The sequence below is a fragment of the Epinephelus fuscoguttatus genome, linkage group LG9, assembly GCF_011397635.1.
Source record: "Epinephelus fuscoguttatus linkage group LG9, E.fuscoguttatus.final_Chr_v1".
In the NCBI taxonomy this organism is placed as follows: Eukaryota; Metazoa; Chordata; class Actinopteri; order Perciformes; family Serranidae; genus Epinephelus; species Epinephelus fuscoguttatus.
The window spans coordinates 44,240,863-44,312,951 of NC_064760.1; the positions used below are offsets into that span (position 1 = coordinate 44,240,863).

Here is a 72,089-nt window from a genome sequence, read left to right on the forward strand (position 1 = left end):
ATGATTAAAAAAGAAAAGATCTCTGTAATCATTTCCAATATTCACAAGCTGTTTTTACCTAACAAAAGTTTCTGCTTCAGTCCATATTTGTTGGCGTGTAGTCTTTGAAAAACAACATTTTCACTGAGTTTAAAAAAATCCTCCTCTTTCGCACATTCTGTAAACAGAGTGGGGTGGTGTAACAGCAATCTAACAGCACCATAAATTACATTTATATAGCCATAATAATGGTATTATATGACATTATTACCATTACCACTGCAGATAAACTCAGCCGGTTGGTTCCCAGCCATATGACTTTAATTTTCATGCAATCCTCTTGAGTAACAATGCTGAAGCATAATATTTATGACCTATGATATGGTAATATGATAATCATTAAATATGCTCTGTGTGGGAAGCTCTCAGTAATAAGAAGCGCAGTAAACTGCTTCAGCTTCCACACTCACTGCTCCTCCTGGTGGACAGAACAGACCATTGCAACTGCTTTCTAAAAATTAAACTTAGGGGCGTTAACAGTCGGCCCCACGTTCTCTACATCATCGCGGGAGATCTCATTAGAGCTACGGGCCCGGCCAGGGGACAAGATTTAATGGAGGACCTTAACTGGTTTGAGGCTAACCAAGACTCTCAGCATATCTGCCTCGCTGTCCCACTTCCAGACACTCCGCTGAAACTTCCAACAAAGAAGCTAAAACCAGGCGGCGGAGAAAATGCGGAAATACTAGAAGCAATTTGTGTATTTTCTGAAAAGCAAGATGAGACTTTCCGTACTGCAACCATCTAGCAGGTTACTCTGGACGTTGACCAACAAAAACAAACAGTGGACGGCATGAAAAACATGATTAAAAAACTGCAAGCTGAGAACAAGACGCTGAAAACGGACATCGCCAATTGCCAGCGTTACAGCCGAAGATGGTCTTTGAAGGTGCACAGAGTTGAAGAGGAGGAGGGAGAGGACATATGGCGCAAGATTATTGACATCCTGGGCAATACGGCTCCCAAACTCCGCAACAATCTGGAAGAGGGCCTATACATTGTACATCGCACTGGGCAGTGGAGGCAGGACGGATCGAGTAAGTCGACCATCATCTTATTTCCATTGAGACGTCGTCCGGACACGATATGGAGAGAGGCTGAAGGCTCCAAGTTCCTGATCGACAAAAAACTGAGAATCACCGAAGCGCTGTCACCACAAGGCAGCAAGGGAGAAACTGTGGCCCCTGGTTAAGAAGGCATGTTTTTATAAACGCGAAGAAGATTGACTCTTTAGAGATAACGAGTAATGTAAGCTCACCAATACTCAGGTAATTTGCTTGCTCTTTTTCAAACATACTCTGTTAACGCCCAAACTGCACCTTAACATTGTTAATTGAGAAACTTTGTTATGATATTATTAATGAAACTTTTATTATCCTCATTTCTCTCCAAATGTTTTTTTTTTTTTTTTACTTTGGTTAAGCTAGAGCTTACTGATGAACAATTCACCATTTAGGCTATACAAAGCTAAATGTGACCTGCTCAATGTTTTATGGGCATTTTTTTTTATTTTATTTTATTTTATTTTATTTAAAAAAAGAAAAAGAAAGCTAGAAGAGCTTCACTTCGAGATACAAGTTGTTTACACAAATAATAGCTACATTATATGAGTCTAACCCATTGATTCATGGGCAACTTTAATTTTTAGGAGAATTCTTTATAGTTATATCCTTTGACATATTACTGGTTTATGGAAATAATTTCCACCCTTCATTTATACTGCCAGTTGTTCTGTTACATTCATCATATTTCATAATATTCTATTATTCTTCTGTGATGGGAAAACAAACAAAGATTTTGTGATGGGATTAAAGAAATGCCATTTATCAGTCAAGGAGAGGTTGGAACAAAGTAGTATTCTGCGAAGTTTGATTTAATATAGGAGGGTATCTATCTATCATGTCATCTCGACATTCATTAAAGTCACCACACAAAATCATATGTGAACCATGGTTTCCTGTGCAGTTCTTTCAATTTTGATTTTATTTCATTAAATAAGATCTTGTTGGAGGCATGAGAATTAAACCCATAGATATTGCAGACAATGAAGATAGCATTGTCTTGTTTAAATATAAAGTCAGGTATGTTGCTATCAAAAGAAGTAAAGAATTAAAGAAGGAAAAACATAAGCTAGAAACTGATTTGATGCACAAACTTAAACTTTTACTCAATGAAGAACAAATTACTTTAGAAGAAGAGCTCAAAGTAAAGAACATCCAGTTACAACTGGATCAATTTTATCTAGACTTGGCAATTGGAGCATTTATTAGATTGAGAGCCAAATGGCTAGAGGAAGGAACGCAAATTACTTTTTTGCTCTATAAAAAAAGAAATGTTAAAAGAAAGTTGTAACTGCCCTTAATATTAATGGTGTGCCTTCTAAAGATCCAAATTTGATCAATGAGTTTGTTTCTGGATTGTGCAAGTTTTCTAGAAAAAATTCAGGCTAATATTCCCTCAATTAACGAATATTTCAAATCTATATGTGACTCTGACCTGTTAGCTATTGAAATTAAAAATGCTTTATTTTCAACAAAGAAAGGAAAGTCGCCAGGTATTGACGGCCTATCTGTTGAATTATATACTCACTTTTGGGAATTTATTCAAAACCCTCTATTATGCATGTACAAAGAATGCATCATTCAGGAAGAGATGACGGCTACAATGAAGCAGGGTATTATATTTCTTATTCCTAAACCCTATAAAGACCCCCGAATAATAGAGAATTGGCATCCTATTACTCTCTTAACAATTGATAAGATATTGGTCTTAGTGTACGCTAACAGATTAAACGTAGGGCTAGACATTGTTATTGCCAAAACCCAAACAGGTTTTATGAAAAATCGACATATTAGCTGTAACATTAGACTCATTTTGGATTTATTGGATTATGTAAATGAGATTAACAGCGAGGGACTTATTTTGTTCTTAGATTTTTATAGGACCTTTGATACGATCGAGCACAGTTTTCTTTTTCAGTCCCTCAAAGTATTCGGTTTTGGAAATGATAGAGATCACTCTCTAAGAAGCTCTTAACAGAAACTAAATCGACGTCAAGCACATCGATCACCCACCACTTAATCAAATTGCAAATTGCACCAGGTTGCCCTCCGGATGTGTGGAGACACTAGTTGATGAGGCGTTGTATCTCAGCACAGGAGAGCCATTTGGACAGCCCGGTCTGACAGCACGTCGAGTGGGCTGAAGTGCTGACGCACAAATGCATTTACTGTACGTACACTGTAAAAAAGAAAACCTTGAGAAAACTCAAATTATCAAGGCAACATGATGCAATAGATTTTTGAGTTTTCTCAACTTTTGACTACTGTTGTTGACTTTACTTAGGTTTACAAGTTTAGGAAAGAGTTCTGCCATCTTGGATTTTCTTGTTCACCTAATTAAGATATAAATTAAATTCTTGCTTCAATGCCATGCATTTCCACGTTCCATAGACACAGATTTTCTTGTTCACCTAATTAAGCTATTCCTGTCAGGCTAACAATGAAATTCTTGCTTCAATGCCATGCATTTCCACGTTCCATAGACACAGATTTCCTTGTTGTATAAACATACAATTCTGAGTCTAAAACTCAGCCTTTTTAAGTAAAATTTATGTTGCTTTAATTGTATTTGAGGAATGCTACATAAATAAATGACTAAATAAAATTAAGAGCACACAGCTGAAGATTAGCTGAAACCAGGTTTACTGTTTCAAATAAACATCTCCTGGACATGAGGTAAGTCTGGGCTCAATGTGCAATATACACAAAGATTAAACATTTTGTCACATAACTATATTGTTGACCGTAAACAAAAAGTCCATGACTGAATATAGTGACAAATCCCACTGGGCCTCAAACACTAAAATCCAGAGCTTTATGTGAAATAGCTACTGACAATGCCTCAAACATACACACTGAAATCAGATGTGAAAGTGTAGCCATACAGTGATATTTTAAATGAGCACTTACCACAAAAGAATGCACCAATTAAAAGCTGTGAAAACACTCACAATGAATTTGAACAGATAAAACACTGGTTATGTGCCTCCTGTGAAGTGGCAAATGACACAAATTTCTACAATCTCAGAGCCAGAGGGGACATACATGCTTAAAATGACTGGCTGAATGGCTGTGAAACTTAACATGAGCACTAACCACAATGCACACGAACAGGTTAAACTAAGGTTAAAGTCATTTCTGGTTTCCCCATAAACATTAAAAGCTTTGTTTTCAGAGATCTCGTGCGCTGTGAGCATCGAGAGCCAAGCTCGAAAAAGAAAAAGAAAAAGTCTTGACTGCTTCAAAGGTATACCTCATCTGCTTTGGATATTCAATGTTCATGGCATACAGAAGGCCAAAGAGATATGCAAAAGCAGTACAGAGGTCTGGTAGGTCATGCAGCATGACGGCCCCCTCCAACACAACAGCCACGTCTTGAACATTTGGTGATATGGCGGCATCATCATCTTCTACGATGATGAGGAGGGCAACAGACACACCTCTGAGCATCCTTTGTTCATGGTCAGTGTCCTGAGGAAAAGTAACAGATGCATGATTTAGTGCTAAGGAAAAGTGAAAGATAAAATTCATTTCTACTGATCTGAACTTTAACTTTAGTACCATGTTACAGACCCCTGCCATTCAGCTTGTGGAAGTTTTACAAAGATTTGTTAAAATTCATGACTCAACAGCAGCATCTATTTCAAAACACAATGACACTGTTGCTATCACCCACCATCTTTATTGTGATGAGTTCTGGATTCTTTGACATGGAGTTGACTGAGGTACTGACATGCAACAGCTTTCAGTGTCAGTGTATCACCCTAACTAGATGGTGGTCAGCATGCTCCCAGTTTGGAGAAGCAGCCGGCTCTGCACTGATTTATTAATTAATGGATTATTTTATTCCCTGCACCACAAAGAGACCAAGCATGTGTTTGCGTGTTGCTTTCTACTCATCTTAAGAAGCATTTTCTGCCAAAGAACACCAGCAAACAAAAAGCCAGCTGTTTCAGGTTGGCTGTTGTCCCTCAGCAGAAAACGGGAGCTAAAGCCATAGAGAACTCCAACTTATGAACTTCACTGGGGGGAGGTGTTTTATTTTTCATTTTGGAGGAACTCATCCTTGAAATATCTCTAAGCATAAAATGAAATATTCCACAAAGTGTATTATGCAAAAAAATGATTAGGATCAGCTATGAGATCATACTCTAAATGTGTAAGTTACATTAAGCAATATTGCTTGCATTTTTTAAATCTATTTCCTGCAATTACTATTACTTACCAAACATGTCAGGAAAAACGTAGTTTCGTCATCCCGGACAAAAATGGGCAGGCCTCTCAGTGCTGCTGTCTTTCGGTAAGACACAATGTCAGATGTCTAAAGAGAATCCAGTGGAAAACACACAAGCATGTCAATTAGTATAATGCTGCAGTGAATGAATGGAAAAAACAGAAATTCTGTATAGTAATGAGGGAAAAGCAAAGGTCAAACCCTCGTCACATGCTTAAGTAAAAAAGACAAAAACAATCCTGCAGACGATTTTACTTAATATTTTTACAAATTAAAAATAATGTACACCAAGCAATGTCGGTCAACATCCATTTACTGACACATCCACCAAAGCGTCTTTTTACTGCAGTCAATATCTTTCTGTGTCTCATGAGAAAAGTATATTGATGCTCTCCTAAGAATACCAGATAAAAGAGCACTTATTTTTCCTACTTTTCAACTCGCCAAAAGGCGGTGGACTCCTTATGCTTGGGCCGCATTGTCCTACCTCTGTGCATGACAGCTACCTCACTGAACTGCTGTGACTCACACATGTGGTGTCCACACAGACAGTGTTGCTGCTGCAGCACTGCTACTGCCGCGCTGCAACTGCCACCCCTATTTTTCAATTTTGAGTTTGCATAGGATATTTATATGAGTTGTAACCAGAAGCTGCTTAACCAGAAAGCAGTGTGAACTGAAAGAAATACTGCGCTTCACCCAATTTTTTTTGACATTTTGCGACATATTCTACAGATAGACATCCAAATTGTAGTAAAAGGTGTCATGTTGCTGGTATGATATTGATATGATTGTAAACAGATCATTTTGCATTTTTTGCCAAGAACCACAAAAGTCACATGACAAAAAAGGGCTGAGACCATGAATCTCTGGATAAAAGAGTCACAGCAGCCGCACAGCTTGCTGCTCAAACCTGTTAACATGGGCACCATGGTTGCGCGACCCCCATGCTTTCTCAGGTAGACAGTGTGTCCTTGCCATTAGGCTGCTGAATGTATCAAGTGCTCATGGGGTTGAAAGTCAAAATAAAGGCAGGCCATTAATCTCCAAACTTGCTTGCTTTACAAAGCAAAAGGTATATATATATATATGCACCTGCTTTTCCAGGAGATCATCCATCTTCTGACCAAAAGCTCCCCTCCTAGCCCGGTACAGTCTCAGCAGGTGAGGCACATATTCGTCAAGAGATGCACCGAAAGTCCCCAGGAGGTCTTTGCCAGTGATCCGATCAAACTCTTCAGATACCTGAACAATACAAACAAATACAATACAACAATATAATACAAATACAAAACAATGTAATTTGATTGTAATAACTGTAACATCACCTACTCGTCAGCTGGTCACAAGCTGCAGGGTCTGCCACACTTGTCATGCGCAATGTCTCATGCTTGCATCTTTTCCTGTGCACCCTTATGCATAATTATGTTCACTTAAATTTTTACTAAGCATGGTATTTGGTAACATGAATATTGAAGGTTGACAATTCAATACAAATCAGACCATGACACATCCATTGTTTCCAGTTAGACAGTTCCTGTAAGTGACACTCTTTAGGGTATTAAAAAACAAACAAACAAGCTGGTATTAAAAATTTAGGGACTGATGGTGTAGTGGGGTGCACTGTGTTGAGGGATCTGTAGTGGTGTTTGCCAATATATCTGTTGCCCCTAACAGCAGATCCTGCATGTCTTCAATTATAGTCAAAATATAGTATAATTACTCCTGGCAAATTACACACACTGCAGTGAGTATTTAAAAAAAGTGGAAAAACCTTACCTCCTCAACAGAAAACAGCGCAGGCCATCTCTCCTGGACCTCTGATACCATAGGGTGCCCTTCCACCACCTCTCTCCGCCTCAGGGAAAATGTCAGCCCCATCTTGTGCCGGATCAGTGTCATGTTCTTTTTCTTCTTCTTCATTTCGTCGACCAGAGCAACTCTTTCCTCTTCAAGAGTAGAATCATCATGGTGTTGCGGATGATCTGGGACATGATTGACCTCTCCACATTTGGGCTTTTTGAGGGTGAAAGAACTGTCATCCACATCTCCTTTTCTTGTTTACATCTACCTCACTGCAACCCGCCTGACGCAGCTTTGACCGGTAGTTTCCCAGTTTGTACTTGATACTTGTTTTCCATCCATCGTAGCCTGTGATGCTACCTGGCTTCTTCAGGCAGGGATACTTGAGAACCAGCGAAGAGGCAACTGATTCAAGTTCCTGTTTCTCAGGGTAGCTTTTGATCTCAAAAATTGCCTGTGCAACTTTATCCAAAATTTCCATTTTAATGTCTCTTGTCACGTCAAGTCCTTTCTTTGACTTTTCGTATGTCTCATTGCCCTTGCGCAATTTTAGCTCAACATCGTATGAGAACTTAGGGATAGGAAATGGTGAGGGCCACTCAGTGACATGCCTTAAATTGCTCTGGGTAGAATCTGTATAGCTGGAGCTGAAATAATCAGAGTGAACACTGGTTGTATCAAGAGAAGAGACTGAACCAGTGGAATGGTCACTGGATTGGTTAAGTAGAGATGAATCACAGTCCCACATAATATGCAGGACTGCACGCTCAGATGGTAATTCAGACATTGCTGTCAAGTTGCAGAGTGCATTTCCAAAATCTGGATCCTCAAATTGTAGTGAAAAATCACCTTCAAGTTCAAGTCTCTCCTTAAGCACATTAATCAGTTGGCCCACAGATTCTGGTACTTCAGGAAGCTGGATTCGCCGAGCTTCTTTGGGGGAGACAACTACCCGAAGTAACAAAGTCTGAAAAGAGCAGAGAAAAAGAGGGAAAATAAACAGTTAAACTTGATTAGAAAACATTTGACACCTATTACATAGTCTGCAAATGAGGACCTTTTTTTTTAAATTTTTTTAAAGATTTATTGAAGTTTGATTTGCTAATAATTTAATCGCCAAGTGTGGAAAAATAAAGCCAAAGTCTAAAGTCATAAGAGCCAAAAGTGATTTGGGCTAAGGAAGTCATTTGAATGTCTTCCAAATCATATATTCATAACCTTACTGAAGTAAAGTAAGTATAATGAGCAAAATGTATTGTAAGTATTTAAAGTTTAAGTACGCATTCTGCAGGACAATGTTCCTTGTCAGTGTTCTTCTATTATATCTGCTGTTTCTGGATTAAAATTACTACTGTTTATAGCTTTGTGACAGTGCATTTTCTCCCTAATCCAAGAGGGTTTTAAATAGTTTAGCTTCAGGAGGAGGAGAATTTCCTCAACCCATAAAGGAACACTTCATCCTTTGGTTTATCACAAACATTTAAAATCAAAATCACCAAATTTGGAGATACATGGTTTTCACTGGACAGAAAGGATATGAAAAATTGTAATCTAAAAGTAACTAGTAACTACACCTGTCAAACAAATGTAGTGGGGTGAAAAGCACAATATTTGCTTCAGATATTGTGGGGTAGAAGTATAAAATTGTATAGAATGGAAGTACTCAAGTATCTCCAATTTGTACACATGTACAGTATTTGAGTAAATGTACTTATTTACATTCCACCACTAGATTTGAACAAACAAAAGGAAAACAATCGTAGCATGTTAGTGAAGATGGAATCAGTAAATGTATGGCATTTTTACTTGATAAATCACCAATACGATCAATTATCAAAATAATGCATCTATTTTGACTAAAATAATAAAGTTTCAGCAAATATGCGATCAAAGTTTTAGCACCACTATAATGTAAAACTTTCAATTTAATAGTAATGTTCAAATTAAATAAGATTCTTCTTCACCGAACCCTTTTTCAGTGTTAACAACATAACATTTTGAGTCTCCTTAATGGAGAAGGAATGTCCTAGTGGTCACCATCACCTTTCCACCAACTGTGTATGCTGCAAGAGGGTGGTAATCCGTCAGCACATCTGGATCCAAGAGTACAATTTCTGCAGAGTGGTGTTCAACAAGCTCAAAGGACCTGAAATGTTCAATGTACCAGGAAGAGAGTCTTTTACAAATGAAGGTCACTTCCTCTGCGTTGACAAGAATGTTCACAATCTTATGGAATTCTGGGAGGCCACTGCACTGCCCAGCAGATAAAATCATGCCTGCCGCATACTGTGTTCCATGCAGGAGGATCATTTTTGACAGAGACACACTGTCTAGATGGGGGTACTTTTTTGTACTTCACACTTCAGTGGTGGATCCAATTCTGACACACTTTCACCTTTTCAATGTAAAGTTTTGGCTTGAAAAGGTTGGGACTATTCAGATGGTACACCATTATTTGCTGGTGTTTTGAGGAAAGAGTGAGCAGTACATTTTTCCAGTTGTGCATGTCATGGACCACCTTTTTAAAGAAGCTATGTTTCTGCTTCTGTGAGAACTGAAGGTTGAGCAAGTGTTTGTTTTAAAGGTACACCTTAGAAAGGGACATTGTACAGTTTCTCTGTTTTTTAAATGATGTCCAAGATGGTTCAAAAAAGTTTTTTCACTGCAAATCTCTTTAAAATCACACAATTCACATTGAAATGTTAAATTTTCGTGGATTTTCAAAGTTGTGTGTGATCTTGAGAGGTGTGACCTTAATGCGCCAGGTGTTTTAAATACACATACACAGTCTGTGTGAATACAAGGCCAGTATGCGCCTTTACTGTGACGAAGGCAACAATGTTTTAAAAGAGTCTCTTGACAGGAGTTGGCAAACTTGCAAAACTTGCACTGCATGCAATTCACCCCTAAAACACAAAAGACACATATAGGACATATTCAGTTTTGCTTAAATCATTTTTGCTGCAGACCCTGTAATAAATGACACAATACAGCTCTATTTCATCAACATCTGACATATCCCATTGAAGCCATAACTACTCTTTCCACACAGGGAAAGATGCAATGCAAAATGACCAAACTTAAAGGGATTCAAAGTGGGGTTGTATGAAGTACTTATCTATAGTCAGTGTATTACCTACAGTAGATGGCAGTTTGTAGATGCAGCGGGAGTACTGGTTTAGTAAACTAACCAATGTACTGCTGTGGACAGGGTCAGCAGCAAAACATACTTTAAACACCACAAAAAAAAGGTAAAGTGGTGAAAATATTCTAAATATAACATACACTTACATACACTCTGTGCTGGTACTCCTCTCTACTTCTCCAAACTGGGTCCTGTTGACCACCATCTACTGTAGGTAATGCACTGACTATGGATAAGTATCTCATACACTTCAAATAATCCAGATTTTAAAACCTGAAAATGTTGATGGGTCAGACATTTTCAGCGGTGAGCAACCAATTGAAAACAATAAAATACAAACAATAAAAAAAGACCTATCAATGCACAGAAGCATATTTAGTGGCATAAACTGTAACTAATAACACACTAGCTCTCTACCTACATCTCCTTCTGTCCCCTCTTTTCTCCACACACATACACACATGCACACACCTCACCTCTCACCCCCTGACGTTTCCCTTATGGGTCAGATACACAAGATATAGTTTTAGTCTATAGCAGCAACAGTCATGTTTACAACAACAAAGTTACTACATAAACTCAATAATATCTCACTGGAAACAAATCTAACATGTCAGTAAAATAAATATTCCTCCTGACGTCACAATACTGAGTGAATAAAGTCACATTATCTCAGCATGAAGACAAACATCAGTATCAGCCATTCATCCTGCTCTCTGTCCCTCCTCTACTGTGGACACTCACTGTCTGCAGGTCGGCTGCCTCAGGTACATATTCAGATAAAGCGTTAGCCTACATACAGACAGCTTTCATTTTAGTTTGTCTTTAACACTTTGCTGTTTGCCTCGTGAGCGCTGTGCTTGTGTTGACCGCAATCATAAATCATATTAGCGGCGAATGAGAGACTGTAGACAGAGCACAGTTTGTGTGTGTGTGTGTGTGTGTGTGTGTGTGTGTGTGTGTGTGTGTGTGCTGTGAGGAGGTCTGCCCTGACATGCAGAGAGCGGGAGAGAGGCTGCTTCATGATACAAGAAAACTTAACTTTAAAATGTAACGTTAATGCCGATAACGACAGAGCTTTAACACAGCTGTAAAACCTAATATATATTTAGATTGCTTCTCCCCAATTTCTCTTCAAGAATTGACTGTAGTGATTTCTTCATCCAAATCATCAACGTGTCTCTTAGACCCCATCCCAACTAGGCTACTTAAGGAGGTCTTTCCTTTAGTTAACACTCATATATTAGATATGATCAATATATCCTTATTAACAGGCTATGTACCACAGTCTTTTAAGGTAGCTGTAATTAAACCTCTACTAAAAAAGCCTACCCTGGATCCAGAGGTGTTAGCCAACTATAGACCAATATCTAATCTTCCCTTTCTGTCAAAGATCCTTGAGAAAGTAGTCGCAGACCAGCTGTGTGATTTTCTCCATGATAATAATTTATTTGAGGAATTTCAGTCATGATTTAGAGTGCATCATAGCACTGAGACAGCACTAGTTAAAATTACAAATGACCACCTGATTGCTTCGGACAAAGGACTTGTCTCTGTACTTGTTTTATTACACTGAACAAAAATATAAATGCACCACTTTTGTTTTTGCTCCCATTTTTCATGAGCTGAACTCAAAGATAGAAAGATAGAAAACATTTTCTATCCACACTAAAGACCATTTCCTCACAAATATTGTTCACAAATCTGTCTAAATCTGTGTTAGTGAGCACTTCTCCTTTGCCGAGATAATCCATCCCACCTCACAGGTGTGGCATATCAAGATGCTGATTAGACAGCATGAATATTGCACAGGTGTGCCTTAGGCTGGCCACAATAAAAGGCCACTCTGAAATGTGCAGTTTTATCACACCGCACAATGCCACAGATGTCGCAAGTTTTGAGGGAGCATGCAATTGGCATGCTGATTGCAGGAATGTCCACCAGAGCTGTTGCCTGTGAATTGAATGTTCATTTCTCTACCATAAGCCATCTCCAAAGGCGTTTCAGACAGTTTGGCAGTACATCCAACCGGCCTCACAACCACAGACCACGTGTAACCACACCAGCCCAGGACCTCCACATCCAGCATGTTCACCTCCAAGATCGTCTGAGACCAGCCACCTGGACAGCTGCTGCAACAATCGGTTTGCATAACCAAAGAATTTCTGCACAAACTGTCAGAAACCGTTTCATGGAAGCTCATCTGCATGCTCGTCGTCCTCATCGGGGTCTCGACCTGACTGCAGTTCGTTGTCGTAACCAACTTGAGTGGGCAAATGTTCACATTCGATGGCGTCTGGCACGTTGGAGAGGTGTTCTCTTCATGGATGAATCCCAGTTTTCACTGTTCAGGGCAGATGGCAGACAGCATGTGTGGCGTTGTGTGGGGGGGGCGGTTTGCTGATGTCAACGCTGTGGATCGAGTGGCCCATGGTGGCGGTGGGGTTATGGTATGGGCAGGCGTATGTTATGGACAACGAACACAGGTGCATTTTATTGATGGCATTTTGAATGTACAGAGATATCGTGACGAGATCCTGAGGCCCATTGTTGTGCCATTCATCCACGACCATCACCTCATGTTGCAGCATGATAATGCACGGCCCCATGTTACAAGGATCTGTACACAATTCCTGGAAGCTGAAAACATCCCAGTTCTTGCATGGCCAGCATACTCACCGGACATGTCACCCATTGAGCATGTTTGGGATGCTCTGGATCGGCGTATACGACAGCATGTTCCAGTTCCTGCCAATATCCAGCAACTGCGCGCAGCCATTGAAGAGGAGTGGACCAACATTCCACAGGCCACAATCAACAACCTGATCAACTCTATGTGAAGGAGATGTGTTGCAGTGTGTGAGGCAAATGGTGGTCACACCAGATACTGACTGGTTTTCTGACCCCCCCCCCCCCCATAAAGCAAAACTGCACATTTCAGAGTGGCCTTTTATTGTAGCCAGCCTAAGGCACACCTGTGCAATATTCATGCTGTCTAATCAGCATCTTGATATGCCACACCTGTGAGGTGGGATGGATTATCTCGGCAAAGGAGAAGTGCTCACTAACACAGATTTAGACAGATTTGTGAACAATATTTGTGAGGAAATGGTCTTTAGTGTGGATAGAAAATGTTTTAGATCTTTGAGTTCAGCTCATGAAAAATGGGAGCAAAAACAAAAGTGGTGCATTTATATTTTTGTTCAGTCGATCTTAGTGCGGCGTTTGACACAATTGACCATCAAATTCTACTGCAGAGACTGGATCACTTAATTGGCTTAAAAGGTTCAGCACTAAGCTGGTTTAAATCTTATTTATCTGATCGTTTTCAGTTTGTTCACGTTCATAATGAATCGTCATTACGTACCAAAGTTTGTTTTGGAGTTCCGCAAGGTTCTGTGCTCGGACCAATCCTACTTACTCTATATATGCTTCCTTTAGGTAACATCATTAGAAATCACTCTATAAATTTCCATTGTTATGCGGATCATACTCAGTTGTATTTATCGATGAAGCCAGAAGAAAGTAATCAATTAACTAAACTCCATAATTGCCTTAAGGACATAAAAACTTGGATGAGCACCAATTTCCTGATGTTAAATTCAGACAAAACTGAAGTTATTGTTCTTGGCCCCAAACAACTCAGAGACTCTTTATCTGATGACATAGTTTCTCTTGATGGCATTGCTCTGGCCTCTAGCACTACCGTAAGAAACCTCGGAGTAATATTTGATCAAGATTTGTCTTTTAATTCTCATTTAAAACAAACCTCACGGACTGCATTTTTTCATCTGCGTAATATTGCGAAAATTAGGCCTATCCTGACCCGAAAAGATGCAGAAAAATTGGTCCACGCTTTTGTTACCTCTAGGCTGGATTACTGTAACTCTCTGTTATCAGGTAGCTCTAGTAAGTCCTTAAAAACTCTCCAGCTAATTCAGAATGCAGCAGCACGTGTACTAACAGGAACTAAGAAACGAGATCATATTTCTCCTGTTTTAGCTTCTCTGCACTGGCTCCTGTAAAATCCAGAATTGAATTTAAAATCCTACTGTTAACTTATAAAGCTCTAAATGGTCAAGCTCCATATCTTAGAGAGCTCATAGTGCCTTATTATCCCACCAGAACACTGCGCTCTGAGAACGCAGGGTTACTCGTGGTCCCTAAAGTCTCCAAAAGTAGATCAGGAGCCAGAGCCTTTAGCTATCAGGCTCCTCTCCTGTGGAATCATCTTCCTGATACGGTCCAGGAGGCAGACACCGTCTTCACATTTAAGACTAGACTTAAGACTTTCCTCTTTGATAAAGCTTATAGTTAGGGCTGGCTCAGGCTTGTCCTGTACCAGCCCCTAGTTAGGCTGACTTAGGCCTAGTCTGCCGGAGGACCCCCCTATAATACACCGGGCACCTTCTCTTCTTCTTCTTCTCTCTCTCTCTCTCTCTCTCTCGTATTCTATTACTGCATCTTGCTAACTCGGCCATTCTGGAAGTCACTAACTCGGCTTCTTCTCCGGAGCCTTTGTGCTCCACTGTCTCTCAGATTAACTCATATCGCAGCGGTGCCTGGACAGCGTGACGTGTGTGGTTGTGCTGCTGCCGTGGTCCTGCCAGATGCCTCCTGCTGCTGCTTCTGCCATCATTAGTCATTAGTCATACTTCTACTGTTATTATACATGACTATTGTCACACATGTATACTGCCAGATATTAATACATACTTTCAACATATTGTACCACAGTAGCCAGAACTATAATATTATTACTTTCAATAATGTTATTGTACGCTACTGTCATTACCTGCATCTCTCTCTCTCTCTCTCTCTCTCTGTCTCATTGTGTCATGTGGATTACTGTTAATTTGTTATGCTGATCTGTTCTGTACGACATCTATTGCACGTCTGTCCGTCCTGGAAGAGGGATCCCTCCTCAGTTGCTCTTCCTGAGGTTTCTACCGTTTTTTTTCCCCGTTAAAGGGGTTTTTTGGGGAGTTTTTCCTTATCCGCTGCGAGGGTCATAAGGACAGAGGGATGTCGTATGCTGTAAAGCCCTGTGAGGCAAATTGTGATTTGTGATATTGGGCTGTATAAATAAAATTGATTGATTGATTGATTGATTGCTTAGTATCACGGTCTTGATTAAATTTGCCTCGCGCTGTTCAATACCGGGTCTCGGTACCAATCCTGCCCGGGCCACTCAGAGGTCGCTTCTGTGCTGCATGTGGCCCGCGAGCCGCTAATAGAATAGGCCGGCTGTATTGAAAGCAGAGTCGCTGCACAACACATGCCCCCACACCCCCAAAAAATAGATTTCGGCGCACATGTGGATCATTTCTCTCCCCTAACAAATCCTTTTAACATTATTGTGTAACAGAATTATCTTTGGAGGTAACTGTGTGTTACCTTACAATGCCAACATCATACCAGCTTAGCTAACAAGGCAAAACTTTGGTAATTGAACGACTTGAATCAAACTTTCAGTTGAAATACCACAGCACACGGTTACATTTCTTATCTAGTTGCAAAAAAACCACACTTACCTGTGAAGGCTTAATAGTTGCCAAATATTTCCAAGTCCGAAACTCCTGCAGACCACGTTCAAATGCGGAAACCCCGTAGTCAACGCGTGCAACGTCAGTCTACGGGGTTTACTTCAAGGAAAATAGGACTGCAGTGACTGCAACTCCATAATCTTTGTTATACTGACTTGAAAATACTTATTAGGGCAAAATGGAGAGAAGTTTGCTGGACAGACAAGTTTTTGTCAGTTACAGATGGCAAAGCTTTAATTCTGAGTCAGAATAATTCGAAAACTTTAGTGAGATGAACAATTGCTAGTTATCGTTTTTACAGTGTATACAGTTTGGCTTTGCACATGGCGATGCTGTTGGTTAGCAGCGAGAATATGTTGTAAAGCAGCCATGGTATCTCACACATGTGTGATGTGGCAACGCCTTTATATAGAGTAGCGGGTGGAGTGTCCCTTGATGAGGTTCCAGCTGAGCTCAGTTACACCTGTCAGTTTCCTGATATCTGTGAAATGTCGCAGGCTTGGAGGGTGGATGTGTTTCTGTTGTGCCCTGACGCATTTTTTGGATGCGGTAAACTATCTCATATGTGCATGCAGATGCGGGATATGTGCGGACAAATTATGACAAATGATAGTCATGATGATTCATTTTATTTGTGTGCCTGATGTGCACAGCACATACAGGAACACACTTGTTATTCCTCATACTTATTTTTCGTCTTATTATTTTTCTTCCGCCAGATTTCAGTGCGTAACTTGTACCACAGCTTTGAGCGCACATTGGGTCTTCATAAAACATATAGGTTCAAGATTCAGTGTTTATTGTCATATGCACAGTAAGGACATGCGTTTCCCTGCAAAATGAGATTAGTTCTTTTCTGTCACCAATTAATGCTAAACAATATAAATCTGAAGTATAAAATGAATAAAAATATATATGGTGCACACTGTTTTAATATCTCCTTGCTAAGCCTAATATTAATTTGCCTGACGCGGCTGGATCTGTGAGCATTTGGTCACTAAGAAGACTGTTAAGAGTAGGTCAACTCGATCTTATAACTCCTTCATAGTGAAAGATCTTCTTAAGCTAAGAGCGATCTGGGAAATGTGTTTTTCTGTCACGGGAGGCTTAAGAGCGTTCTTAAGAAGCTCTTAGCGCTAAGAGCGATCTGGGAAATGCGGCCATTGGCATTTCATCCTCACATGCAACCAGAGGTGGGTAGTAACTAGTTACATTTACTAAATTACATTTACTTGAGTAACTTTTGGATAAATTGTACTTTTCAGAGTAGATTTAATGCAAAATACTTTTTACTTTTACTTGAGTTATATTGTTTTAAAGCAACAATACTCTTACTTAAGTACAATATTTGGCTACTCTACCCACCTCTGAGTACATAATTACACACACACACACACACACACACACATATATACATACATACAGTACATACATACATACATATACATATATATATATATATATATATATATATATATATATGTACAGTATATATAAGAATATATTTGTGTTATGTTTGTAAAGATTTAATTTATTTTTGTTTTAGTTAAAGGGGTATCATTTAAAATACATGAATTTGCAGATTATTATTTTTGATTGATTGATTACGTTAAATAAATCAGACGTTATTCAACAGTTACTGAGTACTTGAGTAGTTTTTTCACCAAATACTCTTTTACTCTTACTCAAGTAACTATTTGGATGACTACTTTTTACTTTTACTTGAGTAATATTGTTCTAAAGTATCAGTACTCTTACTTGAGTACAATATTTGGCTACTCTACCCACCTCTGCATGCAACCGCAACGAAGGTCAAGCTGCACGTAGCCTGCAGAGTTTAACTGAAAAGGAGCGTGGTACTTTCACTGCACGCGACATAATGTAATCCTGTTTATCTTGGAATGTGAGAGAGTTCAAACACATAATTAGCATTATCATGAACCTTTTCGTTCCTTCTGAATGGGTGAGTGTGCCAACTGAATAGGTTTCCTAGTCACTCAGATCATCACACTGAGTGGGCTGTACGAACTTTTGATGCAATCATTCAACAACACGTCATCACTGTCGATGTCTGAACTACCTCATAAAAGTGACATTTTGCTATTCTTCACATTATAAACCAAAAAATTATTTGTCTCTTAATTAATGTTAATGTTATTTTAAAATTCAAGTCTCTTAATGAGCAACTTTTTCAAAATGTTTTAAGTAATTATTTTCAGAATGTATCTCATTATCCTAAAAGACTAACTCAATATTTTCAGATCGGGGAGACCTACGCCAATTGTAACAAAATTTTAGGTTTTCCTTCATAACTAATGTGTTTATATCACTGATGCTGCAGCAGATAAAGGTGGTCATTTTAGTAACTGAAATACTGCTGGGTGGCTTATTGTAACCTGTAATAATATAACCTAGCAACAAATTTAAAATGGGAAATTTGAAGTGGCTGCATCTGTATAATAAAACCCTTTGTTTAAACTGTGGCTCAGCAAAGTTTGAGCTCAGTAATGCACGTGACTGCCCTATCCTGACAAAACACTGCAATAATTATTTTGTTTTCATATCATCACTGAGATCTTTTGGACTAAGTTGGCATTTTGTTTGACAGCAATATTATAAAGAGTATGCTTTTGGGGTGGCTGTGGCTCAGGAGGTAGAGCGGGTTGTCCACCAATCAGATGATCAGGGGTTCGGTTCCCAGCCCTGCCAGTCCTCATGCTGATATATCCTTGGGCAAGATACTGAATCCCAAATTGCTCCTGATGGCTGTTTCATCAGTGAGCCACTGAGTGGCTCACTGATGAAACAGCAGTGTGTGAATGTGTGAGTGGTATGGTGAATGCGACTTGTAGTGTGAAGTACTTTGAGTGGTCAGAAGACCACATGCCACATTGCCACATGCCAATCCAGAACAGAGTTCATTCATTCATTCATTCATCTTCTAACCGCTTCATCCTCTTGAGGGTCGCGGGGGGGCTGGAGCCTATCCCATCTGACATCGGGCGAGAGGCAGGGTACACCCTGGACAGGTCACCAGACTATCGCAGGGCTGACACATAGAGACAAACAACCATTCACGCTCACATTCACACCTATGGACAATTTAGAGTTACCAATTAACCTAGTCCCCAATCTGCATGTCTTTGGACTGTGGGAGGAAGCCGGAGTGCCCGGAGAGAACCCACGCTGACACGGGGAGAACATGCAAACTCCACACAGAAGGGCTCCCACACCCGGGATCGAACCGGCAACCCTCTTGCTGTGAGGCGAGAGTGCTAACCACCACACCACCGTGCCGCCCCAGAACAGAGTTAAAAAGTTTAAAAAAGATTTGATATTCTTTATAGCAGTGAAAGTTGTATAGAATTACGAACAGAGCTGGTGAGAAAACAAACTGAGAAAATGGTGACTAAGGTTAGATATTTCACGTTAACACGGGGACTCCCATTTAGAAATGATTAGATATGGTGTTATTGTCCTTCTGAATGTGGTTGCTCTCTCCGCATCACAGTTGCTATACAATTCCATGTGGTTTGTAGCCTACAGGTAGCTAGGCTATAAGTTTTTAGCATCTGGCACCAACTTGACTATTGCATTAAGCAAAGTCCACTAAAGGTGCTGTATTTTCCATATACACCACATAGATGTTTATGGGCTTGATTAATAATTGAATGAATGAATCATCTGTATGTACCATAAGAGTTATTTTTGGCACTTTGGCATTTTAGAAATAGCCTAATTCAAAACCAGTACAAAGGCTCGATAAGACATGGAATTGAAAACAGGTTCCCCCTGACAGATGTTGTTTATTTCCATTATTAAGGGTGCATTTATGTTTCTAGTAAAACAACCATCATTGGGGCATGTCTTCATAAACCATGTGGGACATGTCCACCGCACTTCCCGTATCTGTGCCCTCTGTCCCCCACACTTTTTACAGCTGTTACCACCATTCAATTAGTTTTAAACATGTGGTAACGTGTTTTTTCGAGTCGTCTTTAAACGCACCATGAGTAGACGGTGCCAGGGGCATACACAAGCTGTCCTGTTGTGATCTGAATCCATTGCACAAAACTATGTTCAGCAAACCAGCTAGCAAGAAGCAAAAAACCTTGCAGAGTTTCTTCCAAACAAACCATGTAAGCTGTGTAATGCTGTTGCATGTAGATGTTAGCTAAATGATGACTAATTAATAGATGCCAATATATCAAGTTAACAAGAACACCAGTTGTTACCAATGTTAAATCGCTTGCTAGCTAGTTTCATGATAGGAATAAACCCACTCCTCCTTAATTTCTGCGCAAAACTTGTGCTCACTATTGCTTTCCATATATTTTTTTTAATCTTAATTGCTACAATAGAAAGAGCAGGGTCAGAGTGGAGACAGTGGACCAGAGGCCAGCAAGGATGATCATGCAGGGTGAGGAGAGAATATAACTGGCTGAGAGAAATTATCTGTTGCATAAAAGTGACTTTGCGATCAATTTCCACAGCTATGTCACCACTGCTATTCTTAATTCTATTTATGAATTTTGCTTTGCACATGTATTATCTATATTATTGCAATAGATAGAAGAGGGACAGGGAGAAACCAGGCAGGTATCAGGACAGGGACCTGACAGCAGCACCAATTATCAGTCCAAGGCTTCACAGGTAAGGAGAAATTATAACTGGCTAAGGAAAGGTCTATAGGATAAGAGTGACTCTAAGATTAATTTTCACAGCTATTTCAGAACTACTCTTATTTATACTTATTTATGTTTTTTGTCTGTATTGCAATAGGTAGCACAGGGAGAAGGACATGTGTCAGGACAGATACCAGACTTATGTTATGTCTATGTCTATGTTAAATTATGTGGCTTATTACCCTGTTACCTTGTCACTTCTATTTCATTTTGTGTGCTAATAACCTGCTAACAGGAATGGTGTTTTACTGAACTTTTCGTGTTAAGTGTTGTCATTTGGCACTTAGTTATCTGGCCACTTACCCTGTAGATGCTCGAGGGTCATTCTGTGTCAACTCAACCAGAGTTTGGCAGCTAAAACTTTAGACTTCGATAGTATATCATTTTAAAGAACTAAAGTCGGTCCCCTGGTGCTGTACTGTGGCTGTGTTATGTGGCTCTTTAGCCGCTAAGGAGAGGTAAAACTGAATGCGAGAGGATGATAAATCACTCAATAGACCTCTGAACAATTTGTCCCCCTCACTTCTGAAATGATGGCTACACCCCTGCACACACACAAGGAAGCGTGTGGCGTCTCATAGCAGGCAACAGACAAGCAGGTGGGAACACTCACTCTGAGACGTCATGGCAGGAAAAAATCACACAGCCACAGGCAGATGGAAACCAGAGATGATGAGGCAGAACTCAAGGTCAGGAACAGAAGGCTGGTGAGTTTTACCAGGAAACAGATGACGTAGACAGGTCAGAGGCGGGCAGGGACAATAACAGGGAATCAAGCCGAGAGTGGATGCTGGAAAGTCTTGCATGGAGTCAAAGAACAATCTGGCACTGAGGGAAAGGCAACAGCTGCTTATATGCAGGGAGAACTGATGAGCAGCTTGATGATGGGGACGTGGCTGGCTGGCAGGGTGCAGGTGAATGGAAATTCACCAGGAGCAGGTGAGAGAGAGAAGGGGAGCAGGATGCAGGCTTGGACAATACATGACATTTTACTAGTTACCTTCATTTGAAAGAAACAAGTGACCTTACAGTATTACTCTCTGTGTAAAGTAATAAGTTATTCATTACATTACTTCTGCATTACTTTGACCAAAATGAGCTCAGAGGAACTAATGTTGGTTTTAAATGGATGTTGTTGTTGTTTCACAGCAAGTAACCAGAAGCTCCAGTTTATTACAGTTCATTCCAAATCCAGTGCTGCGCAGGTCTGACCCATTCATGCATCCACATACAGTGGTTACCATTTTGTATTAAAGTCCCCTGCTTATATTAATAATAGCATGACGATATAGAACAATTAAGTAGCCTACACCTTTTAAATAAATGAATATCCTTGGACACAGGGAGGGCCAGGCAGAGGACCAAAGTCTAATAATTACGAGATGTCGATGAATATCTGTGGGCCTATGATATGAAACACAACAAACAAATATTGAGGTTAGCACAACAAACAGAATGGCATGCGAGTCAGTCACTATGACGAGGACAAATTAATAGACCGGAGGTGGAATATCCTCTTGTTGGTTCCCAATGTGCTGGTGAGATCCAACAGCACCAGATAGAGAGTTATGCATAAGAACAGGACTGTGTGCTGACATTGCTCTGCAGTTCTATAGGATGTGAATGGAAACACGTACAACATACTAACATCACCTAGATGTGCTGATCACCAAGACGAGAAAAAAACAAACCAGAGGCCAGCTCCTTATCCCCTTAGAACGCAAAAGCAGAACAGGATAAGTTGTAGATGTTGCAGGAGTATTAATGGAAACACACTGAACATGATAACACACAGTCCCAGATGTGCCAATCAGCGGCATCCTTCTAGGTCTATAATGTAGTGTTGGGATCTGCTAAAGGCAAGTTGGTTATTGATTATTAATTACTAATTGTAATTAATTAAGAAATTAAATTATTAATGTTAATTAATAATTCCGGGGCACTGCATGGATACAGGGATCAATGACCAACCGGTATTTAGACAAAAAGGGGAAAATCCTCGTCTCAGTTTGCTAATATAGGTGAATATTAACAATCAAATAATTTAGAAGGTGTGAACCCGAGCACACGTCACCAAGTACTGAGGCGGAAGACTAGAGCAAGACCATGGGTCATAAAACTGCTGGCCTCATGTGCACCTTTAAAGTACGCACAAGATGGTGTCCAGCAGGATCAAACACACTGTATGCTCTAACAAAGCAGCTGTGCCAAGACGTGTAGGTGTGGAGACTGTGGTAATTGTGAGGTTATGTGTGTAATTTAAAATGTGTGTTCAATTAAAGGCTCTCTAAGTCTTCCTAAGCTTGAAAAGTTTTTGTCACATACAGCAAACATCTCCTCACGATCCACTAGCTACATGTCCTCCAGTATATGCTGTGAAAAAGTCCGGTCTCTGTAGGCAGCCCAGGCTCTGCAAATGGCAACAAAAACACTTCACTTCTGTTTACATTCAACAATGTTATCAAACACAATGGAGCTAGCTCGCCTTTTAGCCTCATTGTAGCCTGTAGCTCTAACTGCCTCTCTGGGCACCACGTTCATGTGAGACATGGGCACTGCGTTTATGTGTGTGTGTTTGCTTTTGCTGGTCTCACGCTGGCTGGTTGGTGCAGCCTGGACCCAAATGCTTTTGTTGCCATTTGCGGAGCCTGGGCTGCCTACAGAGACCAGACTTTTTCACAGCATATTCAGATTACATGTAGCTAGTGGATCGTGAGGAGATGTTTGTTGTATGTGACAAAAATTTCTCAAGCTTACAAAGACTTAGAGAGCCTGCTGTGTCAGGCAGACAGCTACAGGAACAAACAACAAAGAGACGCTGCATGGAAGGACATAGCCAAGAAGCTAAACCTGACAGGTATGACTAGACGTGTGATTATTTTTTGAGATGGCATTTAGTTAACGAGCGTTTATAGCTAGCTAGCTAGGTAGCAAGTGAGCTTGCTAGCTAGTTTCCCTTGCATGTCTCTGTCTGTGTCTGTCTGTCTGTGGTAGTCTGTCTGACTAAGAAGTAAAGGAATTTGTTTTTGTGGGGAGAGAGTGTCTGCCAAACTAAATGGAAGAATTTCAGAGACCGCTAGACCACGAGAGAAGAGGTTAGAAAAAGACAAAAAGAAAAGCGACTCAGCAGCCCCAACTAGCCATCCCTGGCGGGTTATGGGCATACTCAGCTTTCTGGCACCTTATGTGAAAGCACGCCCCACCTCCTCAACCTGATCTCACAGAAATACGTGAAATGACCACGACCTCTTTACACCGCATTCCGTGGTGACAGCACGTAATGGGTTGAAATTATGTGCTGCCACCACGAAAACAATGCCAATGTAAAGTCAATTAGGATCCTCTCCCGTGGTGGACACACGGATTCCCTGATTCAATCACGTCACGTCAACCTCGTTTTCCTCAATGATATCTTTAACATTCCTGTATACACACAAAAACGCGGAAGTGTTCTTGATATTAAAACGGCAAATATATTCCTCTGTTATAATTTCCCACCAATAATAATAATATTGATAATAACGTGATAATTCGGCTGTTCTAGATATTTGTTATAGCCTATTCAAGTATTCAATCCCAAAAACGGCGTTTCTAGAGAGCTTGCTAAAATATCTGAAATGAACCATCATGCCTACTTTTTCTTAACATATTTCATCTAGGTGCAGTGTCATTATTAGTTCAGCTTTACTAGACATTTGATATATTCAGTAGATGTATCTTTTTACGACCCTGTTTTACAACAAGCTGCAAAAAACCAACCGTCCCAAAGACGCCGTTTTTAGAGTACTATCTAAAATAACTACGATTAGCCAACATCCTTGCTTTTTTTCTTAACATAGTTCATCTAGGTGCAGTGTAATAACTACTTCGGGTTTACTAGATATTACATTTATTCAGTAGATCTATCTTTTTACAACCCTATTTTACAAGCCGCAAACGAACCTACTGTCCCAAAAACGCTGTTTCTAGTGTATTAGCTAAAATATCGAAAATTAGCCGACATCTTTACTTTTTCTTACCATAGTTCATCTAGGTGCAGTGTTTTTCCCAGATTTGGAAGTTGTAAATACTGAATTGAGAGTACACTGTGGACTTTAAGGGGATGGAAAAACACATTTGTGAAATCAGATTTTAAATATCTAATTTCTAAATGGGTGAAAATTAATTTTATCCATATTTTATCCATATCTGACAGCACCCTCAGTTGTTGACTACACTCACATGATAGCTGAGGTCAAGAGCTCTCTATAACAGTTGGTCCCATGTCTGTACCCCCTTTAGTTGCTGAGTTATAAGCCCTCAAACATGCACTGAGGTCAAGGTTCAAAGGTCAATGGCTGAAACCAGGAGCCATGCAGAATCTTCATACTGACATATGTTACTCTCCAGGTTGAAACCTTTCCAATGATGTATTTGGTTTAGCTCTACGACAAAGTTTAGATTTTTTCATTTTTTGGACACAAGCCATGCCAGGTGTAGTTTCAGAGAGCACTTTGAAGGCCCAGTGTATAAAATGAGTTTTGTTTGTTTCTTTGCTTGTTTTTTCCTTTTTTACTGTAGATAGTTACTAACATGAGTCATCCTCAGACAATACAATACTACTAAAAAGTAAAACCAATAATAACAATAATGAAATAAGCAAAAATAATATTAAAATCATATTGAAATTTTAAAATCTATTTACAGAGTGGAATGGCAACCTAAGAGATAACTTAGATACTATTTATTATTGTTTAGACACTTTATTATTGCTTAGATACTATTTAGCCTATTATTGTATTTACTTTTAGCATGTTCTACTTTTGAGTAATTTCTGAGAAGTTATGATAAAAAAAATAAATAAATAAATAAAAAAATTACAGACTATAGGAGACAACCTCTTCAATGTCTCACGTCAATTAATTAACACTATTTGTCGGCTTTTTATAATGCCTTTTTTTTGCTGCTGTCTCCAGTTGAGAGTGGTGATTTGCTAAATACATTCTACAATAATAATTCGATTAACATTTGGTCTATAATATTATAGATTTCATAAATATTATAATATTATTATTATTATACACACGTTGAACACGCGATTGAATGAATGAATGAATGAATGAATGAACATTAGAAGTGGTTCAGCCGCAGTCCCGCCGGCTGGCGCGGTCACATTGAGATTACATTTGTTTTTTTATTACAAACAAAATGTTTTATATTGACCGTATGAATGGTTTCATTTTCATCTTCTAACCGCTTCATCCTCTTGAGGGTCGCGGGGGGGCTGGAGCCTATCCCAGCTACATCGGGCGAGAGGCGGGGTACACCCTGGACAGGTCGCCAGACTATCACAGGGCTGACACATAGAGACAAACAACCTGAATGGTTTCGTTTTCAAATAAATATTTGGAAACGAAAATATGCTTTGGTGTACTTTTACAGAGTTTTGCAATATGTATATAGCCTACCTGTATCAAAATGTATAATTTTCAGCAGCGGTTTGTGTGACAGCTGCCACGGTCGGGGGTATAACCAGAGGGCAGCCGCTGGTTCTGTGGCGCTGGCTTGGGGTCCGCTCTCCCCTGGTGGAGTGGAGGGTGGCCGGGTTACCAGGGGCAGACAGTTCCATGTGATGGTGTTTCCTCTCTGGTTCTTCCGTGCTCAGCCTTATTTTTATCTTCTTCTTTATTTATTTATTAGTGGCGTTTGGATTCAGTTACGGCAGACGGACGGCAATCTGAAATGGAATGAAGCCCACAGACGGCGGAGAGCAGCTACAAAACAGTAGTGGAACGCGCCCCATCCGCCCACAGCACAATGCTCTTAAAGCTCTACGCTATCAAAAGCTGGCAAAATACATTTATTTTATTTTATGGCCTTGACATTAACCTGTCATATTGTTGAGTTATCAAGGACACTTCCGCGTTTTTGTGTGTATACAGGAATGTTAAAGATATCATTGAGGAAAACGAGGTTGACGTGACGTGATTGAACCAGGGAATCCGTGTGTCCACCACGGGAGAGGATCCTAATTGACTTTACATTGGCATTGTTTTTGTGGTGGCAGCACGTAATTTCAACCCATTACGTACTGCCACCACGGAATGCGGTGTTAAGAGGTCGTGCATTTCACGTATTTCTGTGAGATCAGGTTGACCTCCTCCAACATGCCAGCCCAGCCAGAGAATGATCAGGGACAGTCACAGTAAAGCACAGGTCCACAGCAGGGAGATTCAGAGGAAGATGCAGGAGAAGAGGGAAGTGAAGAGTTAAGTACTGTGGATGTATTTTATTTATTTAAACCTTTATTTTAACTCGTTGGTCACTGAGGTTTCCCTCATTTACAGGGACGACGAGTTTACAACAGCAACAAAGCATGTTGGATGGAGGACAAATGCAGGTATGGGTTGGTTGGAGAGCAGAGCACAGTACTTCACCCACAACACGTGTTTGAGTTTTATATGAAGAATGTTACAGCCAGTGGTCTGGCTGTGTGGTGCCTTTGTGTTTGTGTGTTGTTCCTTCCCCCCTCCTGTCTCTCTCCCCTGTCACTCCATTCAGGTGCAGTGTGTGCTGCGCTTGTGCAGCCCAATCATCCAGTTATCATCACCATCATTACCCTCACTCTCCACAGCCGTAGTTAGCCAATCAGATACCACCCTGTCCCCTATAAAATCCCATCTCAGAGTTTGCGCATTGCTTTGTGCAATTTGCTTATGGCTAATGCTGCATTATTCATTGTTTCAGGGGGATCCAGCCCAGCCCTCATCTCTACCGGCAGCAGACCAGGCCTCCTGCGCTACATACCAGCTCTGGAAGGAGACCTACCAGATAGTGGAAGTGGACCAGCTCTTGACCAACACATCCCACACTTGGCAAGTACCAGCACACTTGTGGGGATGAATAACAGCTGGTTGTGAACTGATTCTGATTCTGATTCAGGCCATCACAGGCAGCAGATCAGGCCTCGACCAGCACATCCCTGCTCTGGCTTCAACAGGAACCAGACCAGCTCTCAACCAACACATCCAGAGGTAAGTAGCATCACACTTATGGAGATGAATGTAATAATTGACTGTGAACTGTACTTTGTAGTCTACAGACGTGACAAATAAAAGCTGATTCTGATTCTCTGATTCAGGATGCCCGGGGCAGCAAACCAAGCTTCGACCACTCGACAGCATGCCCACACACGCAAACACAACGCCTTTCAGCGGCAAGAAATCACTAATTTCCAAGCACAGCTTGTGGCATCATTGCAGGAGGAAAAAAAGGATGAGGATTTCCTCTTTGCAAAAAGCATCGTTCCTAATCTTCCACGCCTGTTGGCAATCAAGAAAGGAGCTGTCAAACTGAAAATCCATCAGCTGCTCTATGATGCAGAATTTTCATGTATGTTAATTGAAATTAGAATTTAATGCAGAACAGTGGTTAAATGTGATATAGCTATGTGGTATTTCTATGAACCACTAATTTTTCAAAAATGATACATCCTCTGAACTTTCAGGAAGATGCAAATTGAATAAGAATGTACATTTGGTAGCATTGGCTGTGGTGGCTGAGGCAATAGCATAACTATGTTGATATAATTTGTATGTGGTATGTGTCATCATCGACTGACTTTCTTTCTTTTTTCTTTGTCTTTTTGTCACAGAGGTAAAGAGCTGCAGCATTTCAGATATTTTTTGATGGTTAATTACAGTTATTGTTTATTCAATTAACACTCAGTTTTGTCTTTGGAGTGTAAATGTGTAAATTTGTCTAGCTACAGTACATCAAAATGTTATTTCAGGTCTTGTTATATGTACAATATCATGTATGTTTACCCTTGTTGGCATGTTGGATTGCCATTAAAGCTAGACTCCCATCTCTGCTAACATTATTCTCCGCTAACATTATTCATTCTATGTTGACTGTGCTGGGGTGGCTGCATTAGATTAGATTAGGTTTATTGTCCTTTTCAGGACAATTGTTTCCACATTCTGTACAGCCAAGAGAACCATACACAGTGATTGAAGTATGCAGCAGGGTGAAAATATCAATATATCAAATATCAACCACTAGCTGTAGAGTACGTAAGTAAAGTTTATTTGTAGAGCACCTTTCACAGACAACCAAGTCACAAAGTGCATTTCAATAAAAATAAAGAACAAGGCAAGCAGATAGTTACAAAACAATAACATAAACACATAACAACAAAAACATAAAATACTTTAAGCAAGCAACAAAACAATCACATCATAGAGACACAGTAATGTAGAATAAGTTAATCAATCAATCAATCAATTTTATTTATAAAGCCCAATATCACAAATCACAATTTGCCTCACAGGGCTTTACAGCATACGACATCCCTCTGTCCTTATGACCCTCACAGCGGATAAGGAAAAACTCCCCAAAAAAACCCCTTTAACGGGGAAAAAAAACGGTAGAAACCTCAGGAAGAGCAACTGAGGAGGGATCCCTCTTCCAGGACGGACAGACGTGCAATAGATGTCGTACAGAACAGATCAGCATAATAAATTAACAGTAATCCATATGACACAGAGAGAGAGAGATGCAGGTAATGACAGTAGCTTACAACAACATTAATGAAAGTAATAATATTATAGTTATAGTTCTGGTTACTGCGGTACAATATGTTGAAAGTATGTATTAATACCTGGCAGTATACATGTGTGACAATAATCATATGTGTATAATAACAGAAGAAATATGACTAATGACTAATGATGGCAGCAGCAGCAGGAGGCATCTGGCGGGACCACGGCAGCAGCACAACCACACACGTCACGCTGTCCAGGCACCGCTGTGATATGAGTTAATCTGAGAGACAGTGGAGCACAAAGGCTCCGGAGAAGAAGCTGAGTTAGTGACATCCAGAATGGCCGGGTTAGCTAGATGCAGTAATAGGATACGAGAGAGAGAGAGAGAGAGAGAAGGAGAGAAGGGGCCCGGTGTATTATAGAGGGGTCCTCCGGCAGACTAGGCCTAAGTCAGCCTAACTAGGGGCTGGTACAGGACAAGCCTGAGCCAGCCCTAACTATAAGCTTTATCAAAGAGGAAAGTCTTAAGTCTAGTCTTAAATGTGGAGACAGTGTCTGCCTCCCGGACCGTAACAGGAAGATGATTCCACAGGAGAGGAGCCTGATAGCTAAAGGCTCTGGCTCCTGATCTACTTTTGGAGACTTTAGGGACCACGAGTAACCCTGCGTTCTCAGAGCGCAGTGTTCTGGTGGGATAATATGGCACTATGAGCTCTCTAAGATATGACGGAGCTTGACCATTTAGAGCTTTATAAGTTAACAGTAGGATTTTAAATTCAATTCTGGATTTTACAGGGAGCTAGTGCAGAGAAGCTAAAACAGGAGAGATATGATCGCGTTTCTTAGTTCCTGTTAGTACACGTGCTGCTGCATTCTGAATTAGCTGGAGAGTTTTTAAGGACTTACTAGAGCTACCTGATAATAGAGAGTTACAGTAATCCAGCCTTGAGGTAACAAAAGCGTGGACCAATTTTTCTGCATCTTTTCGGGTCAGGATAGGCCTAATTTTCGCAATATTACGCAGATGAAAAAATGCAGTCCGTGAGGTTTGCTTTAAATGAGAATTAAAAGACAAATCTTGATCAAATATTACTCCGAGGTTTCTTACGGTAGTGGCAGGGGCCAGAGCAATGCCATCTAGAGAAACTGTGTCATCAGATAAAGAGTCTCTGAGTTGTTTGGGGCCAAGAACAATAACTTCAGTTTTGTCTGAATTTAACATCAGGAAATTGGTGCTCATCCAAGTTTTTATGTCTTTAAGGCAATTATGGAGTTTAGTTAATTGATTGCTTTCTTCTGGCTTCATTGATAAATACAACTGAGTATCATCCATAAAACAATGGAAATTTATAGAGTGATTTCTAATGATGTTACCTAAAGGAAGCATATATAGAGTAAATAGGATTGGTCCGAGCACAGAACCTTGCGGAACTCCAAAACAAACTTTAGTACGTAAGGATGGTTCATTGCGAACGTCAACAAATTGAAAACGATCAGATAAATAAGATTTAAACCAGCTTAGTGCTGAACCTTTTAAGCCAATTAAGTGATCCAGTCTCTGCAGCAGAATTTGATGGTCAATTGTGTCAAACGCCGCATTAAGATCTAATAAAACAAGTACAGAGACGAGTCCTTTGTCTGAAGCAATCAGAAGGTCATTTGTAATTTTAACTAGAGCTGTCTCAGTGCTATGATGCACTCTAAATCCTGACTGAAATTCCTCAAATAAATTATTATCCTGGAGAAAATCACACAGCTGGTCTGCGACTACTTTCTCAAGGATCTTTGACATAAAGGGAAGATTAGATATTGGTCTATAATTGGCTAACACCTCTGGATCCAGGGTGGGCTTTTTTAGTAGAGGTTTAATTACAGCTATCTTAAAAGACTGTGGTACATAGCCTGTTAATAAGGATATATTGATCATATCTAATATATGAGTGTTAACTAAAGGAAAGACCTCCTTAAGTAGCCTAGTTGGGATGGGGTCTAAGAGACACGTTGATGATTTGGATGAAGCAATCACTGCAGTCAATTCTTGAAGAGAAATTGGGGAGAAGCAATCTAAATATATATTAGATTTTACAGCTGTGTTTGAGGTTAGATAGGTACTATCTGAGGGCAGGAGGTCATGAATTTTGCCTCTAATAGTTAGAATTTTGTCATTAAAAAAGCTCATAAAATCATTACTGCTAAGGGCTAAGGGAATACAAGGCTCAATAGAGCTTTGACTCTCAGTCAGCCTGGCTACAGTGCTGAAAAGAAACCTGGGGTTGTTCTTCTTGTCTTCTATTAGAGCTGAGTAATAGTTTGCTCTCTGGCATTGCGGAGGCCCCTCTTATAAGTTTTGAGACTGTCTGTCCAGATTAAACGAGATTCTTCCAGTTTGGTTAATCGCCAATTCCTTTCAAATTTTCGCGATATTTGTTTTAACTTACGGGTTTGAGAGTTATACCAAGGAGCGAACTTTCTTTGCTTTTTTAACTTCTTTTTAAGAGGAGCTACAGAGTCGAGCGTTGTTCGTAGCGAGCCTACGGTGCTATCAACAAAATGATCAATTCGGGAGAGGTTAAAGTCGGCACGGGAAACCTCTGTTACTGAAGGTATTGGTATTGAATTTAACGACGAAGTAATCTTTTCCTTAAGTTTTGCGACAGCACTATCTGATAAACATCTAGTATAGTAACTGTTGCTGAGTGGCATGTAATCGAGTAAAAAGAAATCAAAAGTAATCAGATAATGATCCGATATCGAGGGATTCTGTGGAAAGACTTTTAGGTTATCAATTTCAATTCCATACGTCAGAACTAGATCGAGGGTATGGTTAAAACAATGAGTAGGTTCATGTACACCCTGACTGAAGCCAATGGAGTCTAATAATGAGATAAACGCGGTAGCCAGGGAGTCATTATCAACGTCGACATGACTAACTAAAAGCTTGTCTGAATAAAAGAGTTTAAAGATGTTTTCTAAATGTGTCATATGACGCTGCTGATCTCAGAGAAAAGGGGAGGGCATTCCACAGTTTAGGCGCTATAGTCTGAAAAGCACGATCACCACGAGTCACAGAGTGAGTGTGAGGGACTGACAGAAGTATCTGTTCTGAGGATCTGAGTGTCCGATTGGTGCCATAGAGTTGGAGAAGGCTACATATATAGTCAGGGGCTTGGCCATGTAGCGCCTTAAAAGTTAACAGCAGCACCTTAAAATAGACCCGGAATTGAACTGGCAGCCAGTGAAAGGAGGAAAGAATTGGAGTAATATGGAATCTTCTGTTGGTTTCGGTGAGAAGGCGGGCAGCTGCATTTTGGATAGTTTGGAGGCGGTTAATGGATGATGCGTTCATGCAAGTGAAGAGTGCGTTAGAGAAGTGAGGACGAACTGATGAAAGCATGAATTATCATTTCTAATTGTGCCTTGGTCAATGATCTTAATTTGGCAATTTTCCTAAGTTCAGAGAAGCATGATCGTGATATCTGGCTGACGTGTTGATCTAGAGACAGTGCTTGGTCAAAAATAACGCCTAAGTTCCGGAGTTTAGGTTGAACACAAGTATTGAGTGATCCAATATGTGACTTAACAGTTGGTATCAGTCCATCTGGTGTCAAAATAAGGGCTTCTGTTTTATCATTGTTAAGCTGAAGGAAATTGTCGGACATCCAAATTTTAATGGATTCAAGACAATCCAACAAAATGGACAATTTGTGGATCTCATCAGGTTTAAAAGAACAGTATAACTGAATGTCATCAGCATAAAGGTCATAGGAAATGCCCTCGAACTGGCGAATGATTTCACGTAATGGAAACATATAAAGGGCAAACAGCATAGGCCCAAGGACAGAACCCTGCAGGACACCACAGGATAAAGGAACAGTGTCAGACATAAACTGGCCCACCGACACAGAAAAACTTATGTCAGTCAGGTATGATGTAAAGTCTAATACAGTTCCAGAAATACCCAACTGAGCCAGTCTTCTTAAGAGTATTACATGATCAATCATGTCAAATGCACAGCTAAGATCCAATAAAATCATCAAGGTGCAATTTCCATTATCTGCAGCCATCAAAATATCATTAGTGACTTTAACCAGAGCAGTTTCTGTGGAGTTTGGTTTGCGAAAGCCAGACTGATAGGTGTCATACAACAAATGATTATCTAAGGCAGCAGTGAGCTGCTCAGCAACAGTTTTTTCAAGAACTTTGGCTAGAAAAGGCAGCTTTGATATAGGCCTATAATTTTTGAAGAGGGAAGGGTCCAGGTTAGATTTCTTCAGTAAGGGCTGGACCACTGCGTGTTTGAATTGGTGGGGAACAGAACCAGAGAGACACAAGTTAATCAAGGACACGATAGATGGGCCAATAGTGTTAAAAACATTCAAAAACAAGAAGGAAGGTACAATGTCAAAGGGGGTGGATGATGGCTTAATTCTGGGTATTAATTTGGAAATATCATCAAGAGTAATTGGTGAGAAGGAGTCCAAAACGGTAGGTCTAAAGCTCCCACCGACAGAATGACTGGAGGATGGGGAGATGCTTGCTCTGACATTTTTTACTTTTTCAACAAAATGATTAAGGAAATTGTTACAGTCTGTCAGAGAAAACAAGTATTTGCGGCAGGGCAGGGGACACAATGGAATTGTGTTGAAAAGGACCTTGTAATTACCCTTGCTAGAGGCAATAATTCTTGCAAAGTAAGCAGTCCTGGCATCTCTCACTATTCTATTATAACTATTTAGAAGCTCTTTCAGATGTAGCTGGTGAATTTCACGTTGAGTTGCTTTCCATTGTCGCTCAGTTTTCCTGCATTCACGTCTAAAGCTATGTATTTGCTCATCAATCCAAGGAGCGGACTTAGCAGAAGGAGCACGACTGGTTTTGAAAGGTGCCACTATGTCAAGAATAGCAGTGCAGTGGTCATTAAATAACCTGACATAGGTCTGCATCAGCACAATTAGATAGAACATCAGGGCTGTATAAGGAGGAGAAATTATCAACTGTGCTGTGATTGAGGGAGGGACAATGTGTTTAATTACTTTTAAAATAATCTGAGGAAACAAAGGAAACCGCACAGTCCTGTCTAGATGCTGGTGATTTTAATAGTGACAGTGTTTCACCTGTCCAGCCTTTGTCAAGTCATGTCACACATTGCAGCCAAACACACCTTTTAAACACATGGACACACCTTGGAATATCATACTTATCATAATAAAGGTTTTTATCTAGCAGTATATCATGGAATGGTGAGGTAATATCCAGTTAAATCAATTTCAAAATGAGAAAAGAGAGAGGAAGACATTATTCATTCATTCATTCATTCATCTTCTAACCGCTTCATCCTCTTGAGGGTCGCGGGGGGGGGCTGGAGCCTATCCCAGCTACATCGGGCGAGAGGCAGGGTACACCCTGGATCGCAGGGCTGACACATAGTGACAGACAACAATTCACGCTCACATTCACACCTACGGACAATTTAGAGTTATCAATTAACCTAGTCCCCAGTCTGCATGTCTTTGGACTGTGGGAGGAAGCCGGAGTGCCCGGAGAGAACCCACGCTGACATGGGGAGAACATGCAAACTCCACACAGAAGGGCTCCCACACCCGGGATCGAACCGGCAACCCTCTTGCTGTGAGGCAAGAGTGCTAACCACCACACCACCGTGCCGCCCGAGGAAGACATTATAGCTGATATAAATTAATTTTCTCTTTCTGCTAATTGGGTTAATTTCAAGTACCATATTGATTGATTGATTGATTGACTGATTGAATACTTTATTATATGTGTTCGTTTTAACCTTCCAGAAAATTAGGTGTCAGGGTGGGGTTGGGTGTATCGACTCTGCCTTCACACGATGCTGTCCTGCCATGACACAGCTCCAGCTGGAGAGGCAAAGTAGGTGGTCAGGGTCTCCCTCACTCTCTTCGCCTCTGTGGAGAAGAAGTTGCTGCCTGCCTGAGAGATGTCACACATGCCTGAGGTGTGTTGCTCCACCTGTGTTGACATCTGGTAGTCTTCACTCCCCTCACCGCGGGACAACCGGATGAAATTGTGGAGGACGCAAGTGGCTTTCACACAGGCTTCCACATTCTTAGGCTTCAGCGCAACCACCCGCCTGTACAAGCGCCACTGGGCCGCTAAAAAACAAATGAACATTCCACAACCAGCCTTGCCCTGTGTGGGAGAAGTACATGATATTCCATTAAAGGAGAGGCATTTGAAATATATACTGTAGTATTGGTTATGAGATATCTTTCCTGTTTATGAGTGTTTTTGTTTGGCCATGATGTTGCAATAGTATAGATAGGTAGGAGGACCCACAGAATTTGAAACCAAAAATGTATAAATTATTCCATACCTGGACAGCCGGTAGTTGTAGATGTGGAGTGGGGATCGCGGCTCCACTAGAGCAGCATGAGGCCTCATCAGGTTGGGCTTTAGGGGGAAAGCCTCATCACCCACAAAAAGGTGAGGGACTTCACTGAGATGGGCAGCTCCGGGGAGGGTGGCTGAGAGTGGAAGGTCGAGGGTGCCTGCCAGGAAAGCTTGGCCAAAGGCCGACTCCCTGAGGGTTCCTCCATCACTTGCCCTGCCGTAACCGCCGACATCTATGACCCGAAAGAGCTTTTTGGAATCGACCACAGCAAGCAGGACAATGGAGCAGTTCCCCTTGTAGTTATAAAACTGGGAGCCAGAGCACGGCGGAGCTTGGATGGTGATGTGCTTCCCATCAGTAGCTCCAACACAGTTTGGGAAGTTCCACTGTTCCCAGAACCCCCTAGCAATGGCTCTCCAGTCATCCATCCGAGGTACAGACATGTACTGCTCCACTAGGCCGTCCCATGGCTGTGGTGACTCATGCCACCATCTTGGCAACGGTGGAGAAACCCACCCGATAGCTAAAAGCTATGGACCGGAAAGAGTCTACAGTTGCAAGAAAACTGAAAAACAGGAATAAACAAGAAATAATTATTTATCACTTCATACACATTCAAAATGTATTATGTTCAGTGTAGCCTATATTATCTAAACTGACGTCTTCACACATTTCAACATTATATTATTTTGAGGATGATAGGCTATTCTCCCATCTGTATCTGTAGGCTGTGTGTTTATGGGGTGATGCACAGTGTGAACACACACACACACACACACACACACACACACACACACACAGGGTGGGCTGCTGTATTGTGTACAGGTGTAATATTATTATTATTATTATTATTATTATTATTATTATTATTATGCGCAGGACGCAAGACACATGGTCCAAATGCAGGACTGTCCAATGTAATGCTGGACAGTTGGTCATCCTAGAACTACACAATTGATGGACTATTAACAGGCTGTCTAAATATAATAATTATGTAAAAGGACTTACAGAACACAGATGGCCCCAAGGGGCTCTCGACCAGTGGTCTCACCAGAGTTCCTCGTGCCGATCTTATGGAGGAGAAGTTCAAACTGGACCCTGTCCAGCCGAAAATATATTTGGATATATTTGGAACTCCAAAGAGCAAAAGCTCAGAGACCAGGCGATGGTACTCCCCGTATCGCTTTCTGGTCCCCTGTTTGAGCTGGAGTATACAGATGAGGAACTCCAGGTGTTGGATGCTGAGTGGGCGAGAAGGCCGAAGCGGCGGAACAGCAAGGGGCCGAGGAGAGACGGAGGTCAGGGGAGGATTGGTGGTGTAGCTGCAAGGCTTGCCAACCTGTGCCTACGGAGGTGGAATCATTTTGCTGCACAGAATGGGATTCGGTGCTACCATCGTTGGGGAGGCTAGAGATATATCATCATCATGAGGAAAACCGCAGCAGAGAGTGCATCACAAGGAGTGAAAATTTTGCAGCAATCACTAATCCTGACGTGATTGAAACATTTTTTCATGTTCCTAAGATAAACTGGAAAAAACGCCCCTGGCCTGCAGGAGCTGATGGACAGCTTTCAGTTGAGTGAGTAATATCGCTTTATAATGCACATTTTCGTCTCTTTGTTTGCTTTTACTACTTTTTTACACTACTAAATAAATGAGTAAAGAGACCGAGCAACAATTATCAGATTTGTCTGAAGACAAAATTGAAAAAATAATTATACCAGAATGCACAGTACCAGTACAAACAACTCACAGTAAATTATACCAATATGTACAGTATCAGTACAAAAAACAATAGACACAGTTGAATTATATCAATATGCACATGTAAACAGTCCCAATTCTGGAATAAACGGTACCGTGTGAAAACAATGCGGCCGGTTGGAGCTCAAATTGAATGGGAAACAAAGTTCAGTGTAGTGCTAGACGATTTGATAAAAATGTGCGATTGCGATTTGAGTGGACAAAAACTGACCTGACCTGACATAGTTATTGTTATGGACAGTGTGTAAATGACCATCAACAGACTGCGCACAGTCAAAGACGCTGCTCGCAGCACGGCACTGTACACACAGCGGAGCAAAGCCTGTGTTGCGTTCAGGTGTTGTCACGTAAATGACAAATTCCAGCACGTGAATAGGCCATTGCACAACACAGTAGCATGTAAAGTGGGCCGAACCGAGCAAAATTTAGCTCAATTTTTAATTTGTTAATATATAGTTTGTTATGGAGTCCATGATTTCCCCGTGACACTTACAGATGTATGCATAACTGTGCTTGGATGTTGTTTTATGAGGCTCTGGCAGCTTTCAGTTGTCTCTTTGTCTTGACGTTACTTGGCTTGGCTTTCTCTCGCATGCATTCTTCGTACTTTTCTCTGTGCTGTCTCAAATGTTGATACAGATTGGTCGTGTTGCCGCGGGACGTGGCGACTTTAACTTTTACATTTACACAGCACGTCTTTCTGTTCAATGTTGTCGTACCTGAATTCAAAGTATCGCCATATAAGAGGCGTTTTTTTTTGCCACCAACTCAGCCTGTTCATGGTTGTGCTCATGCTCTTCTTCAGCATCTATGTTGGTCACTGCTGCATGCCAGGTGGTCACCTGACCATACGTGCTGCACACACCAGGATAGCTTGTGGGCGTAATGTCAACAAACTCCACACACTTCAGGAGAGGCAGTCACGTTCACAGGCACACACGTTAACACTTATTTACATTAAATCACAAAAATGTAATCGCACAGCCTGACATCACGATTGCGATTAGATTAATCGTGCAGCACTAGTTCACTGTTCACTTCGCTGGGCGATGTCGGTCGATAGCTGCCTCTGTGAGAAGAGAACAGAAGGAAAGGAGGGGGTATCACTCTCCGAGGGCTGCCGTAGAATGGCAACGAGGATGTCAGCCGACCAACACTCACTACCCGGTCCCTGGTTGCGCTGATTTGCGATGCTGAAAAAGATGCTATCTGTTGCCTCTTTAAAAGATGAATAAATAACTTTGTTAATAAAAAATAAGTACAGACAGGAGATCCATCCATTTGGAGAAAATAAATAAGTAATGTAACTTATTTTTCATTGTGCAGTTTGGGTATCACTTATCGGTTGCTATTTCTGTACAAAATGGACATAACACGTCCTTAGGGTTATCTAATAATGGATCGCTATTTTTCATAATTTTGTTATGAAGTCAAGTCAAAACAAACTTGCTGCACACAAACAAAGCTCAAGTCCCACCAGATCAATGTATTTCAATAAAAGAAACTGCAAGCAATGTGTTTTCCCTTTTGTTGTTTATCAGTTCATTTATTTTAAATGCATTGCACAAAAATTGAGTTGTTGACACCATCAAATTAGCTAGTAATGTTAGCAGGGGTATTTAGTGGGTGTCAGATCAACATCTCAGATGTCTCTGTGTGTGATATGAGGTATGATTCACCCACTGGAGAAATAAAAGCAATCAAGGCATGAAAATAAATTTGGTCATATTTATATCTAGGATTTTCTTGTGTCACAGGCCTCGTCAGCATGCCTCCTGCAGACCCTGAGGGTAAAGAATGTGTCCAGAAGGGTCCAGGCTGCCATCAGAGAAGGAAGAGGGCCACACCTAACCTGATTTCTCCAAACCAAGCCCCTGACAAGGAGGAGAGGAAGAGGCAGAGGAGCACACGGGGGCTTTGTTTATTTGCACTCAGTATATTTTCCTCTCATTCGGTGTATACTTTATGGAGATTATGTATTTATTCCTACACAATAATATATTTTTCTCTCATTTTGTGTATGATTTGTGAAGATCACTTGCACTGTGTATTTTGTTGGACATTTGCAATTGATATGTTTATTTTTATAGAATTTGTGGAGACAGTTTTCACTATTTGTTGCACAGTTTGCATTGATGTTCATGTTCAAATGATAATATATCGCTATGATCAAATTCACTTTTGCTTCAGTGTCATCTTTGGTGATATAATAGCCTTTCCATTTACTCTGAACTCTTATTTTACACATCTAAATGGTCAATGAGTAAAATATAGGCATACAATTGTTTTTTTGTTTTTTTATTAAAAAAAAAAAAAACGCCTAGGATAATCTTATAATAAATGGCTGTAACTAACTAAGGGAAGGTTAGGTGTAGACCAAAATTCATTTGAAAGTCCAAAACATCTAACTACAGCTTTCTAAATGTAGAAAAACAAACTCAATGAGGTTCTGTTTGTATTCACAGTAAAAAAACAACAACAAAAAAACCCCACCATATTTTACTGGCGTTTTTTTTTATTTTATTTTTTTTAAAATTATGTTAAATTTGTCCATTACCAGGCAAAGCTGCACTGTCCATTATCAGGCAAAGCTGTACTGTTTCCAAACATTTCTGAATCTTTTCATCATGCTTATTTCCCACTGATAACAAACCTTTTGTATTTAGTATCTTTTCATCATGGAGCATCTGTTACTGAAGCCTGAACATTTAATCCCCACAAGACCTTACACTGCTGTGAGAGGGCTTTTCATCACTTTGAATCACATTGCAGACATGACTGTTAAGCTTTATTTTATTCTATCATTTGATGCCTGTCATTAAAGCTCTTTACAGTTGTGTTTTCATGTTATTCCCATCGCCTCTTGACTGTGGAGGAGCTCTGACAATTCACTGTAGTTCTGTGGAGCTCTCTCTACAGTTCTGTTGAGCATTCTGATGGTCGAGCTGCTGTGTCGGCCTTCATTAACTCCACATTTTGATCACAGCCTCTTTCTACTTTTTTGCATGGGCAGTTACATAACCATCCCAAACTGTGTGTGTGTGTGTGTGTGTGTGTGTGTGTGTGTGTGTGTGTGCATGCGTGTGCGCGCGCATGCATGTGTGTGTGTGTGTGTGTGTGTATGTATGTGCGCATGGTCACACAGGAAAAGTTCAGTTTAGCCACAGTCATGTCATTCTCAACACTTTGCTGCTTTGAGTTTAACAGAAACAGTTTTCTTTCTCCTCTGCATGTCTGTTACAGCAGCAGTGTACAAATGTTCAATACAAATGTTCCAAATTAAAACCCTACCAGGATTATGCAAGTTGAGCTACTGGAGGCCTTTTAATATGAAATGTTGGTTCAGAAAGTGTTGATAGACAGAAGCGCTGCTTGAAAAAAGGACAAAGTGGAATCGGTTCTGTCTGTCTGTCTATCTATCTATCTATCTATCTATCTATCTATCTATCTATCTATCTATCTATCTGCCAAAAAAAAAAAACAGCGGATTGGTTGCTCACTGCTAAAAATGTGGCCTATCGACTTCATCTGGTTTTAAAATCTGGCCCAGTTGAAATTGTAATTGAATAACCCTGACCCAAAGATTGCGTTGTTGCTGTTATTTTTGTGATGTTCTGACTTTTAAAAAAAAACAACAACAATATATAGGCTACCTGAAATTTTGGTATTTCTTTTTCTCTCTCTTTCTCAAAAATAGCATTAAGTATCGAGTACCATCCTTAGTACCAGTATCGAGTTTGATATTTCAGTATCGTGACAACACTAGCACTAATAGGCCATCACTCACTTTTGTTTCCACATTTATGTTTAAAATAGAAACGTCAATTTGAATAGCTTGCATGCTTGATTATCATGCAATTGGCAGACAGTGTTGATACTGGCTTTGGTATCAGTTGACAAGATACGTTTATAAATGGCAGTGGCAAGGCCACCCTACTCACTGTACCTTGCACATGTTTAAAATAAAAACATGAATATATGAACCTGTGTATTATCTGAATAGCTTAGTATTGAATGCACAATAACAAGGTATGTTTATACATAGTACTAGGCCCAGTTTAATATAAAACACAATTTAATATACAATATATATAGTAGGGGGTCCCTGCTCCATCTCTCGATCAGTTTGGGGGTTCTTGGCCTGAAAAACATTGAAGACCTCTGATCTGGGGGTTGTGCTCAACACATGCAGCCTGCACACAGAGCCCACTCTATTACAAGACAGATGGACAGCCCTGTAGCAAGTAGTTTGCAAACTGCAGCTTGGTGCAACAGTAATGGTGTTGATCATCATGCACGCGCTTGGGTCATCTGGTGGTACCGTTGGGGCTACTACACATACTGCACTTGCAGAGGTGGTTCAACAGCCTTCGCTTGGATGCCAAGAAGCACAAGTGACGCTTGGTTACCATTCTTCCCTCAGCACAGGACGACCTGAGATACTAGCAGTCCCCACGACAGAGATGTGTCCCTGATGGGGTGGGAAGTACCTGCCTGGGGCGAGCTCAGTCAGGGAAAGTGGAAGTGGTTCTGTTTGCCAGCCGACGCAACACCCACTGTCCACTATGGTTCTCCCTGACACCTCAAGATGATTTGCACCTGGGAGCAGATGTGTTTGCAAATGGGCCATGGCCAAGAAAACTGCTTTACACCTTCAAGACCATAGGTGCACCCCAGTTGTTTGCTGCTTCGTAGTGACTTTGTAGTGGGCTTCTCTCAGACCAAATCCCTCCTTTGTTACCAAAAACATAAGGAGTTCATTCAGGTCAAGAGTAATACGGTTTGATGCTTTTTGTCCTCTACTCCATGAGGGGGACAGGGAGGCAAAATTGTATCTTCTCCACCCACTTTGTGCATTGGCATGTTATGTTGGATGCACAGCCCCCATCAGACACACAGAACAGCTGTTTGTGTGCTTTGGTGATGGTGTGACCAGTAAGGCAGTATCCAAGAAATACCTTGCGAGATGGCTTTGTCAGTGCATCTCCCAAGTCTACAGGCAGGTGGGCAGGGACCCTCCTAAAGTGTTCTGTGCACACTCCACATGTGGTGTCTCGGTTTCGTTGGCCTTGGTTAGTGGTTGAGTGTCGAAGACAAATGTATGAAAGCTTCAAGGTCTACATGTCAGGCTCCTTTTCATGGTCTGTGTTCACTGGAACATTACAGGACTGGTAAAAAAGGGTTGGATGTATGTCAGCTGTGTTGCACCTGACTCTCCTCTGGGCATAATCTACGTGTTTCCATGCTCCTTGATGACTCAGTGTTAGCCCATGGTTCCACCCAGTTTTGCTGCATACCACCTGGGTTGGCTGGGGTCCCGTAGTTTTGCACTGTGGTGGCCTAGGTTAGAAAGAATCAATCAATCAATCAATCAATCAATCAATCAATCAATTTTATTTATAAAGCCCAATATCACAAATCACAATTTGCCTCACAGGGCTTTACAGCATACGACATCCCTCTGTCCTTATGACCTTCGCAGCGGATAAGGAAAAACTCCCCAAAAAAACCCCTTTAACGGGGAAAAAAAACGGTAGAAACCTCAGGAAGAGCAACTGAGGAGGGATCCCTCTTCCAGGACGGACAGACGTGCAATAGATGTTGTACAGAACAGATCAGCATAACAAATTAACAGTAATCCACATGACACAATGAGACACAGAGAGAGAGAGAGAGAGAGAGAGAGAGAGAGAGAGAGATGCAGGTAATGACAGTAGCTTACAACAACATTGTTTAAAGTAATAATATTATAGTTATAGTTCTGGCTACTGTGGTACAATGTTGAAAGTATGTATTAATATCTGGCAGTATACATGTGTGACAATAGTCATATGTGTATAATAACAGTAGAAGTATGATTAATGACTAATGATGGCAGCAGCAGCAGGAGGCATCTGGCAGGACCACGGCAGCAGCACAACCATACACGTCACGCTGTCCAGGCACCGCTGCGATATGAGTTAATCTGAGAGACAGTGGAGCACAAAGGCTCCGGAGAAGAAGCCGAGTTAGTGACATCCAGAATGGCCGAGTTAGCAAGATGCAGTAATAGAATACGAGAGAGAGAGAGAGAGAGAGAAGGAGAGAAGGTGCCCGGTGTATTATAGGGGGGTCCTCCGGCAGACTAGGCCTAAGTCAGCCTAACTAGGGGCTGGTACAGGACAAGCCTGAGCCAGCCCTAACTATAAGCTTTATCAAAGAGGAAAGTCTTAAGTCTAGTCTTAAATGTGGAGACGGTGTCTGCCTCCTGGACCGTAACAGGAAGATGATTCCACAGGAGAGGAGCCTGATAGCTGAAGGCTCTGGCTCCTGTTCTACTTTTGGAGACTATAGGGACCACGAGTAACCCTGCGTTCTCAGAGCGCAGTGTTCTGGTGGGATAATATGGCACTATGAGCTCTCTAAGATATGACGGAGCTTGACCATTTAGAGCTTTATAAGTTAACAGCAGGATTTTAAATTCAATTCTGGATTTTACAGGGAGCCAGTGCAGAGAAGCTAAAACAGGAGAAATATGATCACGTTTCTTAGTTCCTGTTAGTACATGTGCTGCTGCATTCTGATTTAGCTGGAGAGTTTTGAAGGACTTACTAGAGCTACCTGATAATAGAGAGTTACAGTAATCCAGCCTAGAGGTAACAAAAGCGTGGACCAATTTTTCTGCATCTTTTCGGGTCAGGATAGGCCTAATTTTCGCAATATTATGCAGATGAAAAAATGCAGTCCGTGAGGTTTGTTTTAAATGAGAATTAAAAGACAAATCTTGATCAAATATTACTCCGAGGTTTCTTACGGTAGTGCTAGAGGCCAGAGCAATGCCATCTAGAGAAACTATGTAATCAGATAAAGAGTCTCTGAGTTGTTTGGGGCCAAGAACAATAACTTCAGTTTTGTCTGAATTTAACATCAGGAAATTGGTGCTCATCCAGGTTTTTATGTCTTTAAGGCAGTTATGGAGTTTAGTTAATTGATTACTTTCTTCTGGCTTCATCGATAAATACAACTGAGTATCATCCGCATAACAATGGAAATTTATAGAGTGATTTCTAATGATGTTACCTAAAGGAAGCATATATAGAGTAAACAGGATTGGTCCGAGCACAGAACCTTGCGGAACTCCAAAACAAACATTGGTACGTGAGGATGAGTAGACAGTCTGCGTCAACTAACCTTTAGCTGGTCAGGATCAGTGTCGCTGGGTCGATGTTATGTCGCGACAGGCTGTTCATTCATCTCGTTCCAACTACTGTATCCATACAGTCCAGTAGAGGACAGAACCTGTGTGAGATAGAATGTAAGTTATGCTATTGTAACCCTAGTTCTATTGGCACAGGTGGAGCCCTCTATCTAGGGGCCCTGTTGCTACTACCCGGCTCGCTCAAGAGGGTGCTGGATGTCTGACACCATCATACGTGTCCCATATATACTGTGGGCTCTACACATATTCTTATAGGTAAGTCCTGATTGGCCGGCTATGCTTATGCAAATTTTTGTGGGTGAATGCGTGCTTGTGATTGGAAGACAGTTTTACCCGTAGACTCCAGTAGAGGGCTCTGTCTGTGCTAATAGAACTAGGGTTACAATATCGTAACCTTGTCATAACAGTTGTCAAGGGACATAATCTTTCAGTTACCATGACAAACACTGATTTTAACCCAAGCCATGGTTGTTTCTTTTAAACATAACAAAGTAGTTTTGTTGCCGAAACCTAAAGCAGGTTTGTTGGCAAACCTTACTTTTACTGTGAAGACGTATGTGTATTTTGAAAGACATTATAGCACATAATGAGCAGAAATTGACACATCCAAAACTGACAGCAGAGGGGTACTTAAAACAGTATAGTCTGAGTATAGGGCCACGTGTTATGTGTGTTTGTATATGTCACAGATGGGTGACAGATTAAAAAACAAATCTGAATAATCAGCGAAGAAGCATAACAAATGCAGATGCTTCTGTAGAGGTGCACTGCATGGTACAATTACACCATTAGCATCCAGTCATGCTCTGTGGCATGTATAAAATGCTGAACAGGCCCAGCAGATTCTGATTTTCTATCAAGATGGCAAGTGGAAAAGATCTAAGTGACTTTGAAAGAGGTTCATTGCTGGGCCACAGATAGCTGGAGCTTCAGTCACAAAGACTGCTCAACATGCTTGTGTTTCAATAGCAATAGTAACTAAAGTGACAGCTGTATTTAGATCTATGGGAAAGACATCAGCAAGGAGGGTAGGAAATTATGGCCAACAGCACACATGTGATGACCGTAATGCATGTGCACTAGTGCATTCAATCAATCAATCAATCAATCAACTTTATTTGCACAGACTCAAAGGTCCAAAAAAAGGTAAAAAAACATACAAGGAGCTTATTGATACCAACCCTCTTATACTTAACCCACGGGGCAGTGTAGAGGGGTGTACAATAAGCCCTAAACAGGTTTACCTTCACATCATTTGAGCAAAAGTGAAATATTCTCCCCAGCACGTTGGCTTGCGCATACAGTATTTGGCACTGCCTATTCAGATCATCATCATCAGTCATTTGGTCATTAATACAATGTCCCATATACTTAGTCTTACTACAGACCGTGAGCTGTTGACCTGCCAGGAAGAATGAAGGAAAGGCCAGATCCTTATCCCCTCTTGTTCTACAGATCATAACAACACTCTTCTTAGCATTATATTTCATGTCAAATGCTACACCATACTCAGAGCATATATGCAGCAGTTGTTGAAAGCCAACACTGCTAAGAGAGAGTATAGCCAGGTCATCTGCATACATAAGATGATTTACTAAGGTGTCACCAATCATACAGCCAGTTTTACAGGAATTTAGCTGTACAGATAAGTCATTCATATATAAATTAAACAGGGCTGGTGAAAGTATCCCTCCCTGTCGGACACCATTTCCAACAGTAAACGGAGTAGAGATTCTATTTCCCCACCTGACCTGCATTCTCTGGTTAGCATACCAGTATGCCAGGGTTTTTATAATGCAGTCAGGCACACCCCTTTCTCTAAGTTTTAAAAAAAAACGTCCAATGACTGACTCGGTCATATGCCTTTGAAGCATCAATAAAACCTACTAAAACCAAAGAGCTCTGACTTCTATCTACCACTTCTTTCAAGGCATAAATACATAGATCAGTACCATGCTTGGCCTTAAACCCAATTTGATTGTCTGCCGTACCCAGATAAGATGATAATCTATTTAGTAGTATCCTTTCCCACACCTTGGACACCACACTGGCAAGTGCAATAGGTCTATAGTTGTCCATACTCCCCACTTTACCAGCTCTGTCCTTTATGACCGGCACCAAGGTGAGAGAGAGCAGTGTGGCAGAAGACCATGCATCACGAACCCACTGAAACAGATGGCAAGAAAAACTGCAACCTCTGGGCTTGCAAGTTTCACGTGCTCTGCAGTGAGTTGGTCTGAGCCACTAGCTTTATTATCAGGTAGCTGCGATATAGCTTGGAGGACCTCACTGGCTGTAACTCCTATAGCATCACTGCTAGTAATGTTGTCAACAATATAAGGGTCAGTCTTGATACAATTAAATAGATCAGAATAATGCTGTCTCCACAACTCAGCAATACTGTGGGCTCCAGAGACCCCCTCAATGTTACATGGTGACAGCAAATTATTTCTGTTCAGAGCTCTCACCTCCTTCCAGAACCCAGTTACATACGGGCTGCCGTTTGTAACGTGGCTCACGCTGAAAATAACATCAACATTTTGCCACATTTAGCTTCAAACAATGTTTAAAAAAGTGTTGTGAATTTTTTAACGTCACCTTTTACCACATTTACAGCAATATTTGTTAACTTAGAAATATATTAAATAGTTAAATCTAAATATTAAATGTGGCACCTAATAGTTAAATGTTAAATCTAATTCCCTTTCTCTCTTCCTCTCTTCCACTAACCTACACTTGGAGCCGAGCAATTCGAACTTCCCTCTCTACCGGCTCCCCTCCTTTTTCTGAGTCGCGTGCTTTCTTGGCGAGCCGCCATTGCGTGACGTAGCTTGCAGCGTCACAGCCGCCATCTTGCTACGCTCACACGCCTCTCTCTCTCACACACCCACTCGCTCAGACATACATACACATACACACACACACACACACACACACACACACATTCTCGCTCACTCACCCACTTTCTCCCCCACACACACACACACACACACACACACACACACACCCTTCTTGATGCTTGCTGGTTGATTCAGTAATGTTTTATAGTTGATAGGGTTTATAGGGCAATGTTGATGTTGGTTGCAAATTAATGTCATCAGTGTGAATAAACCCTGTTATACTGCAAAGAGAGGTTGCTTTGGTTTTTCATTCTATACTGTGATGAAGCTGGTTGACAAAGTCAGTGCCTGAGCTCCACTCCTTCCTATTCATCTTATAGTTGCTGATATCTCCCTAGAATTAGCTTCCTAAGTGAACACTCTTGAGACTGAATTTACGTCTGATCATTGGTCCGGGTTTTCCCGGTGGTGTCCCGCTGTAAGCTAATTTGATTATTATGCTTATGTAATAATTAATTAATTATTAATTAATTAATCATATATTTTAATAATCCATAATTAATATTAACAATTATGAATTATTGCCAATGATCATATTGAGCTCCTCCTCTTCCCAACAGTACCCCATGTACAAGGCTGTTGCCGCAGTGGCCTGGGTTTGAATCCAGCCTGTGGCCCTTTGCTGCATGTCATCCCCCCCCCCCCCCCCCACACACACACACACACACACTTACCTGTCCTGTCCATTAAAGGCAAAATAGCCCAAAAAAAAGACTTCAGTAAAAGAAAATGTGATTCTAGCACACATATCTTCACCTTTATATTGATTTATTTCAAAAAGGGTTGACCTTTCGGTCCCAGAGATCTTTCTCGAGACAAAACCTTCACAAAGTGACACAGTGCTTACATAAAGCTCACAATTGCATGATGGTTCACAGCTGTGTAGGAGGTGTGTCCTCTGAAATGGTGATGCACTATTCTATTGTGTAGTGACACAAATATGATCTTCATGGAAGAGTCATCAGAAGAAAATCTTCCCTGTGTCCTCACAGCAAAATTCAGCATCAGAAGTTTGCAAAGGAACATCAAAACAAGCCTTATGCTTTTTGGAAACAAGTCCTGTGGTCTGATGAAATTAAAATAGAACTTTTTTGACAAGTTGATTAATCAGTCCAACTATATTTTCACTCTAACCCCTCACCCCCACCCCTGCCCCTGAGTCTCTGAGACAATAAACGGGCTAGTAACAGTCAGGGACGCTTGTGATATAAACTAGTAACTGGGATGCTTGTGGATATAAAAAGGGATGAGATGGTCGCAGAGTTTCTGCTGGACCGGTATTTTTAGTTTGCCTCTAAGTTTGAATCAACATGGCAGCGCAACCAATGCTTGCGGCAGCCTCTGCGTACACCGGTGAAGTAAACACAGTGCAACAAGAAGTAAATTCTTTAGTGCAATACAGTTGTGAGTTTCTAACAGACATTAGAAACCGCTGCAGAGATCTAACGCTACAACCGAGAGAGCTCAGGATTTGTAGCAAGCTTGGCCTGCTATGTCAAGCTAGCCCTGAGATGACTGTGGTTTAGCCTGGTGCTGTCCCGACGGGGAGACGCTGGCAGCGCTGACAGGACGCCGGACCGGGGGAAACCAAACCAAACCAGCTGTTCCCAGCATCCTTCTGACGAACGTCCGCTTGCTGGACACTAGAGTTGGGCGGGATCCAAATTTTGTTACTGTTAAACCTTCTCCACATTTTCCCGGGGACGTAGTGAATTAACAACTTTGGCACACTCGACATCAGAGGAAAACGCCTGGCTCCATCACATTTCCACCTGAGAAGGAGGTCTTCATATCCCTGAATAACAGGCTCGCAACAAAAGGCAGTTATCTCTGCTCTTGCTCTCTCCTGTATGGTGCCGACTGGACCTGCCACATCGGCTTCTCTTTGAAGGAGACTGCCCAGAGTCATCTTTTTTTTGGGTGGTTTGGGCTGGCTTCTCCTTCCTCCACTCCGATGGCCACTGGACCTGCTGCTGCTTGCAGAAGTTATTAAGTTGTGTTATTTTTGGGACCCCTATCTTTCTCGCTTATGAGCTGTCACATCCAAAAACTTTATCAAATGTCATCTCCCGAATCAACAGTTAAGAGAAACACTATAGCCTACTATTAGTTTTAAATTGTAATAGTATTAAATTGAAAACTCAACCACACATACATAGGTGCTGGACAAGTACTCATTATTTAGGCATTAAATAAATTATATTTATTATTATGTCAGGCCCTTATAGGCCTTTATGTGCGGCAGGTTTTTTTTTTTTTTTTTTAAATGACGGTAATGAAACTGATACCGTTGCTATTTTTAGATCGTATTATCGCCCAACCCTACTGGACACAAAAATGGATTACATCTGACTGTGGAGATCCACTCACCGAGGAGTGAGGGACTGCTGCGTCCTTGTGTTCACTGAGACATGGATGAATGGTAACATATCAGACTCTGGTGTTGAGCTAACGGGGCTAACACTACATAGAGCAGACAGGACGGCAGCATCATCTGGTAAGCTCCGTGGTGTATACACAAACATATGATGGTGCTGTGATGTGAAGAGGATCTCCCAGTTCTGCTCTCAGGATGTGGAGTTTTTGACTGTGAAATGTTGACCCTTTCTATTGCACTATAGGTTCTTTCTTATATGTTGCACAAACTGTTTTTAAATGTTTTCTTTCTTTTTGCTTGGGGTATGCGAAATATCATTTTGATTTTGTGCTGCGCATAAAAACGACAAATAAAGAAGTTCAGTTCAGTTCATGTTATTTATGACAACACAGCAATGTTAGCCTACTGTAGCGTAGCCTCTGAAACATTAACGTTATCTTCCTTGTGCATTTCCACTTACTAGTAACATTAACGCTACTATCTAGTGTTTGCACTGTAACCTTATTCTAAAACTCAGTCATCACTGACTCTGGTTGAGTTTTAAAACTCCAGGGTTGCGTTTGACTGTCTTGGTTGTAACGTTGTATCTAACATTACTTTGCCAACGCCTACGTCTGTCATAGACGTAATGAGGACATAATGGAGGAGGGGGGAGTAGGCCTGTGGAGGGAGGTGAAGTTGCAGGAGGAGGGGAATGGGACTTTGGAGGGAGGCGGGAGTTGTGGGTGTTCAAATTTTTTCTAAGTGCTGTGTGAAATGCAAGAAAGGTAAGAGTTCCTTTAACTATCGTCACAAGATGGCAGTATGACTCTGTGTTAAATGAGGGATTAAACACATGAACTTATAATTCACTTATACTCTGACCTACCAGAGTAAAAAAAAAAAAAAAATCATTTAACTAACAACCAAGGATTGGGCACAATTACAATGTTAGAACATGGATAAAATGTATAGTTTCACTGAGACATTTCAAGTTGGTTATAAGAAAAACTTGGTATCTGCTCAGGAATGCACACTGAATTTATGATCTTCACATCTGTTCAATTTCTCCTCTTCACCAGGTTGTGAATTGGATGGTGTGGTTCCCTGGGGTGATAAGAGGGGAGAGGATGTGATGAATTTAAAAGCATAGTCAACGACCCTGGTCTGGTCGTTAATCTGGCTGATGTTGTCACAAGCTGAATTCTTTTACGATGTTAATTGACATATGGGGCCTGGAGAGGTCTAACGTGACCTTTTTTTTTTACCCCTCTTGACGCCAGGATGGCTGGTGCGAGAGCTTCTCGAGACTGAGGTGAGGTAACGACAGAGTCGTTAACATTTGACCCTCAGAGTGGCCCATCTTATTTGTCTGTTTACTTACAATCCAGGTTCTGGAGGAGTTTAGAAGGTTGTTGTTCCTTTAATAGCCAGCCACAAAATAAGCCTGAAAAGCTGCAAATCAGAACAGAAGTACAGAGAGTTGGTGCATAGAGATAATACACCATCTCATCCAGTTGGTGTGAACCGGCAGGTTTTCAGAACGTTGCAGAAAGCTGCATTTCAAGTGATTGCCTGTTTCAAATCATCTTGTCTTGAATCTTTAGTCTGAACTGGGCTTAAAATGTCTTGTGAAAGAATGCTAAATAAACCTGTTATCAAGTTTATAAAATGGACCTCTCAATTTTTTAATGACATTAAAGATAACTTTTCTATTTTTGTGGGGATAAGAGTTGGTCTGTCAGATATGTTTATAAAACACTTTTAATCTTCAAAAAATTGTGCCACTTAAATATTGTTTTATGTGATTACTCTATTTGAAGACTGTTTTAAATATAATTTGTGATTACTATCAGTAATTTGAATCCTTGATTATCCTAGGTTTTGGGTGTCTTGTGGTATTATGCACATCCTTTGTCTGTTAGTTTGTTTTATTTATTCATTTATTTTATTCAGATTTGTGTTTATCTATTCAGTCATCTGGGGCCACACAGTGGTGTGGTGGTTAGCACTGTTGCCTCACAGCAAGAGGGTTCCCGGTTCGATCCCAGGTGTGGGAGCCCTTCTGTGCGGAGTTTGCATGTTCTCCCCGTGTCAGCGTGGGTTCTCTCCAGGCACTCTGGCTTCCTCCCACAGTCCAAAGACATGCAGATTGGGGACTAGGTTAATTGATAACTCTAAATTGTCTGTAGGTGTGAATGTGTCAGCCCTGCGATAGTCTGGCGACCTGTCCAGGGTGTACCCTGCCTCTCGCCCGATGTCAGCTGGGACAGGCTCCAGCCCCCCACGAGGATGAAGCGGTTAGAAGATGAATGAATGAATGAATGTATGCAGTCATCTGAACAAACTGACAGTATTGTTACTGGAACTCAACATATCCACAGGTACACAATCTTAGAACCAAAATAGTAATTTAGCAACCACAGTGGTACAACTAAACACCAAATCTTTACAGTGCAGAACTGAGCACAAAGACATTGGGCCTCATTCACAAACTGTGTGTACGCACAAATCTGTGCTTAAACTGTACGTACAATCGTTTGACGCACAAATCCGGGATTCATCAATACTTTCTTACCCGAATTTGTTATTACTCTGCGAACAAATTTAGAACTGCCTCAGACCATGCGTACGCACAAATGAGGAAGGCCGAACTGACTTAGAAAATGCAAACATACCTTTTAAGTACATGCAGAGTCTATAAAACCACATTCATGAAAAAGAGATTTAATTAACATTTTTAAAAATAATTAATTTACTAATATATTGGCCAAATGGATTAAATTACCATGAAATTGACACACGTTCACCCTCATCATTGTGACAATTAAAATATTAACAATAACATGAACAGAAAAACTATCACTCCATCAGCGTGCAGATGATCTGTAATGCTGACTGCCATATCCTTAAGGCTGTGGCCCTCTGGCCAGGAGGCACCCACGACTCATTTATTTTGCAAAACAGTACAGTGGGAACGCGTTTGGAGGCAGGGGCTGTGAGAAGTGGATGGCTTGTTGATGAGCATCTTTTGTTCTAGTCTTTTAATTCAATTGTTTTAAGTTAGTATTTTCAGTAAGTCTCTATACTAATGTTAAAATGTTATGTTGTTTGGGTGACCGGGCATATGGCCTTAAAACATGGCTGATGACACCATACGCAAACCCTGAAACCCCACAAGAGGTGCATTATAATAACATACATGCCCACACACGCGGTGTAGAGTGCACTTTTGCCGTGCTTAAGGGCCGTTGGATGTGTTTGGATCAGATACGGCCGGTGGCAAACTACTTTATACCCCTGAGAAGGTGTGCAAGATCATCCTGGCATGCTGTGTCCTCCACAATCTTACAATGACCCATGGCGCCATCGCTTCTAACAAACTGTGAAATTTACTACTTCTCTCCTCGCGTAACCGCTTCCTTCATTCATGAATCAACTCTTGGCAAGCGGTTTCCTTATATGGAGAAATGGGGGTGTGGTACTTTAGTGCTGCTATGTCAATTTAGAATGGTTCTGATTTACTAACATACGCACAGTGGTAAGAACAAAATTGGCCAGTACGCACATGTCATGAATCCGACGGTGATTTTGCGCAAGTACTTATTTTTTGCGGAGAGTCAGAACATTTCTGCGCAGATATTAGTGAATGAGGCCCTACGTACTGTATTACTCAAGCAACATTGCCATAACAATTCTGTTAGCAGCATGTTGCATGTTCTATTGAAATTCATAATTTCAGAGCTTGCTGGGGATTCACAGGACAGGGTGTGTCAATTGAAAAAGGGAAACAAAAATGCTAACAGTAAATACATAGCCTATGCAGACATATATTTACTGTAAGTTCATGACTAAAATATAGTGAAGCAACATGATAAGGTGTTTCATATGATAATATACTGTATCTAATTATATAAGACCATTTTAGGACCTAGGCAAAAGTATTGTTAGGGGAAAACTGCTTTTATGATGGCACACTAAACATGTATGGTGTTACTTCACTGATATTGCAATACATTTGGCAGTGATAGCAATGTTGTTTGACTAAAAAGCAGTGCATATTGTTTGGCAGGATCATATTTTGAGTTCTGGTATTTTTTTTAATTTTTTATATACTTCTGAGGGGAAATTCAATTTTGGGAGGTTTGGTGCCTTGCTCAAGGGCACCTCAGCAGTGCCCAGGAGGTAAACTGGCACCTCTCCAGCCACCAGTCAATGCTCCATATTTGGTCCGGATGGGGACTCGAATAGGCGACCCTCTGGTTCCCAACCCAAGTCCCTATGGACAGAGCTACTGCCGCTGGTTTGGCCACTGGTCTTGTCACACAGACCTGGCAGCCCTACTACAGATAACAAGTGCTCTCCAGACTGTGTGATCACGTACACCTCCAATCAAGGTAAACATTGCCTGTTACCATGCCATTGTGCTATACAGACACAGGGTGCATATGCATTGCAAGTTCTGATTGCAGTTGATTGTGGCACAGCTCAGCGTGGGCTTGCTTTATCGTCACACACGCACACACACACACACACACACACACACACACACACACACACACACACACACACACACACACACACGCACACACACGCACACAGCGTCAGTACAAGTCTCCAGGGTGGAGGCATTGAAAGGCTAGTGGATGAGGGACACTGAAGGGCAGTGCAACTCAAAATGAACAGATACCTCTCTCATCTCCTGGGCCTCATCCTTCCTTCCTCTACTGTTTTCCCCTCTTTGTATTAACACTGCTGGTTTTAGCTATTTTCTCACCCTGAAATTACCTGAGATTATAAAATCACATGTCCCCATCTCACTCCTACAGTTTAAGCCAATTCTTTACACAAAATGGAAAATGTTGAACAGCTGTTCATGTATTTTCTTGTTACCTGAGGCAATATAAAGATGAGTGATGCATCACCACTGCCTTCCACTTTTGATTCACATCTGTAATAAACTCAGGCCCATTGTGTCCGAAGCTGAGTTGGAGATGATAATTAATGCTTTTATTTCCTGCTGTTTTGACTATCGCAATTCTATTTTTCACTGGCAATTTTTTTACCTGAAAATAACAGCTTCAAAACCATTTTGATGGTACACTGACTTGTAATAGGTAGGATGGCACCTTTCACATTGCCACTCTGTACCCTGAACACCTGTTCTCACTCTATGTAACTTTGGAGAGTGAATAGGATGTCCCAGGAGTAGGGCTTATGTCACATATCGCCACCTAGCTATAAGAGGCTAGCTCAGTATTATCAGTGTGAACATCATGGCAGAGGTGAAAAATCCAACTAATATCAATTCAGCCATAAGCAATACATGAATTATACTTTGTAATTGAGTAAACAAATGCAGGGTTGCAAACTGTCTATATTGCCCTGATGTAAGCTTCGTTGATTTGTCTCACAGCTAACAAGAAAACGATAATCCAACAGCCGAGTGTAGCCTAAGCTGGCCCCCCGGAATGCTGCTCAGCCTTGCAGCCAATTTTTCCCAGTGGTCACTTGCAGTATCGCAGCTAAAAAAAAATCCCCTGCAGCACAAATAGCATTTTCCCCATAGCCCACAATTATAAAAGAGACATCTGTAAAACTGTTGACAGGTTACCTCGAACTGCAACCAAGGTCAATTATGAACCTTTCTATTATAAATTCTTAAACAATGGAGGTTTTGTATTTGGAAAAAAATCTCCTGCACAAATTCAGTGAGATGCATAGTGCATAAGTAAATGCAGAAGCTAGAAAAGCAGTCAAGCAACTCCATTGGAATGAAAAGGTGCCATCTTGGGAACCAGTAAATCTATAAGCATGTCCCTGCCAGTACCTACACACTACACTGATTTATTTGTGGCAGCCCATCACAATATCAACTGACCACCACATAAACTTTGTATTTTTTTTTTTTTTTTAACTATTTAGAATGCGTTACTTGCTTTCTCTCGGTTCATCAGTCCAAAATTGAGACAAGCATTAGCAAGCTAGCACACCCTGTGGTTCCCCCACCTCAATCCTCCACTTGGAGACTACTTTGCCAGGAGGACAGCTGACAGCAGCTCTGGAAATAGACCATCAGTTAGGGACTGTAGCAACTCAAATTCAGCCAGGGAAAACCCAAGCCCTGGGGGTCACAGAATATGGGGTGCCATTTGTAAAGTGGCTCACACTGAAAATAACATCAACATTTTGCCACATTTAGCTTCAAACAATGTTTAAAAAAGTGTTGTGAATTTTTTAACGTCACCTTTTACCACATTTACAGCAATATTTGTTAACTTAGAAATATATTAAATAGTTAAATCTAAATATTAAATGTGGCACCTAATAGTTAAATGTTAAATCTAAATGTTAAATGGCAAATCTAAATCTAAATGTTAAATCAAAATATTAAATCTAAATCTAAATGTCAGTCATTCTACCAGTGCACCCCACGAATGCACTGGTAGAATGCACAATGCACAATACAAAATATAAACACTTTAACTATCTGCCTTTCAACATGCTACCTCAACTACGAATGTACAGTTTTAGCCCACTAACTATCCCACTATTGGCAATGGTACTACTGTACTTTCAATAAAGTAATCATCCTATCAAATCCACAAAAACTCTGTCTGAATACATTGCTTTTCTTAATGGGTTGAGTTGACTATTTAATCTGCAATTTCCTATGACCCGTATCCCAAACACACACCATGTGAAACTGTACTTCGGCAACTGTGCACTCAATGGGTATGGACTAGTAATAATACATTCATTAGTCTAACCTATGTAAAGGCAGCAATAGACAGTTTGCTGATCCAGCAGGGAGTTGGGGTGGTACAGGATCAGACCCATGGCACTGGGGTTTGCCCTGGCTGTATCCAAGCTTTTAAATGGCACAGCTGCACCTTATCAAACTGGATGTCTGTATTTACAGCACTGGTGTGCCACTTCCAAACTGCAGGGGAGCAGAAATACAAATTCTCGCATGTTGCTTTAGAGAGCCGCTGCAGCCCTGTGTCATCAGTAGGAATCTGAGGTCCTCTGATCAGGGTTTGTTGGTTATTTCTCGCTCTAGGCTCAAGAAAAAAGCAGACTGTGTTTTTGAGGCTGTAACCCTCAAACTTTAAATCCATCTCCCTTTGGACTTTTGATCTGTTGCACATCTTTAAAAAGCAGCTCAAGATCCATTTGTTTGGATTTGCTTTCACTTAGTTTTATCAATCAATCAATCAATTTTATTTATAAAGCCCAATATCACAAATCACAATTCGCCTCACAGGGCTTTACAGCATACGACATTCCTCTGTCCTTAAGGCCCTCACAGCGGATAAGGAAAAACTCCCCCCAAAAAAACCCTTTAACGGGGAAAAAAAAACAGTAGAAACCTCAGGAAGAGCAACTGAGGAGGGATCCCTCTTCCAGGACGGACAGACGTGCAATAGATGTCGTACAGAACAGATCAACATGATAAATTAACAGTAATCCATATGACACACACAGAGAGAGAGAGAGAGAGAGAGAGAGAGAGATGCAGGTAATGACAGTATCTTACAACAACATTAATGAAAGTAATAATATTATAGTTATAGTTCTGGTTACTGCGGTACAATATGTTGAAAGTATGTATTAATACCTGTCAGTATACATGTGTGACAATAATCATATGTGTATAATAACAGAAGAAGTATGACTAATGACTAATGATGGCAGCAGCAGCAGGAGGCATCTGGCGGGACCACGGCAGCAGCACAACCACACGTCACGCTGTCCAGGCACCGCTGTGATATGAGTTAATCTGAGAGACAGTGGAGCACAAAGGCTCCGGAGAAGAAGCCGAGTTAGTGACATCCAGAATGGCCGAGTTAGCAAGATGCAGTAATAGGATACGAGAGAGAGAGAGAGAGAGAGAAGGGGCCCGGTGTATTATAGAGGGGTCCTCCGGCAGACTAGGCCTAAGTCAGCCTAACTAAGGGCTGGTACAGGGCAAGCCTGAGCCAGCCCTAACTATAAGCTTTATCAAAGAGGAAAGTCTTAAGTCTAGTCTTAAATGTGGAGACGGTGTCTGCCTCCCGGACCGTAACAGGAAGATGATTCCACAGGAGAGGAGCCTGATAGCTAAAGGCTCTGGCTCCTGATCTACTTTTGGAGACTTTAGGGACCACGAGTAACCCTGCGTTCTCAGAGCGCAGTGTTCTGGTGGGATAATATGGCACTATGAGCTCTCTAAGATATGACGGAGCTTGACCATTTAGAGCTTTATAAGTTAACAGTAGGATTTTAAATTCAATTCTGGATTTTACAGGGAGCCAGTGCAGAGAAGCTAAAACAGGAGAGATATGATCGTTTCTTAGTTCCTGTTAGTACACGTGCTGCTGCATTCTGAATTAGCTGGAGAGTTTTTAAGGACTTACTAGAGCTACCTGATAATAGAGAGTTACAATAATCCAGCCTTGAGGTAACAAAAGCGTGGACCAATGTTTCTGCATCTTTTCGGGTCAGGATAGGCCTAATTTTCGCAATATTACGCAGATGAAAAAATGCAGTCCGTGAGGTTTGCTTTAAATGAGAATTAAAAGACAAATCTTGATCAAATGTTACTCCGAGGTTTCTTACGGTAGTGGCAGGGGCCAGAGCAATGCCATCTAGAGAAACTATGTCATCAGATAAAGAGTCTCTGAGTTGTTTGGGGCCAAGAACAATAACTTCAGTTTTGTCTGAATTTAACATCAGGAAATTGGTGCTCATCCAAGTTTTTATGTCTTTAAGGCAATTATGGAGTTTAGTTAATTGATTGCTTTCTTCTGGCTTCATTGATAAATACAACTGAGTATCATCCGCATAACAATGGAAATTTATAGAGTGATTTCTAATGATGTTACCTAAAGGAAGCATATATAGAGTAAACAGGATTGGTCCGAGCACAGAACCTTGCGGAACTCCAAAACAAACTTTAGTACGTAAGGATGGTTCATTGCGAACGTCAACAAATTGAAAACGATCAGATAAATAAGATTTAAACCAGCTTAGTGCTGAACCTTTTAAGCCAATTAAGTGATCCAGTCTCTGCAGCAGAATTTGATGGTCAATTGTGTCAAACGCCGCACTAAGATCTAATAAAACAAGTACAGAGACGAGTCCTTTGTCTGAAGCAATCAGAAGGTCATTTGTAATTTTAACTAGAGCTGTGTCAGTGCTATGATGCACTCTAAATCCTGACTGAAATTCCTCAAATAAATTATTATCCTGGAGAAAATCACACAGCTGGTCTGCGACTACTTTCTCAAGGATCTTTGACATAAAGGGAAGATTAGATATTGGTCTATAATTGGCTAACACCTCTGGATCCAGGGTGGGCTTTTTTAGTAGAGGTTTAATTACAGCTATCTTAAAAGACTGTGGTACATAGCCTGTTAATAAGGATATATTGATCATATCTAATATATGAGTGTTAACTAAAGGAAAGACCTCCTTAAGTAGCCTAGTTGGGATGGGGTCTAAGAGACACGTTGATGATTTGGATGAAGAAATCACTGCAGTCAATTCTTGAAGTGAAATTGGGGAGAAGCAATCTAAATATATATTAGATTTTACAGCTGTGTTTGAGGTTAGATAGGTACTATCTGAGGGCAGGAGGTCATGAATTTTGCCTCTAATAGTTAGAATTTTGTTATTAAAAAAGCTCATAAAATCATTACTGCTAAGGGCTAAGGGAATACAAGGCTCAATAGAGCTTTGACTCTCAGTCAGCCTGGCTACAGTGCTGAAAAGAAACCTGGGGTTGTTCTTCTTGTCTTCTATTAGAGCTGAGTAATAGTTTGCTCTGGCATTGCGGAGGCCCCTCTTATAAGTTTTGAGACTGTCTGTCCAGATTAAACGAGATTCTTCCAGTTTGGTTAATCGCCAATTCCTTTCAAATTTTCGCGATATTTGTTTTAACTTACGGGTTTGAGAGTTATACCAAGGAGAACTTTCTTTGCTTTTTTAACTTCTTTTTAAGAGGAGCTACAGAGTCGAGCGTTGTTCGTAGCGAGCCTACGGTGCTATCAACAAAATGATCAATTCGGGAGAGGTTAAAGTCGGCACGGGAAACCTCTGTTACTGAAGGTATTGGTATTGAATTTAACGACGAAATAATCTTTTCCTTAAGTTTTGCGACAGCACTATCTGATAAACATCTAGTATAGTAACTGTTGCTGAGTGGCGTGTAATCGAGTAAAAAGAAATCAAAAGTAATCAGATAATGATCCGATAACGAGGGATTCTGTGGAAAGAATTTTAGGTTATCAATTTCAATTCCATACGTCAGAACTAGATCGAGAGTATGGTTAAAACAGTGAGTGGGTTCATGTACACCCTGACTGAAGCCAATGGAGTCTAATAATGAGATAAACGCGGTAGCCAGGGAGTCATTATCAACGTCGACATGAATGTTAAAATCGCCTACAATAATAACTTTATCTGATTTAAGAACTAAACTGGATAAAAACTCTGAGAATTCAGATAAAAATTCAGAATACGGGCCAGGAGCACAGTACACTATAACAGATAAAAGTGGCTGCGAGGTTTTCCAGGTCGGATGTAAAAGACTAAGAACGAGGCTTTCAAATGAATTAAAATCTAGTTTAGGTTTTGGACTGATTAACAGGCTAGAGTTAAAAATGGCTGCAACTCCCCCTCCTCGGCCGCTGCCTCGAGGAGTGTGGGTATTATTATGACTGGGAGGAGTGGACTCATTTAGACTGACATATTCATCTTGACACAGCCATGTTTCAGTGAGACTGAGTAAATCAATATGATTATCTGATATTAATTCGTTTACTAATACTGCTTTAGACGATAGAGACCTGATATTTAACAGTCTGCATTTAATTCTCCTGTTTTGTCTTTCTGTCACAGAAGAGAGGAAGAGATTTAGATAATTTAGGCGGTCGGGGGACAGACACCGTTTGTATAAAACTATTAAAACTATGGCTGGGTAACTGAACTAGAAGCTCAGAGAGGCGTTTAGGACTGCGTCTCCGAGTCCTGGTCTCAACTCTGGGTTGTCAGGGATTTAAATTACTAATAAAGTTTGCCAGGTTCCTAGAAATGAGAGCAGCTCCATCCAAAGTGGGATGAATGCCGTCTCTCCTAATAAGACCAGGTTTTCCCCAGAAAGTTTGCCAATTATTAACAAAACCCACATCGTTTGCTGGACACCACCTGGACAGCCAGCGGTTAAATGATGACATGCGGCTAAACATGTCATCACTAGTCAGATTTGGGAGGGTCCAGAGAAAACTACGGAGTCCGACATCGCTTTTTTTCACACGAAGCAATATTAATTTTAGTGACCTCCGATTGGCGTAACCGGGTGTCATTGCCGCCGACGTGAATAACAATCTTACTGAATCTACGTTTAGCTTTAGCCAGCAGCTTTAAATTTGATTCAATGTCGCCCGCTCTGGCCCCAGGGATACATTTGACTATGGCCGCTGGTGTTGCTAACTTCACGTTTCTCAGAATAGAGCTGCCAATAACTAGAGTTTTATCCTCAGCGGGTGTGTCGCTGAGTGGGGAAAAGCAGTTGGAAACGTGAACAGGCTGGTGGTGAGCCGTGGGCTTTGGCTTGGAGCTGTGCTTCTGGCGAACTGTAACCCAACCTCCCGGCTGAACGGGAGTTACCGGAGGACAGTTAGCAGAGGCTAAGGCTATGCTATGTGGCTCCGCACCGGCTACAGGGGACTGGCTAACTACCGCAGCTGCTGAATGGTTTTCCATGGTGCGGAGCCGCGCTTCTAATTCACTAAGCCTCGCCTCCAACGCAGCAAATAAGCTACACTTGTTACAATTACCACTGTCACTAAAGGCAGCAGAGGCATAACTGAACATTTGACACACCGAGCAGGAAAGAGCAGGAGAAGGAGAAGTCATGGCTAAGCTAATGTAGCTAACAAGGCTAAGAGCGTGCAAACAACAGCTAAGAGATTAGCGAGAAAGTCGTAGAAAGGAGGAGAGCTATAGGTGCTTAAACAGAACCAGTGTGGGTTATGACTTGAAGTAGACGTTAAAGCAACTGAGGTGAGAAAGCAGGCAAGTGGAATTCACCAGAGCAGTACAGAGACGCTGTCACAGAAACACCGGAAATGACACAACTCGCTTACCGCAATACGTCAGCACGTCTAGTATCTAGTACGTCTAGTTTAGTATCTTATGTAAGTTTTACTCTTATATTTATGTTATATATTCTTATTCTATAATGTTTATAGCTTGATGTCTGCATTTCACGTCTGCTCCTTTGTTTTTTAACTTTTTATTTTGTCTTTTTTTTTTCTTTGTGGCATGTGCCTTTGAAAGGTGCTGTTTAAATAAAGGTACTGACTTAATTACTTCTTCTGCAAAAGGCCAAACTATTGCATGTACATTGCATCGCAATGACAGAACTAACTGCAGGTTTGTTAATGAATTTTAATTTTGCATCACAAATGCAAATGTAAATTAAATAGCATCTTCTTTACAGATGAGTTATGGACAATTAGCATTATGGCTTTTTCTAAATAAAGGTACAATCAATTAATGTATAATAACTGAGGTGAAATAATATGCATTAAAATTATCTGATTGAAAATGCTAATTTCAAGTTCACTTGAATAACATCTTTTTGTTTATGGTATTGGAATGGGAAACATTGATCAAATGAACAAAACAATCTGCTTTACTAGTCTAAACTGGAAATGACGTTCAGTTACTTTATAGCCCAATTACCCATGGAGTCATCTCTCCTTCCTGCTGCTGTCTGTGCCTCTCTCCGCTGACTTTTATTTCCTTCCTGTGATGCATAAACAACAAGTCTCAGAGCCTGTTATACAGTTGCCTTTGGTGGGGAAATCATCTGATTGCATACATTTCCTCCTTCTTCTGTCCTTAATTGGATTTCTTCCTCTCTTTGTAGATTGCCATGTGTTTGATCTCCCCCTTCCCCTTCCCCTTCCCCTTCCTCTTCCTCCTCCTCCCTCTTCAATGTTTCCATCCGTCTATGGATCAGAGGAGGGAGGGAAGAAGAGGAGAATATAGTTCAGGCCAGTGGCTGGGCTATCAAAGACAGTCTCTGGGGTGCATTGCATTTGTAGGTGCACGCATGCACTCAAAAGAACCAGCTAATTGACTCACCAGTGCATAAAAGCTAAAACAGCAGACCTCTCAAGGTTTTCACGGCATATTAACACAGTATTGCATAAGATGCAATCAGCTAAAATATATGATACTGATAAGAATAATTGCCTCAGTTACATATTACCCCAGACTTCAGTTTGTTCTAAGTAAACAATTATTTTTATATGTAAAAGTTTGGTTACAATATTGTCACTTAATATTGTAATTTCCCTGCAGGGTTCAGTTTATCAAAGGAGGCTATGATTAAGGCATCAGAACTGTCGTCAGTCAGGAATGATGGCAGGCAGGGATTTGGATGATTGATATGACAAGTGTAACTACAGCAGTGCCCTGCAAACAAGTTCTTTGCCAAGTTGAATGATAGGTGGAAAGGGGCTGAGATGAAAGTAAAACCAGCAATTCACAAAGCAGTTCTATTGCCAGGGGGAAACTGACAATGCTACACTGATGAGGCAGCCTAAAAAAATATTGCACCATGATGCATAATGCAACAGGTATAGACCAACACCAAATTTTAGTATGAATGCGTAACAAGAGCAGAGGTTTAGAGCACAGACAGAGGTGATGCTTTTTTATCATGCAGACTGACACTTTATGCTTATTTTTATATCTTGATGGTTTATTGCTGTTTATTGCCTCATGATGACTGACAGTCTGACTTGCCTTGTGTTTGCGTGACTAGTATGCTCCACCAGAGTCTGTGGAGAGGTGCAACTATTGCTGACTGTAAAAATGCATTTACTGTAGTTTCCTCACACAATTAAAATAGTCGACTTCGAGACACACAGTGCTAACATTAACTTTACTATTTTCAATCCATTCAGTGCATAAAGGGTCAAAGGTCACAAAGTCAAATTTACTGTAATAAAAAGAAACATGGAAATGCCTGAACTATAAACTGAAAACATACTGGGATTTTGTTTAACTGTTAAAAAAATAGGCAGGTAGGCAGGATAATTTGCTCTTAAGGTTTATTAAGTGATACTGAAATAAGTTGCAGAACTATAGGCGAAATAATAACCCCTTCTTTTTTTCCACTTTGGAGTGTCCCATACAGTTTCAGTTGACCAATCAGAGCTTTGTAGACAGGATTAAGAATGGCCCTGTGACCCTTTTCCACCAAAATTAGTGCATGTATGCAGGTTTTATAAACACGGGTAAACCCGCTAAAAATTGACGACAGACACGGCTCTGCAGCAGACAAGTATGCCTTTCTGGGTTTGTGTGGGATTTTTTGGTGTGTCACAGGTGACATCACGGACAGGCCCCAAAACACGTTAGTAAACAGTAGAAATCAGCACTTTTTCTTTTTTATATCTTACTTATTCGGTCTCTCTTTCAAACTCGGTGTAGACTAATTTTGATCAATGTTTGAGCCCTGCTTTGGTAGAGATGGACAGTATTTTGCGGTGGCACGTCATTGCATCTCACAAGTAAAAGGCGCTAAAATGATCATGTTCACCTGGGTGTCCATCAATGCCTATCAGCCGATAAATACCCATGACAACTGCAGAGTCATGTCATCCTGAGCCAGCCTTTTGTTGCATCAAACCTCATCTGCCACACTTTCACAGCCTACTTTGTGGTTATATTAAATGCAGGGCTTTCCAAAAACATAGAGTAGCCAGCAAGTAGTATAAGTAGCAGCAAGGGGGTCTGGGGGTGGGCCCCCTGGACAAACATTTTGGCCGTAAAAGCTCAAATTTGGTGGCTTCTGACCAGTGCTGGGGGTAATGCATTCCAAAAGTAACACAATACAGTAAAATATTATATTTAAAGGGCCAGTATGTACAATCGGTTGAAAACAGTGACATCAGTGGTCAAATTCAAGATTGGAGGGCTCACTCGCTCACCCCTCCTGTTGGGTAAATGACGGTGGCCTCGTAGGACAAAAAGCCTTGCGCAGACACAAGTTTTTCAGGAGTAGGTCTATCTAGCGACGAGGTGAATATTTATTTAGAAATCTAAACCATGTTATGATATTGTAATGAATCCCTCACGAGCAGGAGACCAGAGTAGTGTTCGGGAAAAAGGCCCGTTTATTTGAGCACTCCAAAAACTCCGGTAACACTCCAGGGGGTAGCACGTAAAAGACTCCGTCCCAAACTCTGACTCTTCTAGCATAACACACACACTTCATACACACATACTCACTTACAGTACCCAGCGGGGCAGCCCTCCTCTCTCTGCTCCACCAATCTCCAGCCCGCACACTGACTGACAGCTTACCTCACTCACCACCCTGCAGTAAATGTTCTGTTATAATGTCAGTGTTCTGTGAGTTAATGGCATGGTTGGGATTGAATGAGTATAGGTAGGGGGCGGGGTGCGAGTGTGAAGGGGATGAGGGCTGTGTGAGTGCGCTTGCTGGTGTGTGTATGAGCGAGCTGGAGGAAAGAGCGGCAGTGCACAGTTGGAGTTACAGCTAAATTCTTGTTTGTTGGTTGTTCTGGCGTAGTTATGGCCAACAGTAACCTGTACTGTTCGGTAATAAACGGTGGTTTTAGCTGTACTGAATCCAATCAGCAGGGTACATAGGAGTAACGTTACTGCTATCCTATTGTCTGTTATTGACATAAGACTAAAATTTTCAGTACGTCCTGCGCTGTGATCTGCGGAGGGATACACCGGTGAGTAAGCACAGGTACAGACGTAGCCTGTAAACAAAACTCAGCTGTTTATTTAGCCTAGCAATATCTCCGGACTATAGTAGCTGCAATGGATGACTTTGAACGCGATTTTGAAGAGTTTATTGTAGCAGACACAGATCCAGAGCCATACCTGTTTGAGCCGAAGCATACAGATGAGGAAATCCATGTGTTGGATGCTGAGCAGGTGAGAAGAGAGGCTGAATCCTCATCGTTGGGGAGATATATCATCAGGAGGAAAAGCGCCGCAGAGAGTGCATCACATGGAGTGAAGTTGCGTCTTCTTTTCCTCGCAGATGACGTTTCGGGTTCATTCTCTCCTGTTGCGTGGTAAGTGTGGTCCATTCGCAAACTTTATAACTAAAAAAACTTTTCACTACTCTCTATCGACGAACTACTAACACTCTCTGCTGTTTCCTCCTCCTTCTTCCTTCCTTCCGCTGTCTTCGTTGGTTTATTTATACAAGCGAAACGCGTTCTATGGCTGGCTGGATTGTCCGCTCGGTCTGTCATACATACATGGCGGCACAAGATGGCGACCTCTCTAAAGCAAGGCCCTTGCTATATGTATATATATAAAAGCATAATTATAAGTGTATATATTCCATGTTTATATAAGTGTATAATTATACACTTATATAAACATATAATTATATAAACGTATAATTATACACTTATATAAACATATTGATGAGTAGAATATTCAGATTCAGATTCAGATTTGACAATAAACCATGCCAAATATTAAACACTGACCCTTTAAGCAGTAACAAAGTAATTTAATGTGTTACCAATAGGATTTCGGGTAATGTTATTAAATTTACGATGTCACGTAATGCCTTACCACCCCAAATAAACTGTTTATTGTTTTCACTTTTCATTCATCCACTTGCCAATTCTCCACCAGACAACATATCCCCTGAAGGTTGTTGTGAATTGTCATGTCATTATACACTACTGATGGGACCTCAGCCACATGTTTTTAACAATAAAAAGGCCTTCACAAAACCAGCGAGTCTGACGCTTGGTGCACAACCGGATTGACGCTGCCCGGAAGTCATTCATTCCAATGGAGGTGAAAACGATGGATAGTAACGGACTAGCGTGCAGCATGGCAGCGGTTGCGCTGACCATCGGACCGTGGAGGCGTTGGATTTTTCCTTCTCGGGCATTGACAACATGGGAGAAACGGAGCGTTACAGTGCCGGAAGTAGGAAGTAAATTGCAATCGTAGTTGTGAACAAACAATATCTCATTTATCTATGCAAAAGAAAAATAAGCATAAGCTTTTTTTTCCACTATTAAAAGTGATTGTTGACCATAGGTTGATTTCTATGCGGTTGATAATTAATCTATATTTTCAAATTTTGTGCTCATTACCATAGCCCATTTCGCGCCTATATATCAGCTCTTTAAATAGTACACTACTCAACTTGTCTCAGTTCAGTTGGTACAGTCAACATGAGAGATCTTCACAGGAAAATTTTGCTAGCTCTTCTACTAGATGACTTCGCTAACAGCTCTCGCTGACAGCGGAGGTATTGGTATGGCTCTGGATCTGTGTCTGCTACAAGAAACTCTTCAAAATCGCGTTCAAAGTCATCCATTGCAGCTACTATAGTCCGGAGATATCGTTAGGCTATAAATAAACAACTGAGTTTTGTTTACAGGCTATGTCTGTGCCTGTGCCTGCTCACCAGTGTATCCCTCAGCGGATCACAGCGCAGGACGTAAACACACTATAGTTTCATGTATCAAACTTCTTCTTAAACGACTAAAAAGGACTCTCATTTTTCGAATTAATGTTCAAACATGTTTATTTTAAATGCACATGCAGAAATGCCAGCTTCAGGGTTTGTGTAACGTTTATTTGTTCACTTTTAAGAGTAGGCTACTGACCCCCTATAGACTTCAATTGTATGTTCAATGTTGTTCAATTGTGAAACCCAGCCACTGGACGTACAGACACAAAAAAGATATCAATCATGTTGTCTCAATATGAAAATGATAGAGAAAGGGCATAACTCCCAAATCGTTGGCGTATTCCTTTAAGTACAGTACACTGAAATTTCGAGAACATAGATAACACTTTTTTTCCCCTTTTTCTTTACGAGAATCCACTTTAACGCTGCAGGTGACTCGTTCGAAAACAAACAAAACAAAAAAAAAAAACGATGATTCCTTGGCATGTTTTCATGGAAGCAAACACATCTACTTCATCTCAGTTTCCCTCCGTGTTTGTTCAAATTTCCGAAAAAACAATACCAAAACCAATGTTTATTGGTGGAGTATATGATGACTGGGACCACCACAGCATAACTTTGAACCAATCAGAACACAGGGAGGCAGGACTAAGCATTCACAACCTTTGCTGTTTGGCTCAGAGCACTGAACTACATAAGTTTCCTTGGCGATTCAATGCTGCAATCAATCAATTTTATTTATAAAGCCCAATATCAGAAATCACAATTTGCCTCACAGGGATTTACAGCATACGACATCCCTCTGTCCTTAGGACCCTCGCAGCGGATAAGGAAAAAAATTGTAGAAACCTCAGGAAGAGCAACTGAGGAGGGATCCCTCTTCCATGACGGACAGACGTGCAATAGATGTCATACAGAACAGATCAACATGATAAACTAACAGTAATCCGTATGACACAATGAGACACAGAGAGAGAGAGAGAGAGAGAGAGAGATGCAGGACAGATAGTAATGAGTAATGATAACAGCAGTAGCAGGACCATGGGGGCAGCTGTGACTCAGAGGTAGAGTGGGTCGTCCACCAATGGAAAGATCAGCGGTTCGATCCTGGGCTCCTCCAGTCTGCATGTCAAAGTATGAGTAGCAGGTGGCACCTTGTATGGTAGCCTTGGCCACCAGTGTCAGAATGTGTGTGTGAATGGGTGAATGTGACTCCTAGTGTAAAAAGTGCTTTGAGTGGTCAGATGACTACAAAGGCACTATACAAATGCAGGTCTATTTACCATTTACCATTTACCACGGCAGCAGCACAACCACACACGTCACACTATCCAGGCACCGTAGCGATATAAGTTAACCTGCGAGACAGTGGAGCACAAAGGCTCCGTAGAAGAAGCCGAGTTAGGGACATGCAGTATGGCCGAGTTGCAGGATGTGGCGGAGTGGCAAGATGCAGTAACAGGACATGAGTGTTAGCAAAAGGGAGAGAGAGAGAGAGAGAGAGAGAGACAAGGAGAGAAGGTGCCTGGTGTATTACAAGAGGTCCCCCGGCAGACTAGGCCTAAATCAGCCTAACTAGGTACAAGGCAAGCCTAAGCAGGCCCTAACTATAAGCTTTATCAAAGAGGAAAGTCTTAAGTCTAGTCTTAAATGTGGAGACGGTGTCTGCCTCTTGGACCTCAACAGGAAGATGATTCCACAGGAGAGGAGCCTGATAGCTGAAGGGTCTGGCTCCTGATCTACTTTTGATAAATTTAGGGACCACAAGTAACCTCTCATTCTCTCATTCTGGTGGGATAATAAGGCACTATGAGCTCTCTAAGATATGACGGAGCCTGACCATTTGGAGCTTTACAAGTTAACATCAGGATTTTAAATTCAGTTCTGGATTTTACAAGGAGCCAGTGATTTTACAAGGAGCCAGTTTCTTAGTTCCTGTTAGTACACGTGCTGCTGCATTCTGAATTAGCTGGAGAGTTTTTAAAGACTTATTAGAGCTACCTGATAATAGGGAATTTCAGTAATCCGGCCCAGAGGTAACAAAAGCGTGGACCAATTTTTCTGCATCTTTTCGGGTCAGGATAGGCCTAATTTTCGCAATATTATGCAGATGAAAAAAACACAGTCCGTGAAATTTGTTTTAAACAGGAGTTAAAAGACAAATCTCTGAGGTCTCTTACAGTAGTGCTAGAGGCCAGAGCAATGCCATCCAGAGAAACTATGTCATCAGATAAAGAGTCTCTGAGTTGTTTGGGGCCAAGAACAATAACTTCAGTTTTGTCTGAATTTAACATCAGGAAATTGGAGCTCATCCAGGTTTTTATGTCTTTAAGGCAGTTATGAAGTTCAGTTAATTGATTAGTTTCTTCTGGCTTCATCGATAAATACAACTGAGTATCATTCGCATAGCAATGGAAATTTACAGAGTGATTTCTAATGATGTTACCTAAGAGAAGCATGTATAGAGTGAACAGAATTGGTCTGAGCACAGAACCTTGTGGAACTCCGAAACAAACTTTAGTGTTCAGAGATGATTCATCATCATCATCAACATGAACAAACTGAAAACGATCAGAAAAATAAGATTTTAACCAGCTTAGTACAGAACCTTTTAGGCCAATTAAAGATATAATATGTAGTTTTTCCACATAAAATTTTCTAAAAACGACTAAACCAGTATTATATATTTTGTTTAGTTGTGTACTTTGATTATCAGAAATGTTTCCAACAATTTTTCAAACCCAGATAAATATTAAATATTAATAACAGTTACGGACCGTGTCATTAGGTCGCATGTCAATGGCGACGTAACTCCAGTTACCATAGACATTAAATGAAGGAGAAGAAGAAGAAGCAGACCGGATGAGACGTCAGAGAATGAACGTTACTGTTGCTAGGCAAAGCTAACTCACCATGGATCATAGTTATGCATTGAGGGTTGCTGCACCGTCTGACCCCGAAGTTGTCCCGGTAATCAACCCGGTAAAACGAAAACGTACGGGTCAACCAAGCGATCCCAGAAGAATTTGGGATAAGAAGAGAGCTAAATCCAGGATAAATATTGGTGTGGCCTTTCCGAGATGGAGAGAGCTTTGTGAAAGTCTAGGACTACAATTCGACGCCGACCTCGCGTGTGTTCTACTAGACAGGTAAGCAAATATCTGGCTGATGTTAACGAAGTATTAATCATTTCCACCAGTGTATTGCAAGCACTGCTGCCCGCCGGGGCACCAGCGCTCTGGCCAGCGGCCTCCGCTGCGGAGCGGTGCGGAGCGGAGGCTGGCTAACGACAACATCTAACGATAGGTTTCTATAACGTTAATGCTGAGCTGATGCCGGTAAATGAACTGCATTTATAAAAGATCCTTATGTGGCTTCTGTAATTTGTACTAACTACAGTCAACACTTAGTTGCACCTTATACATAATATTCATATACAGATCTACTAAGAAATGTACAGGGTATGTTACTCTCTTCTCATGTCATTTTAGGTTGTGGGAACACACAGTTACATCTGCTACATTGGCTTTACAAAATGTGAAAAAAATGTCTGATTTTGTAAAGATGAGGATATTGTTTTAATAAGCTTTGATTCTCAGATGAAGAATTATTTGGCCTTTTGTCAATATCAACAGTTACCAAAAAGGAGGACCATCTGTTTCAACTCCCAGCAAGAGACATGGACTGCTTTTCCAAACCCTCTCTGAGATAGCACCATCCACTGCCTCTCCATCAGAAAGGTTTGAAATACAGAATTATTAGAATGTCACAAGTTGCTGCATATAATAAGCACACAGATCAAATGACAGAAATTTATTTTACAGAGATGAATGCTTCCAGGAGCCTGGAGTTGAAGACCTAGAAAAAATGTCCTTGATGAAAGGTGGCTTTTACTTGTGGTAATTTTTAAAGGAAATGTGGTATTGGTTGTTTTTGCATTTACACAAAGCTATATTATAAATTCCTTCAGCATGCTATAATTACTTACAATACAGCCTATAAACCATATGTGTGGGCATCAAAAGTCAGATAGGGCCGATGTGATGCATGTTTCCCACCCCTGTCCATAAAATGGACCCCAGTTTTAAACTATAATTTTCTTTTGGTGTTTTGTTTCTTAGTTTCTCTAAGCTGAGTGTTCATGATGAGTCCACTGTTAGCGTGGATGAAGACGCAAATGACCTTGAAAAAACAGTGTAAGTAGAGGCCTAGGTATGGAAAGCTAAATGTGTTCCAAGTATTCATGGTGTATACAGTACATTTCCTGCAAAGTAATCTATCATCAGCCCATAATAGCAGAAGTTTAGTATGATACTAATACTATTCTGTCATATTGACTAGTGGTATTTCCCTAGTCAATATTCTTCTTAGATGGTAAATTATTTTTATTCCTGCTCATCTGAAAGCAATGTTTTTTGCCTCACAGAGACGAGAGCTGAACCTGCACAACATCCTCATTCATCCGAACCACACATCACTCTTTATTTGTAAAAAATGTAATTATATGTAAATGTAATAATATCTTTCACACATTCAATGCAAATCAAAAATTCTACAAATCAATTTTCATTTTTTTTTAAATAGAAATAAATATTTTGATCTGTATATAAAAAACATAGATTCTGTCTTCTCTTACTATGACAATAACTGAACAATGAGTGAATTAATTATGGAACAATTAAAAATATAATATAACAATTCCAAACTATACAGATAACAAACAGTAACATTGATATAAATAAGTTATCACAGTACAGCTGATATGAAACCAGTGTACTGGCCATTAGGGTCACGGTATTTGTCCCGGATTCTCCACACACAACAGCTCGGGATGACAACCCGGTTTCCTGCTCCAAGTGCACCACACTGCCACAAAACAAAATTCCTGTAGGCGGCGTGGCGGTATTCCCGGTTGTTATCCCCAGGCTCCTGTGTGTCGTGAAGCGCGTATATGTCATTTCTTAATCA

General features: G+C 40.9%; 1 protein-coding gene and 1 long non-coding RNA gene across 6 annotated transcripts; both read left to right on the forward strand.

Moving 5' to 3' along the window:
* Window positions 1-19,897: 19,897 nt before the first annotated feature.
* On the forward strand, window positions 19,898-20,456 carry LOC125894732 (uncharacterized). The gene is made up of 3 exons (XR_007450108.1): window positions 19,898-19,967; window positions 20,190-20,248; window positions 20,398-20,456. It is a non-coding gene; the product is annotated as an uncharacterized LOC125894732 (long non-coding RNA).
* A 2,711-nt stretch (window positions 20,457-23,167) lies between these two features.
* LOC125894709 (uncharacterized) lies at window positions 23,168-28,311 on the forward strand. Of its 5 annotated transcripts, none has more exons than XM_049586294.1 (6): window positions 23,168-23,370; window positions 26,840-26,892; window positions 27,240-27,371; window positions 27,449-27,526; window positions 27,634-27,884; window positions 28,147-28,311. In XM_049586294.1, the coding sequence occupies exons 1-5, from the start codon at window positions 23,234-23,236 to the stop codon at window positions 27,846-27,848; spliced, it is 615 nt and encodes a 204-aa protein (XP_049442251.1). In that variant the 5' UTR covers window positions 23,168-23,233; the 3' UTR covers window positions 27,849-27,884; window positions 28,147-28,311. The 5 variants fall into 5 exon arrangements, with proteins under 5 accessions (XP_049442251.1, XP_049442249.1, XP_049442250.1 ...); XM_049586292.1 differs by having other exon boundaries at window positions 27,240-27,367; window positions 27,435-27,526; XM_049586293.1 differs by having other exon boundaries at window positions 27,634-28,311.
* Window positions 28,312-72,089: the final 43,778 nt, after the last annotated feature.

Excerpts from the sequence above, each read along its gene's own strand:
- LOC125894709 (XM_049586291.1), top strand. The coding sequence starts at position 23,234 with ATGTTTGTTGTATGTGACAAAAATTTCTCAAGCTTACAAAGACTTAGA. Across the intron at positions 27,368-27,434 it reads ACCAACACATCCCACACTTG|GCCATCACAGGCAGCAGATC; the intron begins GCAAGTACCAGC and ends ATTCTGATTCAG. Across the intron at positions 27,527-27,633 it reads CTCAACCAACACATCCAGAG|GATGCCCGGGGCAGCAAACC; the intron begins GTAAGTAGCATC and ends TCTCTGATTCAG.